At 31.1% G+C, this 60075-nt stretch overlaps 4 protein-coding genes and 1 pseudogene across 6 annotated transcripts; 4 read left to right on the top strand and 1 right to left on the bottom strand.

The window, feature by feature from the left end:
- Positions 1-17519: 17519 nt before the first annotated feature.
- On the top strand, positions 17520-21598 carry LOC142528203 (V-type proton ATPase subunit D-like; annotated as a pseudogene).
- A 2282-nt stretch (positions 21599-23880) lies between these two features.
- Positions 23881-28906, bottom strand: LOC142528166 (glucan endo-1,3-beta-glucosidase 5-like). The gene is made up of 2 exons (XM_075633221.1): positions 28316-28906; positions 23881-25307 (listed from the first exon to the last, which is right to left on the bottom strand). Exons 1-2 carry the CDS (start codon positions 28654-28656, stop codon positions 24146-24148), a joined length of 1503 nt encoding a protein of 500 aa, XP_075489336.1. The 5' UTR covers positions 28657-28906; the 3' UTR covers positions 23881-24145.
- A 3110-nt stretch (positions 28907-32016) lies between these two features.
- On the top strand, positions 32017-36206 carry LOC142528150 (organic cation/carnitine transporter 7-like). Its single transcript, XM_075633220.1, has 5 exons — positions 32017-32515; positions 33044-33281; positions 33789-34320; positions 34434-34636; positions 35143-36206. Exons 1-5 carry the CDS (start codon positions 32238-32240, stop codon positions 35362-35364), a joined length of 1473 nt encoding a protein of 490 aa, XP_075489335.1. The 5' UTR covers positions 32017-32237; the 3' UTR covers positions 35365-36206.
- Positions 36207-37802: 1596 nt separating this feature from the next.
- LOC142528133 (organic cation/carnitine transporter 7-like) lies at positions 37803-41869 on the top strand. Its single transcript, XM_075633219.1, has 5 exons — positions 37803-39081; positions 39572-39809; positions 40503-41007; positions 41106-41308; positions 41579-41869. The coding sequence occupies exons 1-5, from the start codon at positions 38927-38929 to the stop codon at positions 41804-41806; spliced, it is 1329 nt and encodes a 442-aa protein (XP_075489334.1). The 5' UTR covers positions 37803-38926; the 3' UTR covers positions 41807-41869.
- Positions 41870-48470: 6601 nt separating this feature from the next.
- LOC142528119 (protein DAY-LENGTH-DEPENDENT DELAYED-GREENING 1, chloroplastic-like) lies at positions 48471-56434 on the top strand. Of its 3 annotated transcripts, none has more exons than XR_012815617.1 (8): positions 48471-49407; positions 50898-50983; positions 51721-51894; positions 52026-52140; positions 52753-52850; positions 53787-53922; positions 55080-55203; positions 56080-56434. XR_012815617.1 is itself a non-coding variant. In XM_075633204.1 (7 exons), exons 1-7 carry the CDS (start codon positions 48796-48798, stop codon positions 55146-55148), a joined length of 1290 nt encoding a protein of 429 aa, XP_075489319.1. In that variant the 5' UTR covers positions 48472-48795; the 3' UTR covers positions 55149-55767. The 3 variants fall into 3 exon arrangements, 1 of the variants encoding a protein (XP_075489319.1); XR_012815616.1 differs by having other exon boundaries at positions 48472-49407; positions 56182-56431; XM_075633204.1 differs by lacking the exon at positions 56080-56434 and having other exon boundaries at positions 48472-49407; positions 55080-55767.
- Positions 56435-60075: the final 3641 nt, after the last annotated feature.

Below are 60075 nucleotides of genomic sequence, written 5' to 3'. Positions count from 1 at the left end.
ATAAAAAAATATTACTTTTTATGCTAATAGTATTACTTTTTATTGTGAATATCAATAGAATTGACTTGTCTCACATATAAAAATTCGTGAAACCGTCTCACAAGAGACATACTCCTAAAAATAATATTTTTCATCAGGTTAAACCGGCTCACATAAATATATAAATGAGAGGTCATCTCACATAAATAGATACGTGAGATCGTCTCACGAATGAATGATTAACAAGATGATATAATATTATTGAAAAAGTTTACATGATTTTTTTGTTGTCCTGCCTAATTTATTCTAATTAAATTGAAAATTAACAGTCATTTTAAAATCATTAGCATGAAGTTCAACTCTCTCAAACTAAGATTTTATAGATCTCTTAAATATTAATATTTGCTTAATTTAATCAGGTTTGGTAGAATAACGTTGCGTTTACTTTAACTGATAGGTTTATTTATGATAAATTTTATCATGGTTATTAAAGTAATTATTTTAGAATTTGAAATGATAATAAATAATAATATATTTAATTTGATTGATTATATGAATGTTATGGATCTTATCATTATTTATGTATAACAAAATTAAATTATTATTGTAATTGAAAATTTTATTTTTATTTTATATTAATTAATTTTAAACTAATTTATTATTAAAATATTTTTTTGACCTTTCTTAATTTTTTTTAAAAAAATAATAATTTCAGTTCCATATAAACGTATACGCAAATTTTTTTCTAAAATGTTTAATACTTTTTTTTAATACTAAGATAAGTATTTAATATTTTTTATAATATACTATTTAATAATATTGCACTCTCTCCAATACAGGACCATGCATATTTTGTCAGTAATTATTATGTAAAATTTTAAATATAATTTGTTGTTATTTTTATTTTATTCTAATTTTTAATCAAAATCTTGTAAATATTTATTCTCATACTTCAAGAATTATAAATTTAACTATTTTAGCTTTGGATAAAAGTGTCCGAAATTTTAAATGTGCTTTTATAAATTATTTAGTAAATTACTTATATTAATGTATGAAGTTTAAATAAGAACTGATATGAATTAACAGGGGATCTTATCAAAAAATTCCTATTCTCATTCTCAACTTTCTCTTTACTCCCTACCCCACTAAAACTTTGTTTCAACTCCCCATATCTTTTAAATTTCAAAATTTACCCTTATATCTTTATTTTGAATAATTGATTTTTCATTTGTAAATAATGGATCATCATGCTTCCGTAAAATAAATTAAATATTTTACCTTTTTGATCGGAGTACCACCGGGTTATATCCACCGTATTTTACAGACTGCTCCTCACAGCCCAACAACGCGATCGCAACCAATGGTTACCGACATAGATTCCTTCAGCAGCACTTGACACAACCCTAATTCGTTTCCTACCTTAGGGTGTACAATAAAATATAAAATTTTGAAAATAATACATGAGAGGGGCTAAGAGCAAAGACCTCTTTATTCAAACACCAACATTTTATTAATACATAGTAACCTCCTGTAGAGGAGGAGAAACTTGTTTAGGCTACTCACAGTAGCTGAACTCACTATACACATACACTTGAAATAAAATTATTACAAATGATTTAGAAGAAAAACGAAGAGGTTGATCGATGCCTTCATCTTCCTTCTGTTTCTTTATTTATAGAAGGCTCATTCGGATTTGAAACTCGGACTTCAAATCTTCATAAGCATTTACAGCATGCTTGGGGACCATATAGTGGTTGAGTGGTCCTTTCCTGCAATGTCTTTTTCTAGATTATTAATCTAGACATCAACTTTTCCCATTCTTTTATTTCACCGCACTGTCAATAGGAATGCGTTTGAAAAAGATCAGCTGTAATTTCGTCCCCTTTTTCTTGGAACGTTTGAGCTAATGATCTGAGAGCTTTTAGCTCCTTCCTTTCATACTTGATTTTTCTTTTTAAAACCTTCATATATGTAAAATACATTTTCTTTAGGTTTTCTTTCTTGGTGTGTTTCACTGGTTCCAATATGTCTTTATTTATAGATAAAATTTCGGGACCAGTTGTCTTGCTTTTATTCATTGGATTCTTCTTTTTAAAGATATAGTATCCAATGTCTTTTTGTCTTTTACCAATCATTATTAGTGGTTTTCGTGTTATATACCACCTATTATTGGTGGTCCTTGTCCTTCCACTCACATAGTGGGTTTTCTTTTTGCTAGTGGACTGATCACATGTACACCTTTAATTTTGTCGATGAATCTTTGGTTTTACGTTGTCCTCGAGGAAAACGTGAAGGTGGTCCATCCCCACTTGTGCTTGTGTCGGTAAAGTGTTTCCGATCAGATCTTGGTTTGAATCGTTTACCGAATTCAGGTTCCTTTTGGTTTTGGCATTCAAGGCAGATGTTTTCTGACCATCTTCCTATATGTGCCATGTTACAGAATTTTCGGCGAGTCTCTTTACTAGCCGGCAGCTTGCTGTTCCACAAAAGATTTCTCTTTTTCTCGAATAAATCTTCTGCAAAACTTGTGGTTTTTTCTGTCATGGTGTTTAACAAGAATGATCCGTTCACTGAATGATTATAAAATTTGAACGGGAACTTGACTTTGTCCATCTCAGTGAGACAAACCCATAAACCCCATGCTCTTCGTGTAGTCATATCATCTTCAGAAATTGAAGCAACCAGGGGTGTTTCTTCTATTGGAGGGTCCTTGATAAATTTTTGAACATTTGTATCCGACCTCCTTAACTTGATGAAATGAAAGGCTTCATGTATACCTTTCCATGCTGGTTCTGGTGCTGCACTGAAAAAGTATAGCTCCAAAACTTCTCCTCTGGACAAATAATCATTATTCGCCCAAGTTTCACGAACAGCTTCCTGGATCCATTTTGGTAGACCTGAAATTTCCGGAAAGTTGGGTGATGTAGTATAAACTGAGGCAAGAGCTCTGAATTCATACCAAGCTTTGACCTCCTTGGGATATGAATTAGGTTTCATCCATACCCGAGGATATTTTCCTGAAACATCAACCCTGTTGGTAGCTGGGTTAATGCCAACTCTCGTTTTTAATTTCTCTCAGTTTTGTTGGTAAACCTGAAATGGAGAAATTACAACATCGTTAGTACCAACCTTAGATTTGCCTTTGTCAGTACGAGGCCTAAGGTTGATCTCTCCCTCTTCAATCCTCGAGGTGAAGGGTTGACTTGAGGACTCAAGATAAGGATCAGGAGTCTCAATTTTTGTTTCAGCCGACTCATCTGGTGATGATCCCGATTTAACACTTGTGCAAGGGGTATTTGAATCCCCCGCTACAGGTATAGAGTCATGTACTCGAAAACTCTCCATTTGGAAAACCAATGGCTTCTCAATGCCTTGGAGGATAGGCCTTTGCATTACAGATCATAACTGAGTATATGCATGTAAACAACATGTAATTCGATCAGAGACAATTCTCTTATCAGCTTGTTGTAGCCTTCCCGCAACTTCTGCGTTAACAGGCCAACTTGTTGAACTCGGTTTGAAGCATTTCAAGGTGTTCCCTCAAATGCCTCTGCATCTTGATAATAACATCAATGTCAATGATGTCCATCTTTTGTTAAAAAATCCGCAAGAATATTTTCATGAGATTTTATTATCACAATATCAAAAATATAATTCTGACATAGTATCTGCCATCTTAATAATCTGGCCTTCTCAGGTTTAAACTCAATTCTGTTCCTTAAGAAAGCTTTTACCTGTGTATTATCAACCTTCAAAGTAAATTTCTTTGCAAGTAAAAATAATAGTCATTTTTCAAAAGCCCTTTTTGCATAAAATTCCTTTTCGTTGATATGCCATCTGATGGCTTCTGCATCTGAGAATAACCCACTGCAGTATCTGCATGGTTGTTCTCCATCTGGTGTGAGCTTAGTAAGAACTGCTGCCCACCAATGATCATTGGCATCGGTATATAATACCATATCATCTTCATCTTGAGGAATCGCCATTTTTGGAAGATTCTTACAAATCTCTTTTAAATAGACAAGTCCTTCTGTGTGTTCTTTTGTCCATATAAATCTTGCATTTTTTTTCAATAATGGACTAAACATTTTTCAGTATTTTGCTAGATTTTTTATAAACATCTCAGCAAAATTAACAACTCCCAGAAAACTTTGAAGTTGTTTCTTGTCTTTGAGACTTTTTGGAAAATTCTGCACCTTTTCAACTATATGGTCTTGCAGAATTATTTCCTAACTCATCGATTTCAATTCCGAGGAATTCAATCTTTCTTGTTGCAATGACTGCTTTCTTTTCAGATAAAACTAGTCCCTCTTTTTTACAAACCTTAGAGAAAATCTCCAAGTGTTTAACATGTTCATCCATATTTCTAGATGTTATTAAAATATCGTCAATATAAACAAACATAAACTTAAAATAATCTTTAAAAAGATTATCCATTTTCCTTTGAAATATCTGAGGTGAATTAACCAATCCCATTGGTAATACTTCCCAAATATAATGTCCTTGAGGTGAGGAGAAAGCTGTGAATTTCTTGCTTTCTTCCTGCATCCGAATTTGATAGAATCCGGACTTGCAATCAAACTTAGAGAATATCTTGGCGTTGCGTATGCAACTAATCAAGTGTTCTCTACTAGGTATAAAATACCCATCAAACTCCAGAATTTTATTAATTTCTTGATAATTAATAACCAATCTGGGTTTTCCTCGTTTAATCTCACCATGATTTCTTACCAGGAAACCTGGACTGCTATATGGTGACATGCCTGCTTTGATTAAACCAAGGTCCAAATGTTCCTTGATTATAATCTGCATATCCCTTTGATCAATTATATTCATTAGGATAGGCTTGCAACAGACAAATTCATACTCTTTGCCTTCCTTAATCTTAAGGCAAGCTTTGAGTTGATTTCTGTCCCACCATGCCAAGGGATCTTCATTGTAGTTTTCTTTGATCCTCTTCTTGACATCTTCCAATGATACCTTAGATTCGAACTCTACTTCATTTGTTTGTAGAGTTATCTTAAGGCATTCTATATCTTCTGGTTGGAGTACTTGATCTGCTCTTAACTGGAGCATTGTTTCTCCAAACCGTCTCGAATCTTTCATTTTTGGGTTCAGAAGTTGTCCTGAATCACCACACTTGCTGCGAAACTGGATCCGCAATTTTCTGTAAAATGCCTCTCGTAGTCTCTGGACTATGATTTTGTGATCACAAGGTGTTGTGAACACTAATCTTCTAGTTTCATTTTCTTGAGTATATGATTTGAACATTTGTATGAAATTATTTCCAAACAATATATCAGCTCCTGTATCATGAAAATAAATTGGTGGTGTTTTTACCTTATACCAAGGTGTTTGCCCAGCATCGTCAATCATGATTTCAGTCATCTTAATCCCTTTACATAAGATTAAGATTCTTCTGGAAAAATCTCTTCCAGCAATCTTGGGTAATTCTTCTTCCACATTATTTGGAAAAACTCCTCGTTTTGCTGTACAGATTCCAGCACCTGAATCAATATAAGCAGCAAAATATTCTGCCTTATATTGTTCATACAGCATTCCTACTGGAATGTATATGGAGAATGAGCTTGTGGTCATTGAATTTTCCACATTTTATCTTCTGCCATAAACTTCATTCCATATTTTTTAGACGTTTCCAAGGTTTGTGTTCCTTGAGAAACTCTAGTCCAAGAATCAGTCGATCTGATTCTTGCCCTGGAATTCCTTGAGTATGAACCTCCAATTCTCCGATATTAATCAGTCCTTGGTAAGTCCCTATCACAGGTTGTTCCAAATAGTATATTGAATTACAAGGAAATTGATTCCTTTGCTTTGTAATATCAAATACTATTTTTATTTCCTTCCACCCTTCTGGGCATCTAAGTTTTTCCATTGTAGAAAAACTTCTCGGCTCACGTTGGGTTTCTATGACAGACATTTTTCCCCACCTGTAACTTGTAATTCTATCTCCCTGAAAAAATAGTCTTCTTGATTCCAATTTAAGACTTTGATTCCTTTGTAGAATCGGTTTGTCTTGTATTTGGATATCTGTTTCCTGTATTAAAGGAAACTCAACTCGTTCTGGATAAATTGCCTGAGCAACTTTTCCGAATATCTCAGGGATTTCAATGAACTCGTTTCTAATAAACAACTCAGAATGACGTGTATTAGATAGAGCATATGAAATCTGATAAGTAATAGAGTATGGTCTATTACCTTCTTTCATCAGCCTTTTTTCCTTGAAATTCTGATGTAATGTCAAGGCTCGGCTGAAATCTCGATCGGCCAGGTTGTAGGCTATCATTGGATAGATTACTCCCACAATCTTCCCTGCACAGTGATTTCCTGAGATTGTTCCCAGTACTGAATCTTGTAGATTCTCCATTCTTTTATCGCATATAGCAATATCAATAGGCGAATCTATCCCTTCTTTGAAAGTAGCCTTTATCATAATCTGGATTGCTCCAATATGAATCCAGGACATAGTCTTTGCTACTTCTATCTTGAGTTTTTGTAATTCCTCCTTAATTTCTTCGGAAGGAATTAACTGCATCTCCATTCCATTTCCTGTAAATTCCATCGGGATTGCCATTTCCCTTCTAGAAACTTTATAGATTAGATGATGATTTCTGTTTCTTAGGCCAAAACTTCCTAAAAAATTTTATACTTGTCCTGCAGAGAAACCTTGATATCTCTGTAGACTCGGATTTTCTTTCATGATTCTTTGAACCATGTTATGAGATATTGTTGTCTGGCTAAAGAAACCAGACAGATCTTCATGTGTTTCGTGTCGAAACACCTCGTCCTCAGTCAGATTCCGATTCAGTTCCATCGGATTCTCCTTGACTTAGAACTTCTTCTTCTTCATATATACTCTCATCTGAGTCAATGTCCTCAAATCGGTATACTTGAATAAGATCTTGGTAATAAACTGCTTCTTCAATATCCGGGGTTGGATCGAAGCGTTTAATACCTCTTTTTTCATTTTCTGGACAATTGGTTGAGATATGATCTCTTGCTCCACATGTCCAGCAATTACAATCCTTGAAACTTTCATTTGCTCGAGTATGAGCTCTTCTAAAAGTTTTCTTCGTAGGTGTTCTTCCTGTGCTTCGAGATGTACTCGATGCTTGGGATGATATCCTACTCCTTGATGGTCCGCTTCTTTGTCCAGATTTGTAAGATCTGGCTTTCTGTCTAGACCTTACAGTTCTTGGCTTCCAAGAACTTCTTCCACTTTTAGCATAAGGATGAGTCTTAAAACTTTTCCTCTTATGCTTCTGTGGTTTGCTTCCAATAATTGTTGGAAGATCATTTTCCTTACAACACAAGGGAGATCTTTTGTTGATACCCCTTAAGCGTTTGTAATTCTTTTGTAATGCTGCCATATGGCACCATTCTGCCAATTTTCCTTTAAGGAAAGAGGCTCTTCTTGCCAACATATCTGGATTACCAGATACGTATTCCCTTATGAGCATTTCTCTCCAGGGACTTGGCATTTTTGCGAAGAAAAGCTGCATAGCTATATCGTCCTCGACTCCTGAATTCCATCTATATTTAGTGAATAACATAATGTATCCATCTACCAAACATATATCGTGTAATTCAAGACTATACAGAGCTTGAGTATATTTCTTCCTCTTCTCTGTATCTTGACTGTTAAAATAGTCTACCCCTATAAATTGTACTTTAAATAGGGTAGCCATTTTTCCGGCTATCTCGCTCAGAGATTCTCCGGCCAGGACTGACTCCTTCATTTCTAATGAAGTCATGTCCCAAGCAATTTTCACTGATCCCATAAGACTCATTTTTAGGAGTTTAATGAATCTTTCTTTGTTGAGATCAAGTGTTCCTGCTGCGATTCTCATAGCAGATGTCCAATCATCTATGAGATCTTCTCTATTTTTTAAATCTAATACATCAAGGTTGAGCATAACCCCGTAAGGATGTATAGGATCTAAAGCAGTCTTTCCATAGGGTGTTTGGTGCAAGGGAATCTGATTTTTCCTTGACCTTGTTCCCGCTGAGTGTGAACCCCCACCAGTATGGAAGTCAGATTGAGATTCTCTCATGTTTACATTCTGAGATCCCACATTTTCCCTTGGTGGTTCCTGAGAAGATGACCAAGTTATAGCAGGTATTTCACCTCCTGATGTGTTCATCTTCAGATCTACTACTTTTAGATTTGCGAAGGATTCCGCAAGCTCTTGTAGATCCTCCAGACCAATCCTTTCTAAAGTTGTCATCAGATAAATTTCTTTTCTGAGACAGATTTAATTAGATTGATCATCTTTTCTTCTTCAATCAAAGGTTTTGACACAACTCTGGTCTTTCCTTGTTGGTGTAACAAGGGTTCAATACCAAATGATGGTGGTAACCATCCTCCTGAATTTCTTTTACTAGAACTTGGTTGTTGCTCTAGCTTCTGAATTCTTGTTTGCATATCCCTTTAATAATCCAAGAATTTCTTCTTGGTTTTTAAGGATTTCTTCAACTCGTTGGGGTACAAAATATAGCATGTTGCCATAATTTTGTATGGTTTTCTGGATTTCCCTAAGATCTAAAGAGAGCTTAGAGGAGTCTGGTACTATCTCCAGAAACTTATTTGCTTGAATCATAAGTTTACCTGAGAATTTACCTGAGGGTGCTGATGTGTCACTTTCTGTTTCTGATATCTAACAATAGTTAGATAAACTTGTGTATATTCCAAAATATTGGAATAGCTCTTGTAAATTATTTTTCTCGAACCTAAGTTCGGATTAATAATTTTTTCGAAATTCTCCTTCTCATACAATTAGTTGCTATTAATAATAAAATTTGTGTTTGAATTAAATCAACCTTTCGCTCTGATACCATTTGGAAAGCGCGGGGATCAATTAAACTTAAAATAGGAATAAGAGTATTTTTGTCCATTTTAAGGTATTAGGGAGTTTAAAGAAATGTTTTGAGGTGTAGGGAGTTTGGGTAAAGTTGAGTTTGAGTTTGGGGATTTATGAGCAATTTACCCTTAATACAATGATGGATGAGATAAGTAATTTTGTTTTTTCAGTTAAATTAAATGGTGGTATAAAAATGGCAATAATAAAAAGGTATATAAAATTATTCATTATTAATATGTAAAACGAGTTCATAGATTTATTGTGAGCTGTAAATTTTGTAATAAATTTTTTATATAGTTTGATTATCAATCAAATCCAACTCTATTCATACCAGATAAACGTAGCATTAATTCTCAAAAATTCCCCAAAATTCTTAAACAATTTTCTAGAATGTCACTTTTGTTTTGTTTTTTTTTTTTTGTTAAGAATTTTTTTTCTACGATCCGAGTCAAAAAAATTATTTACATCATCGAAAAACTTATAACTTTAATTTTAAAAAAAACTAATAAATTTATCATTATATTTTTTCAGGTTGATATGTCTCATTGACAAACATTTATTCTATTTTGAAGTTGCTTTATAAATTGATACACCAATCATTGATATTCCTAACCATTAACTTATTTTGGAAACAGCTGCATAGAAGAATATAGCTTTGTTGTGTTTTTAAAATATTGCGAGTGTGATAAATTAGTCTTGCATGCAATCAATATTCATGTTGGTAGAGTAATCCAAATATAACGTTTAAACTGTTGTAAGGTTTAAAAAAATTGAGTTGCACAATTACTAACCGCTATAATTTTTGGTGAAGCAGCAAGCCTTCGGTCATACGATCTGTATCAGAATCAAGATCGTAAGTTTGATACTCATTGATTGCAATAAATGCAATTATTAAGAGAAGGATATTGAGCACAATAATTGTCCATGTTGGTATAGGAGTCGAAACTTAATACTCCAGCTGTTTTATAGTTAAAAAGTTTAAGTTGTACTATTACCACCAGTTATAACTTTTGACAAAACGACAAGTTCTCAGTCAGTCGGTCCAACAATTAACTTATCATGGAAATTTGTATTTTTCTCTAAACATATTTAAAAAAAAAACACTAAGGGGTTTATCATAATTTGTGGACCAAAAACCAAAATTTCGCGTATATCCTAATTAAATTAGGATATAAAATGCTATAAAACAAACGAAAATCACGAAAAATTTTGTGAGACAGATCTTTTATTTTGGACTAACTATTAAAAAATTAGTTATTATGTCAAAAATATTACTTATTATTGTAAATATGAGCATGATTAATCTATCTCACAGATAAATATCCATCAGACCGTGTCACAAAATATACCAAAAATTATACATTGAAATGGTATCCTTTCGCATTTTTTTTCAACGTCACTCCTAAGATGAACTTACGAATTTAAGATATCGTATTGAACTAAAATTGTTTGAATCGATAGTTCAGGGATTAAAGGTAATGCTTGTATTTCTTATCACCAGAATTCTTTTCCTTATCAGATATTTATTTTACGATGATAAACTCATAATTTTTTTTAAAAATAAATAAATTCCGATATAAAGATATTGAAATCGATATTTTATCTTTATATATATGTAAATAATAAATTATGATACAATTCTAGAACTCAAATATCGATAGGTCGCAGGAGTCATATTGCCATATATTATAAATAAATAAATGATAAACCTGGAAAAAGTTACAAAAATAAAATTTCACTTGAAAAAAAAATAAAAATAAAAATAAAAAGGTAAATCGCCTGAAACTTCCAATTATATGGCATAAAAGTACTACGCGCCTCGAGAGCTGAAATTCTTTTAATTGATTAAAGAACTTTTATTCAAATTTAAAAAAAGCACATTTATATATATATAAAAAAAGAAAAAAAAACTACATTTATATTACTTACATTTTTTCAAATATAGTTTTAAACACATGGGGTTGATTTGTTTTCCAATTTTACATAGTATTAAATTTTATAAGATGAAAAATATTTGAAAATTTTATGTAGTAATTTTTTTTAAATAATACATGAATTACATTAGCTGTCCCGAAGCAAGGGTTTATCGACTATACATTAGTAAAATTATAACATAGATGATTTTAATATGTAGGCCAATTATTTATTTTGTATAATTTTAAAATCTTGTAGAATAAAATCTAGAAATTATAATTATATATATATATATATGTTGAGTTGATTAATGATTATGTACTACTTTACACTTTAAAAATACTTACTTAAGTTGTTGGAAATAAATTTTGTCAAGAAAAAGTACAAAGTAGGAATGAAAGATGGATGCAAACTACATGTGAGCTGTTCGACTTGATATCGAATTTCTCACAACATAATGCACCGAATTATTTATTTAAAGCTAGTAAATTAACAGATTTTTATTATTATTATGTGAGAATTCTTGAAAGTTATTTTTTTTATGTGCATTCAACAGACCTTCGAACGAAGGCAATAGTCCGTAAATCAACATGAGTCAGATAAATCACATTGGATAAGCTTTGTGCAACAAGCGCGTCCGATAAGATGGTGGTAGGAGAAATCAAACTCCTGATCATTGGTTAAACATTCACCTATTCCACTTACTCGAAGGTTAGAGCTGACCGAAATTTTATTATTATTATTGGTGGTTGTGCATTCATTGAATATATATGATGTAAACCATTGTCTTAGTCATTAAAATTCGATCATGATATATGTCTTATGAAAATTAAGTTGGTTTAGTTTATTAAGTTTGAGATCAAGGTCCAAAGTAGAAGTGTCAAAAATTAACTCAGCTAATCAACTCAAAAAAATATTGGGTTAGGGTTGAGGGTTTTAAAGTTCGACAAAAACTTGCGTGAGACAGTCTCATGGGTCGTATTTTGTGGGACATATATCTTATTTAGGTAATCCATGAAAAGTATTACTTTTTATGCTAAGAGTATTACTTTTTATTGTGAATATCGGTAGGTTTGACCCATCTCACAGATAAAGATTCCTGAGACCGTATCACAAAAGACCTACTCTCAAAGTTCGGGTCATATCGGATTGGACCCGAAATCTGACATAAAAAAATTTGATTTGGGTTAGGTTGGTTTAGATTGACCTAAATTAAAAACCAGATCTCCCATCAACCAGAACCAACTAGCCCATTTATATATATTTTTAAAATTTTTAGAGCTAAGTCCAATCTTTTTTTTATAGGAGTATTCACATTTTCATTTTCCTCTTTCTGCGTCCACTTTTCTCCGGCTATCGATTTTTTTTAAGGTTGGACTCGCACAAAATAGTGTGAAACGATTGAAGAAGTGGAGATTCAAACTTAAGTTATTTCTTGATGCCCGAAAACTTTTTAATTGTGATTGATATAAAAAAATTTTATCCTATAATATTTATTTTGTGAAATATTTGAATTTCTAAACATTTGTTTCTTTTGTAGATTAATTAATAATTTATAGAATCAGACTCTTATATTTAAATATTTAATTTCATGAAACGTAGTTATCGTATCTATGCTATCTATACTATATTAATAAATATGAGACACTTAGAATAATTAACACTTAGAATAACTATCTTTTGATGTTATTTTCTATTTTAATAATTATATGTATTAATAAAGTGTTAAATTTTTAATGAAAATACATGTAGGTCAACGAATATAGTATTTGTTTCTTATACATCAAGTTGTAGGTTCAATTTTTAATTGAGTTTTTTTTGTTCCTTCATTTTATCTATTTATTTTTTAAATTCATATATCAAAATTGACACTATTTTTTATAATAATATTTTGATCATCGTTTAAATATAAACCAAACGAATTATAAAAAATAGTGTTGCGTGCGTCGATGCACTAGTTTATATGAAGTTTTGATATTGTGTATTTAAATTAAATTAATTTTATTATATATTTTGAATATTTATTTAATTATTGTTATAGAATAAAAGAATGATGTAGATTGGTAAAAAAAAATCAGATCGAGCTGATCAGTTTGGTTCGAGTCGAGATTTTGCAAGTGACCCGGACCGACCTAATCCGACCTGAACCGAACCAAACCCACCCAAATTGACACTCTTGCTCCTTGAGTAATTTCATGAAAGCCTTATCTGATGAAGCTTGTCTGCGATATTACGCAAATTTACAATTTATATTTTGTGTGGTTCGCAGACATATATCTATAATTTAATCAGTGTATACCCAAATAACAGTGACCTTATTTTATAGCCATTATAATAGGAAATAGTGATTTATATCTAAATTATATACTCTAATTTTTTTTCTAAGCATTTTAATACTAAACATTTTTTATAATGATTTTAGTTTATTAAAATAAAAATAATTAAGCGAACTACACAAAAAAATTATTTTTATTTTTATCACGAACCCAGATCCAAAATTTTAAAAACATATATTTAGATTTAAACTTTTTTTAAAAAAAAAAATCTAAAAATCTCCACTCAAACTCAAATAATTGTGAAATAAAAAGGAACCTAGAGCTGAGGGACCAAATTGGAACAAAAGTAAAGAGATTTGTCGCTCTCACATTGTTTGGAATAGCTTTCCGCTGGAAATTCTCACTTTTGGAGAAAACTCAAACCCGCGTTATTTAGCCCTAACTTCAAAATTTGTCTCTGACTTTTTTAATAGACAAATATTTTTCCATAAATAAATTATAATCTTTCGAGAGAATATCCGTTTTTTTAATAATTAAAATGATTAATTTAATCACCGCCTCTTTCTCTATCGGACATTCTCGTTGGAAACAGCTGTCCCGCCGAATAACAACTTGTCTTCCCTATTTACCAAAAAAAGAAGTTTTATTCCCTTATTTATTTTATGAGTTTTTTTTCTCATGAATTTTTTTCCTTTGTGTTATTACGTGACCGAAAAGAACGATTTATTTTATGTGCATAAAGAGATTTTTCTAACCACGTAATTATAAAAACTGACCAGGATATCAGTTATTCAGGTAAATGATTTTGAAGAGAAATTAATTGTCAAAACATTATTACAAAACTATAATTGATTTAATAAAAAATACAAAACTAAAAATATCACATCACATTTTTCCACCCACGTATGTACAAGTAAACAACCTGCATTAGTGTGAAGTTCGATTATCTCTACCAATATTTTATCAGACGAATATGTCATACATAGTTTTTTCAGTGAGGTTTACCTGACTAGCATAGTTTGCAGATTATTGTTTTAGGCCGAAAGTTATTCAATACATAACGAAATGTAGCAACTGATGCGAGTTCTATCATTATAAAAAAAGTAAATAACCTACACCCTTAAAAAAAACTAGTGTATAATATTTGTTGATATTTAATTGTCCCTTTCGCTTAAAACATATTTAATGAAGCATTACTTAATATATATTTAAAAAATATAAACATGTTCTATATAGCTGGTGAATGATATCATTACAATTGAGTTTTAAGAGTAGGTCTTTTGTGAGATGGTCTCACGAATCTTTATCTGTGAGACGAGTCAACCCTACTGATATTCACAATAAAAAATAATACTCTTAGCATAAAAAGCAATACTTTTTCATGGATGACCCAAATAAGAGATCTGTCTCACAAAATACGACCCGTGAGACCGTCTCACACAAGTTTTTGCCGAGTTTTAAATACAAGACATCGTCTCAAGATTGAAATTTGATATAAGATGAGCTATATGTTATCAGTAAAATGAAAACAATAAGCTAACTAATTTATCAAAATCAACAAACTCTATTGGCACATTTAATTTTGAAACTCAACCCAATTAGCTTCTTCTCTATAACTCGCCCGTTGTTGGATGTATTTATTTATTGTTATTAAGGCAAATAAATTATGATGTTGGGCTTTGCAGCCATAATGGACCGCTATCAAACTTAACAAATCTAAAACAAGGGCCTTACCCCGGTTCAATCCGATCATTGATTTTAATTAATTGAACACCTCATCCACCAAATTTTATTATAAAAGACAAAAACTTGTATGAGACGGTCTCATAAGTCATATTTTATGAGACATATATCTTTTTTGGGTCATTCATGAAAAATATTACTTTTTATGCTAAGAATATTACTTTTATTGTAAATATCGGTATTATTAACCTGTCTCGCGGATAAAGATTCGTAAGACCGTCTTACAAGATACCTACTCATTATAAAAATAATTTAGATAACTTCTCATACGACTATTGGTTTGCATCTGAACGATTTGAATTTGAGAAAATATTTGAAAGGACAATTTGAAATAAAATAATGTTACATTTGGGGTGGATAAATTTCAAATCCGAAGATTTCGAATATATTTTGTATTTTTAGAGAATCAAAACATACAATTAAATGAATTTCAAGGTCATTTAATAACTGATATATTTAAAATCCATTATAGTTTATATAATTAATATGTAAATAAGTAAGATATAGATTTAATATTTCTTATATTGCAATAAAATTATAACAGAAATTCATGAATTAATGGATTTGAAGCTAATTAATAACAAATTTGTTGGTTTGTTTATGTAAATCTACTTTAAAATTCCGATTCTCGACCAATTATTTTTTCGAGTTATTATGGTATAGTTTAAATTCATCTCAAATAGAGTCATTTTTAATCTTCATGTCAAATACTCCGTCAAATCTAAATTCGACCTAAAATAATTTAAAGAAATAACTAGTTTATGGCTTATATTATTGCCGAATGAATTTATTCAAACAAACTAACTGAAAATCGTAACATCGAATCTATGGATCAATCCAAATGCAACTTGAGAAATTGAATTTTATAAAATTGAAATGGTTGAACTAATTAAATGGATCGAGTCGAAATATTCAATACATAATCTATTGTCGATAGATTATACGACAGATTTAATATGTTCCAAATTAAAGATATGCCTTGTACCTATTTATTTTATTGAAAGATTATCAAACGCAAATTTAAATTATATTTATATTAGTATATATTGTCTATAATGCACTATCTAATTAAAGTAGAAACTCCGACAATAATTAACTTTCAATTGATTTTGTGGAGCCTTTTTTAAAATTAAATTGAAATGAGTATAATTTTATTAATGAATTTTTTTTAGGTAATTATTTTTGAAAATGTATTTTAAATAATCATTATCTTTTAAATTTATTCAAATTTCTTTCTGTATATATAAAAACAACTTGTCAAAAACTTGTGTGAGACGGTCTCACGTGTTGTATTTTGTGAGACAAATATCTTATTTGGGTCATCCATGAAAAAATATTACTTTTTATGTTAAGAGTATTACTTTTTATTATGAATATCGGTAGGGTTGACCCGTCTCACAGATAAAGATTCGTGAGACTGTCTCACAATAGACATACTCAAATAACTTTTACATTGCACGCACTTGAGTTCTAGTTATTTACTATAACACTCCTCGTCTCCTTTTTTAAAAGGAGCAAAGATAATCCAACAACTATAATTTTATTTTATTTAGTAATAAATATATATTATATTTAATTTAGATTATAAATATTAAAATATGAATTAAAATGTATGAATTTTTAGTCCATTTACCGTTTTAAAGCACAGGGTGCATGCTGGAAATTAGAATAACGGTATTTAGTATTATATAAAAAGAAAATGACTTTCACACTCAAATATTTTATCTAATGGGTAGGTGACTTGTGCAATGATTTTGCGGACAAGTCGACTTGATTATATATACAATAAAAAATAATATTTTTAATATAATAAGAAATACATTTACTCAAATCAATTGTTGTGAAAATATTACATTAATATAAAAAATAATATTTTTCATGAATCGAATAATTTCACTAAAATTGTTATATAGTACACAATATTTTTTCATAATACAGCTAACAAAAAAATATATTATATTTTGCAATAAAAAATAATACTTTGGATATAAAAGTAATATTTTTTATTAGTCGAGTTGGATTGAAAATTTATCTCATAAAATTGATATATCAAATAATCTCATACAAAATTTCTAAATTGTAGTAGGATTTATAATCGATTCTCTATGTCTTATTATGATTTGAGAGTACAAAAATATTATTTTCTTCTAATTTTTGCTAGGTTTTACCTATTTATCCAAGTTCCCTTGCTCCATGCAAGGGTGACAAAAGCTGACACAGTAACTCGATCCGGTTCTACTTGAAAAAATCAAGTTTGAGTTGAGGGTTTTTGGGTTTGCGTCAGATCGGGTTAGATTCGATATTTGACCAAAAAAATAATTGGGTTCGGTTGACATGAAAATTTTAATTTAATTTTTAAAAATATATAATTAATAAGTATTGCTTACATTTTAATATATTGTATTTTTGAAAAAAAATTTATTATATATTTATATCATAAATTTTCATAATTTAATATTTAATATATATTTTTTTTATTTTTTTAAACAATTGTTTATATGATTTAATATTAAATATAATTTTAGTTTTTTATTATTAGAATTTCAAATTTAAATTATATATAAGATATTTTGTTATTAGGTGTTTAAATTAAAATGTTATATTTTTATTATTAATTTTTAAAAATAAAATTGGGATTGATCTGATTGTGTCAGGTTAATCAAATTCGAGTTCAATTTGGATTGAAGAGTTTTTTAATACTATTACCCAACAATCCGACCCAAACCTATTCGACCCACCTAAATTCACACCATAGCTAGCTGCATGGATGAATCACATGAGAGGGACACGAGAATCCAACTGGATGAGAACTACTGAAATACCAAAACTACCCCTTTCCACAGTGCAAGACCGCTCACCAGACCCGATTGGATTCCCCGTTTCAGCTTCCAATCACCAATATTGAGCTACTTCTCCCTCTTTCCTCCTCGTCGATTTCAACTCCGGTAGAGGTAAACTGTTAAATCATATTTTCTATTGATTTCGTGTTGAAATTCGGATAATTTTTTTGAATAGTTTTACTGGATGATGTTTCGATTCTGATCCTTTAAAAAAAGAAGAAGAGATTTGGGGTTCTTACATAGTTGAATCTATTTTTTTGTTGAATTAATATACGTAGGAGAGACTGGAAAGGGAAATGTGTTTGCGTGATTTTGTATTATACTTGTTTTGATGGGATGAAGTATAGAAGCTGCGAAATTTTGATTTGGATTACCTCAAGGGAGGAGGATTGTCCAAGACCGTATATACAACTCTCATGTTATTTATCCAACCGATATGGGACAATTAACACGCCCCACTCACGTCCAGGAATGAACATCTGGAGCGTGGAGTTTACAAATGACCCAATTATGAGCAGAACGGGTGGCCTAATTATAGGCAAGTCCAACACATAACGGTGGAACCCGGGTTCTGATATCATGTTAAGATTGGAACTTGGACCTAAAAGGTAGCTCAAGGGTGGAGGATTGTCGAAAACCATATATACAACTCTCATGTTATTTATCCAACCGATGTGGGACAATTAACACATACCATATTAAGATGGGAATTTGGACCTAACTCAACCCCAAAAGCTAGCTCAAGGGGGGAGGATTGTCCAAGTTCATATATACAACTCCTAGGTTATTTATCCAACCGATGTGGGACAATTAACACATCCCTCTCACGCCCAGAAATGAACATCTGGAGCGTGGAGTTTACAAATAACCCAATTATGGGCAGAACGGGTTGCCTAATTATAGGCAGTCCAACACATAACGGTGGAACCCGGGTTTTGATACCATATTAAGATGGGAACCTGAACCAAACTCAACCCCAAAAGTTAGCTCAAGGGGGAGGATTGTCCAAAAGCCCATATATACAACTCCCAGGTTATTTATCCAATCGATGTGAGACAATTAACATATTATTCGTTTGAGATTCATAGAAGTTCATTACGATTGCTTCCAGCTTAGGGATTAATTTAGCTATTGATCTCATTACACTGATCCTATTCATAGAAGTTCATTACGATTGCTTCCAGCTTAGGGATTAATTTAGCTATTGATCTCATTACACTGAAAGGATCATTATCATCCTGACCCCCAAATTAGTTGTAGTCGGCTATATGATTTCTCTTCTTCATTGTACTTTATTTGAAATTTATTAGATTGTCTATGATCTCCGAATGATTCAAAGTGAAGCTTAGTAACTTTATGGTTAGCTAATTTTGGGGTAAAAAGACAATGGGGGAATTAGATTGTTTTTCCATGATTTTTGTTCTTACTTGGCTTTGTTGTTGAACTTAAATATTCATGAGTAGGAAACAAAGTGACCAGACGAATCTCTTTCATCTTTCTTTTTTCAGTCTTCTGTAAGCGTTCATCGTCTTAATCCGACAATCCCAAATCCTCTTCCCCTTTGCGCGGCTTTTCAAGATCCCCGAGTCCAGATCCTTTTCTTTTTTAAGGTAAGATGGTTATAAAAAATTTCAAGAAACCTATACTTACAAATTAAGTGAATTCTTATTTCATGTTCTTCGAAGAGACCCATTAAGGTTAGTTTCTTCAAATTTGTGGAGTTCATTTCTTTTGTTTTTATCTACATCTTTGAATGTTCAGTTTCTTCAGCTAATTCATTAGTAATTCCATTATGGTGGTTTACGATGTTCAGTCTCTGTTTTATTTTTCCTTTGGTATTTTGATATCATGGTTCATCTTGATTTTGATACAGTTGTACTTCATCTGAGACCGCTATGCTTTAAACCTCAAGCAAGCTAAATTCAAGGGCTTTTTTCCTTTTTTTTTTCCTATGCATTTGATGATCAGTTGTCTGCACGATGTGCCTGATTTTGAATGCTAACAGAGAAATTGAGTGATGATTAGGGCAGTTTCAGCGTGTTTAAGTTCTTATTGCTTGATTTCGAACTTGATGGAATTTAGGGATTCGATCTAGATCAGTTCAGTGGTTAAACTATTATGTGTATGGCAAGAAAGTAAATGGAGTCTGGTCAGTAGTGTTCTTTCAAGCGGAGAAAGTAAAGTTCTATTTACTTGAAATATATGATAACTATAAATTCGAATTTCTTTGATTGAATTAAAATTAATTGGACAAAATAAAAAAAATATTTAATCCTAATTGAAAATTACTACAAATTTCCATCATCTAATTTTATCCCCATCTTATTTTTTTTCTCTTCTGGGGAGGTTCAATCATTAGAATTTTGTCCGTTTTTATACCAATTTATGCATATAGACATGAGACTATGTGCACTGCAACATTATTGCTCTGAAAATTGTTATATTTTTGTGGTTTGTTGTTTTCAGGTGCGAAGGAAAAATAAGCACCAGTTGAGAAAGAGATTTATCTGATAATTTTGTTTTCTATTCTTGATTATTTAAGTGCTCTCCCTGAGATATTATTTGAACAAAATACTTATCATTTTTATTTGTATAAAATGTAAATTAACTTTATTATTTACTCTACCAAAGCGCGATACATCCATTTCTTATGTAGTTGCCACCTCAACCCAAGGAAATAACAAAATTGAAACAATACCGACTGATAGTAGAAAACGAATCTGCCCGCTTTAACTATTAACCCATTCGCCACGTTTCTTTTTTCTCCTCAGCCATAAAATTGAAAAACATGTCTGGACAGAGCCAGCGCTTGAATGTTGTTCCAACTGTTACAATGCTTGGAGCAATGAAAGCTCGGCTTATTGGGGCTACAAGAGGCCACGCGTTGCTCAAGAAGAAGAGTGATGCTTTGACTGTGCAATTTCGTCAAATTCTCAAGAAGATCGTCTCAACAAAAGAGTCAATGGGAGATATCATGAAAAGTTCTTCCTTTGCCCTCACGGAAGCTAAATACGTAGCTGGCGAGAATATCAAGCACATTGTTCGTGAAAATGTGCAAAGTGCATCACTTAAGGTGCGATCGCGTCAGGAAAATATCGCTGGAGTAAAACTTCCTAAATTCGAACACTACATTGATGGAGAGACTAAAAATGCCTTAACTGGATTGGGAAGAGGAGGCCAACAGGTTCAAGCTTGTCGCGCAGCATATCTAAAATCTATCGAGCTTCTTGTTGAGCTCGCCACTCTTCAAACTTCATTCTTGACCCTTGATGAGGCGATCAAGACCACAAATCGTAGAGTCAATGCCCTGGAGAATGTTGTAAAGCCACGACTAGAGAATACAATAAGTTACATCAAGGGAGAGTAAGATGAATTGGAAAGGGAGGATTTCTTTAGACTGAAAAAGATACAAGGTTACAAGAGGAGAGAGCTTGAGAGACAGCGTGAAGCTGCCAAGGCATATGCAGATGAGAAGGTTGCGGTGGAAATCTCTTTGAAGAAGGGCATTTCTGTTAATAAGGCACACAACATGTTGTCCCAAGCTATGCAGAAAGATGAGGACATAATCTTTTGAATAAAGGTTAGTTTAATCTGCTCGATTACTCTTTGTGGCTTTGCTCTGTTCCTTGTTTTGTTTAGCGCAATATATATTATATCATTCAAAATAATATCTCATGTGCGTTGATATTTATTTTGTCAGATTATAAAACCCCATGATTTTGAGGATTTTCTTGGCATAAGCTTCCTTGGTCTACCATTACAGGACTGGTTGTTAATGTACCGGACTGAGTTTATCCGTACAAACTATCGGCATATGTATGATGTCTTGATAAAATGTACTAAATAAGTGAACTGAATTTAGAGCAGTTCTTGTGAACGCGACGTGTCTGTTTTCTGTCGAGAATCTCAGTATAATATTGCTCTCAATTTTCTGAATATGGTTCTGGCGTGGTGCTGGAGTTGGACATTTATTGTGCTTCTAAAGATATAGCTTATATAAGAATGAGGTGAGAGGACAAATATCCTCGAAATTTCTCTCGAGTATATGAAAGTTCATAAATATATAATAATACGTTTTTTACCACTATAATAAAAAAAATTGAAAAAGTTAACTTTGACCAGCATTATGCATAAAACATCAAAAAACTATAAGTTAATTGAAGTAAGCGAGTTGCAGAGAATTGTATTATATGTTGGTAAAAACACTTTTTAGTCAGCAAAAACACACATGAAAATTTGAGTAGGTCTTTTGTGAGGCAGTCTCACGAATCTTTATCTGTGAGACGTGTCAATCCTACTAATATTCACAATAAAAAGTAATAATCTTAGCATAAAAAGTAATATTTTTTCATGGATGACTCAAATAAGAGATCTGTCTCACATAATACGATCCGTGAGACCGTCTCATACAAAATTTTGCCTAAAAATTTAACGTAACTAAATCCAAAATCTATTTAAAAAGTAACTCTGCCATGAATAGTAATTGGCCACATGTTGCCAATATTAGGGATGGTAACTTTCACCACGGGTTTAGGGCCCCGCGGGGAAAACCCGAAACGGGGATGAGGATCCCCGATTTTTTCGGGTTCGGGTTCGGGGATTTAAAAAAATCCCCGATGTAATTCGGAGCGAGTATGGGATTACTATCCCCATCCCCGAAATCCCCGAACCCGCACCAAAAATAATATCAATAATAAAATAATAGTATTATTAATATTAATAATATTATTATTTTTTAAAATATTAATAATCTTATTATTATTAATATTGATATTAATATTAATATTATCTCTAATAATAATAGATAATAATAAGTTTTGGTTTGAGAAAATCTCCAGGTTCATTATCGTCTTGCAATATTAATATTTTTGAAATGAGGATGGGGACGGGGATGAGAAGTTGATCCCCGAAGTTTCGGGTTTGAGGATTTCCCGAACCCGAAAAAACGAGGATTGGGGCGGAGATGGGGGTGGGGATGGAATTCGGGGCGCCCGGCCCATTGCCATCCCTAGCCAATATCCTCATTGAATACTAATATCTAACACCATTTCACCAGTATTTTTTTCTTAAATAATTGAAGGTTAATTTTTCAATGAGTTTCAGAAAATTCATTCTTCTATATATTTCAAAGACAATGTGAGCACCCAGACTAAATCAAAATAAAATCCAGTCCATTGGTAGACAACTCTTTCAACATCGATCTACACTTTATTTATAAACAAAAAAATAAAGACTTTGAAGAACCATACTTCTCATATGCATTAGTCATAACAAGTCATGTGTTGTTAGACAACATGGATATCCACGGATTATGTTAAAGTGTGGTGAACATATTATTTATTCATGCAGTTATAAGCAATTAACATTATAATTATAGGGATAGCAACTAAAATCTTTACGTTTTCATAATTTAATTAACCAAATCCAGCATCCAGTCAAAACTTATCAATAATCAACTGGACACGATAGTGTTCCATATTAGTTAAAGATAGCATTTTCGTTTAGTGAAAACAATTAATCTTAAAATCTAACAATCGAGATTCGAGATATCTGCAATTGATAAATTTAGTTTCGTCGATTTATTTAGATTAAGTATGCTATGATAGAACAATACACCTAATCTAGCGCTACTCATGTTCCATCGTTCATGACAATTACATATAACTGAATTCATGAATAGCTAGAAAATTATATATCAAATTAAATTGTCAGATTAATCAACATACCAATTTCATAAAAATAAATAATAAATCATCAAATAATTGAACAAAACAAGAATAATAATTAAAATGCAAAAAACCTCACAATGATAAAATTAAAAGAGTAGAAATATCCCTTGAATCAAAAATAAAAACTTAGCCTAGAGTTCTTGTCATGATAAATATATTTTAATTTATTATATAAAAAATTCGGTCGTGGATATCACAAAGGAAATAAAATTTATTGGACTTTGAAGAGCATTCATGAAACTATAGAGGTTAAAGAAGTACTCATATTCCTTTGATTTGATTTATTTATATTTTAATATTTATTTATGTTTCTATCAGTTTACCGAGTAATTCTGACAAATCTCACTGAGCATTTGTATTTCTTCGAATATATTTTTTGTTTTTCTAATATTTCCTTAATTTGTATAGAGTATTCTTACATCAAGTCTCATGGAGTAAATTAATATAATTAACATCTCTAAAAATGTTTCATTAAATTAATATAATTGAAATTTAATTGAAATAATTAAATGACCGAAATTGCAATTATACATTTTTGATAAAATTTTACAATTTTTCAGTTTAGAATGTTCAAATTTGATAGACAAAATGAGCCACAAAAACTAAACCAAAAGAAATCCAATCGGATTCTTTAGTGTCGGAACTCTTTCTACATGATCCACTTATACTTCACTTGTAAATAGTCAAACATCATTCTGAAGTGAAGATGGATCCTCGGGCATGTGCATTACTTACAGCAAATAATCTGTGGACATAGATGATATACACAAGATTTCTTGGAGGAATCATATGATCATCCGAAGCAAAATCAACGCTAAAAGTCCTGTTGATGCAGATACCCACCCACATACTCTCTCCCCGCCGTTATCCGCGGCGCCAAATGTTTCTCCTTCAATGGCTTTTTCCGCCGACAAAATCTCCACCGGGAAGTCGCATGTCCCCACGGATGGATTTACTGACACCACCTTCCCCAACCCACCCATGTCGCATTTTTCATCCGACAACTCAGATGCCTGCCCCTTAGTCTGGAAGTACCTGTTGAACGCGTAAGAAATCTTCTTCTCGTATGGTAAATTGGAGCACGATCCCCCCGGCTCCATACTCGAGCAATCCGAAACGTTGCATGCTATAGACCTCATAGACTCCACTAACCTAGGGTCATCGAGGTTCTCATTGAACACACACCATCGACTCGGCATGCGTATCACTCCTTTAGCGACGCTGGGATATACATCTTCTCCCTTTCCAGATACATCGATCTTGTATTTGGGCTCCCCGTTGAATTTATAGATTCCCCAGTGACGCTGGAACCCACCCAATTGGGGTTCCAACTGGTTTTCGTCAGAGAGGCTGTGTAAGAACACGTCGATCGTCTGGTTGGGTCTCATAGGGGTCCCTCTTCCACTGGCGATGTAAGCGAGAAAGCTTTTGTAAAAACGTTCCGCATTCGTAACGTTGGCTCCTGGGTAACTATCCGTAGGCCAACCGATGGCTCCAATTATGATTTTCACGCCTCCCGCGCCGGCTTTATCCAAAGCCCAATGCAATGAATCGTATAATAATTCGAATGCATTTCTGTAGGTCGCATTTGTGTCAATTACGGTGTAATTTGATTTGTTGTCCACATATGCAAATTCAAGATCCAAGCTGTTTTCGTTCACGAATCTAATCGGGAACATGGAAAACATGAAAGGGGCATCGTTGTCTCTAAGGAATCTTACGTATTCTACCATTTGCTCTTTAATATCGGACCGGAAATCTACTTCCGACGGCTTCGAAGTATTTGTCAGAGTGAGGACATCTACGTAATGTGGGGTTGTTGCTTTTATATGTGACATGCTATTAATGTTAAGCTGTCTTTGCATATTCTTCAGGACAGGCAGTGCGCTAAAGTACATTATTTCGTTGTATGCTGGAGAAAGGGGATTAGTTCCAATGGTGGCATACCTGAAACACATGCAAAATCCAACGTTCTTTACAAAACTCCAATGCATCAGGCGTGCATTGAGTAAACTCCGAATACATGCTCTAATATGCAAGCCACGAATACAAAAGACTCCAGACCTCAAGCAGAATGTTTTTGTGGGATCGAACCGTTGGATCAATTTTATTTATATGGGCTTATACTTGAATAATTATGTGTTGTGAGTTGTCTATTAAGTTAAACCCAAAATAAATTGATCAACTAAAGTTTCGAGTTATTGAGTTTTAATGTATCTAATAGGTTGTGGGCCTTTAATATGTAGATGAATAAGTGTAATTTCTGTTTTTATGATAAGTTAAAACAGAAATATCAGAAGATAATGATAAATATTATATATATATGAGTCATGGTCCTCAGATCTCGCGTTATCACGTTCCCTATTCTCTGCCCCATTAAGAAAATAGTTTTGAAACTAAAGAATTCTCTCGAGAAAAGAGCGCGTAGATATGGAAGATAAATACACGATCTAAAGAATTCAGAAATATGGCTTCAGGTACGCTTTCGCTTAAGTTTTCAAGTCAAATTCTTAATAATTTAGCATTATGGATTCTGCGGTTTATGAGTTTTCTCCACAAGTGGTATCAGAGCCACTCGTGTTTGAATCATTGAAATTTTGTTTAAAACTTTTTGTTATGGCTTCAGATCTGGAAATATATTGTTACGTTTTCATATCTGAAAATATTTTGATATGGTTTCAGATCTGGAAAATATTTTGGTTTAAAACTAAATCTTTTAGAGTTGCAGTTTTGGTAAAAAGATTTGGTTGTAAATTTTAAGGATTTGGTATAAGATTTCGATTTTACTTTCAGTTTCATTCAACAAAAATATTTAGGGAAAAATCAAAAATTTGGATAAATTTTTTTTAAAAAAATTTAACGGTACCAATTCAGGCCGGGTCGCATAGATTCGGGTCGGGTCGACTCGTCTGGATTTGGGTCGACCCGTACGGAATTTCCGAAAATACAAATTAATATTCGATCATTCAAATAATGATAAGGTTATATGTATTTTTAAAATAGATTAATTGAGATAAAATGTCGTCAATGTGACATCTTTTATGAAAATTAATTTTATTTTGAAATATAAAATGATTTTGCTATATGTGATTTATTTGAATATTAATCGGCCCAAAGAAAGGTTAATATTTAATATAATTACATATGCTCTTGTGGTGGTAGACATGTGATAGTTGTTCGGTTTTTAATGTGAATAATAAATCGGCCCAAAGGAAGGTTGTTATTTGACATGATATTTACTATCAGTGTTTGATTGCTTGCATCATGATATCACTTACAAGTTAATCTTTTGTCCAAAGATGAAACATTAATGGAGTGCTCGATATTCTGTTTATGAGGTTTAAATTATTTGAATTTATTGACTATTTTATTTAGATATTTGGTTGAGCATGTATATTTGGTTTTTTTATTCTCTGTTCAGATTTGACTCCTGCAAATATTCATTCCATCATAAATTCTATTCCTATGTTAAATGGCTCGAATTTTAAATCGTGGCAATAGAATTTATTGATAGTACTTGGAGTCATGGATTTAGACCGCAATAAGGGTTGACTCTCCTCCCGCCATTACGGATAAGAGTACCTCTGATTAAAAGAGGGAGTTTGAAAGGTGGGAGAGATCGAATCCATGTGTATGATGATCATGAAGAGGGTCATTCCAGAAACATTCAGGGATACAATGTCTAGCGACATTGCTACAGCTAAGACTTTCCTTCAAGACCTCGAAAAGAGGTTTGCTAAAAGTGAAAAGTCTAAAATTGGTACACTTTTGGCAAGTCTCGTTTCAATGAGGTACATGGGTAAGGGCAACATCAGGGAGTTCATTATGGAAATTTCTAATCTTGCTTCGAGGTTGAAAGCACTGAAGCTTGACCTCTCTGAGGAATTGCTAGTGTATCTGGTTTTGATATCGGTACAAACTCCATGGTTGCAGATTCGCTTACTAAGGGACTACCACTTAAACAGTTTCACGAGCACATTGCTAGTATGAGTGTTATGTCAATTGAGGAAATTCAGTTTTAGTGGGAGTTTGTTCTTTTAAATGCTTTTCAGTTGTAGACATTTTCAATTGCAGTTATGTAAATTTATTTTCTGCAGAAATAAATTTCAAGTTAAGTCACACTCAGATTATGATTTAAAATTTGATCTCAAAAAGGTTAAGGGAGGACATGTTGGAAATAGACATGTTACGTTCACATTGCATGAAATTTCAATGCTACACATCCACTTCATGATCCATGTCATTTAGTAGTGCTGGCATATGTGACTATTGATGAGTCCAACTACCTCGAGTGTAGCGAATACTGCTTTGATCCTATGTTGATGTGATTGATGAACCAGATTGGTTATAGATATATTTGGGAATGACAACAATTTTGAGCTCATAAGGTTATTTTCACAAACATAATTATAAGGTTGCACATGTAGCCCAAGTGAGAGATTGTTGGATCAATTTTATTTATATGAGCTTATATGTGAATAATTATGTGTTATGAGTTGTCTATTAAATTAAATCCAAAATAAAATGACCAACTAATGTTTCGGGTTATTAGGGCTTTAATGTATCTAATATGTTGTGGGTCTTTAATGTGCAGAAGCATGAGTCATGGTCCCCAAATCTCGCGTTATCACGTTCCCTATTTTCTCACCCATTAAGAAAATAGTTTTGAAGAGAAACTAAATGATTCTTTCAAGAAAAGAGCGCGTAGATCTGGAAGATCAATACACATTTTAAAGAATTCAGAATTACGGCTTCAGGTACGCTTCCACTTAAGTTTTCCAGTCAAATTCATAATTATTTAGCATGATGGATTCTGCGGTTTATGGATTTTTCCCAACACGAACTTGACTTGGGCCCAAGTTTCACACATTAAACCAACTCATGAACTGCCTAGGATAAATTATTTATATTCTAAATAAGACGAAACATGCATATGGAGATGACGAGGTACATACCCGAATTTCATTTTGTTTTGATACTTGACTATCTTGTTATCTATCCACCATTGTATTGTTGACATGTTTAAATAATTGTCCAACAACGTATTAGCGATACCGAAGGTAACTGTAATATCTGAGTTATAGAAAGCCTCCAAAACATTGTCACTTTGCGAAAAAATCCTGACACTTTTAATATCATTCTGCAACAGCAAATCAACAACCATGGAAGGAATCAATCTTTGGGAACTCAATCTCCCCCAGTTCATGCCTATATATGCATCTGCGCATGAAGAATTGTATGACCATAAAATCACACAGAGCCTCAATATAAAGATTGGACTCGATGGCTTCTTCATAATTAATTGTATATATATCTCCTTGGCTTCTCTTTGAAAATGAAAAGAATTCTGGATTCTTGAATCGGTTCAGAAAATGAGAATCCTGTATATGTATGTATATGACAGTTGGAGATCACAAATTTACCAGTGGTTTCTAAGGATCCCCGAACATTTAATATAAGGATAGTTTGTGATTTGCCGGAGGTTTGTAAGGGAGGATGAATGGATTATACAAGTTCAACGACTTTCTTGTCTTCATATTATCCATAAAAAGGCTAATAAATTGGTATGATTAGTCAATATGTTAAATTACGTCTATATTCTTAAATTCATTTAGTTTATTATTAGCAAATAAATTTAATTATTTCAATTTTATTTCAGGTAAAAAATAGAATATATCGTATAATATTGATTCTAATATTTCTATATAAAAAAAATCAAACTATAATTGTATACAATTGCAATTAATTTATCGAGGTTATATGTCTTCTCAACTCTACAAACATCAATAATTATTTTCATATCTTCTTAATCTAGATCTCTATCTCGATTGATAGTTCATGATTATTATATCAGTCAATCTATAAGAAATAAATTAAAAATATTAAAATCAAGAAATCACAAATAAGCGAAGAAAATAATTATACTCATATCAACAATGTTCATTTTTTTTCGGGAGCTTATCATATAAGAACTTCAAAATTAAGCTTGCTTGACTTGGAGCAATTATGACAATTATGAGATGAGTGAACCTCTGAGAAGTTTATCAGGATGCATGAGAGTGGAGATATAAACACACTAAAAAGACATGTTTTAGTACAGTGATGACAATCGTCAAATTTGGGACTTTACAGTTGGTATCAGAGCTAGCCTTTCATAGCACGGTGTGGTTTGAGGACGAACCAAACAAAAATAGGTGGGTATTTAAAATTCAATCAATCATTGTTTATATTATTATGTACGAGATCTTTAAACAAATTTTAAATACCCACTTATGTTATTCAATCAATCATTAATCATTCATCCAATCATTTGAGTAGAAAATTCCATAAAGTCATCTCCAACCTCTGCTCACGCCATTTTGGCACATGGATCTTCTCCAATAAAACTGCTCTATCTATATATATATATATATAAAAGCAGAGTTTTTGCCAAAAATAATAATTTTCCGTCAAAATGTTATTTCTAAAAATAGAAAGATTTACATGAATATTGATAAATGTGTACTGCAATAAATGATCACTTCAATTATTGTTTGCATTGATTACATCAATTCATTTAATTCAATTTTGAATGCAATTAATTTTTATATTAATTCAAATGTAATTTATGTATTATATGTTTTTTATTTTTTTTACTCAAATTAAAACTAAACTATATTAAAAATTTTGCATTGATTATATCAATCAATTTAATTAAAAAATGTATAAATAAATTTAAAATACACATGATTATAAGTTTCAGTATCACTCATGAGATAAATCATTCAAAAATAATTTTTTCTATTTTAAGTAATTTCATGGCCAAATTACTTGCTAAAAAAAATACAATATTTTATTAGTTTATTTAATTTTTCTAAAAATAAAATTGGTTGAGTGTAAAGTTATCAATACAACAAGGTTTTCCAATGAACATTAATTTACCATTTAATAATCATAAATTTTTTTTATCTCAAATACATATTATTTCGAAATTACTTTAATTTGAAAAAATTAATGTGTTGTAGTTTTCTTCCAAAACTATATGTATATTATATATCTTGAATTGTCTTCTTAAAAATTCAAATAAGAGAGATCACAAAAAAAAATAAAATTAAAAGAGATATATTCAAAAGAGTTTCAAATGGACATTAAATTACTCTCAATAAATATGTATATTACCCTCAATAATTAGAAATGTTTTGACACTCAATGCATGCAATTCCATATTTCTATAATTTGAAAGAGTTAAAGTATGATATAATTTTGTCAAAAGCATACAATGTATAATTTTTGTCCATTGAAATGTCTTATTTGAATTTTAAATTATAAATAATGCAATATTGCATATTATATTAGAAGTCAATTTTACTTTATTTATTTTACTAAATTTATCTACTCCAAAATTAAATTCTGAAATTACTCATCTTTTCAGCACCATATATGAGTTGAATCCTTTCAAGATGTAATGTTCGTTTAAATTTAGATTTGTTCGTTGTTATGAACTACCTACATATGGAAACAACGAGAATAACGAGACATTAAGTTTGAAATATGTCTTTCATGATCGAAAAGTAAAAAATATTATTCATCTATTTGTACAAAATTTTAATTATTACGTATTATTAATGTGATAATTCTCTTCTATATTACAAAGTTCACGGATGCATGATAGTATAAAATTTCCCGTAATAGAAATGATTAAACCAATTCTAAAGAAAGTAAGCATCTATTAGAAGACACGTTATAAAAATTATTGATATTGTTTTGGAATACATAATAAATGTGAATTAAATATCTTTTCTGATTTATGGATAATTTATTTCGGATCACATGTTTCATTTTTCTTTCAGAATAATATGCTGTTGTGTATATTATGAAGATATTTTGTAAATAAAATCAGAGCCAATTTGGATAATGATATTGATGAAACAATTATTGTTATCATTCAAATGTGTCAAACACGTGTCATGTCACAAAATTGTTTGTGAATGTGGATTTAGACGAAATTACTGAATTTTTAAAAAATTATTTCTCATTAATTTTATCGAATGTGATTTAAAAATATTTTTTTATCACATGTTAAAAAATAATAATATATAACTTTTCGAAAATTAAAGAATTAAATATGTATTAAAGTTGGTGGCCGACATCAATACACTAAACACGATAAGCATCATGTCATTGCTTTAGGCTAACACAATCTAAAATTTTGATATATGAGAGTGATTATTAGCCAAAAAAATTAATCGACATGCGTTTTATTTAAGAATTTTTGTATAATAAGCGAAAAAATATTTTTTATTTTTATTTTTTATAATTATATTATTTTTTTCAATTTAAATATCTATTCATTTTTCAATAATTTTTAATTATACCATGACGTGCATCGCAATGGTTAAATACTAGTTTTACAAAATAATGGAGTGAAATTTTGGAGCACACGAGAGAGGGAAGCTTTTTTTGTTTTTTGTTTTTTTATTATAAATATTTATATTAAAAATTATAAATATTTATTATATAATAATATGATATTATTATATTATTTTAATAATTAGATATATTTAAATAGCATTATAATATTTATTATATTAAATCAAATTCGAGAATATTTTTTTTATAAAATATGATTTGAAGTAAATAAGTTAAAAATATTGTTTTAAAATTAAAGTAAAATTTTGGGTCAGATATGACCAAACACCGTACTTCCTATTCTATGCCTCTCTGTAACTGCTCACATTCGAAAAAGAAATACAATTGGAAAGGGCTTTTGCTTGTTTTCTTGATATGGATTTGTGGAGACGGAACCCATATGTTGGCAGCTAATTTATTGCATGTGTTGCTGTTTACTAATTAGTGATATACAGTCTTGTTTTGAATTTATTCGATTAGTTTTACCAGATGATGGATAGTTCTGGCAATGGGCAAGTGTACACACTGGATGAAGCTCTGACAATGGTGGGGTTTGGGAAATTTCAAGCTCTTGTGCTGGTTTATGCCGGGCTAGGGACCATGGCGGAGGCGATGGAGGTTATGATATTATCTTTTATAGGGCCGGCTGTTAAATCCGAGTGGGGGCTTTCATCCGGGCAAGAAAGCTTGATAACAACTGTGGTTTTTGCTGGCATGCTTATTGGAGCTTATTCCTGGGGTATCATTTCAGATAACTGTGGAAGAAGGCAAGAATTGGAGTTTTTCCTTTTTCTCTTTACAATTTATTTTGTAACTATCTTTCTAACTTGCCAGGGTGCGTATTTTCCAGTTTCCCTGTTATAGAGTTTCATATTGCAAAGTTTGTTCATTAGCTTAGTTGAAGATCAATTTTATGGGTTGTGCACATCCTGGGAATCTGGGAAACTTGTAGCATGAATGTATGATATCAGAAGAAAAGGGAGAAATTTTCGAGAAATTTTCTCTCTTAGTATTTCTACTGATTAAGTGTTATTATGAGTGAGAAGTGCTCAGTCCTTGAGGTATCCGAGTGAATGCAATGCCCAGGTTAACAATTGCTCAAATGTAAAACGAGCATGAAAATTTAAACCTTGAACCAAATGGGAAACAAAAAAAGCAAAATCTGCTTAAGTTGGGTCAATAATCAATAGACTCGATTTCATAAAAGGTTCTTCCTGATTTTCCAATTATAACTGGTCTCTCATTTCATGAACAGATATTTATGAAGATTATCTAACACTACTCTGTTTCATCAGGGTGGGCCTTCTGAGTGTAGCTGTAGTGACAAGCACATTTGCTATGTTTAGTGCCTTTGCCCCAAATTATATATCCTTGGTCCTCTTTCGTATGGTAGTTGGCATAGGCCTAGGTGGTGGACCCGTGTACTCGGCCTGGTTTCTCGAGTTTGTGCCTGTGCAAAACAGGGGCATTTGGATGGTTATCTTTTCAACTTTCTGGACAGTCGGAACAATACTCGAGGCGTCCTTGGCATGGGTATGTCCTTTTCCATATTTATCATTCAAAGATTCTTTTGAAAGTTGCTCTTTCTACTGCATTTGTAGCTTCTGATCTACGATGATAGTAAAAAGGTGGAAAATTATAATTCATTAAGTTATTGAAAATTGATTATTGATTTTGGTGGCAGTTCTCATCTTTAAACTTGCCCAATTTAAAATAAATTTTGTACGCAAGGCAAGTAATATCGTTGTTAAAAGCATAAAATTAATAAATTTTGAAATAAAATTTATGAATTTGTGAAGTTCTAATTCTTCTTGCCCGAGTTTAAATTTGATGTAGTTTAGGATTCTATCTAGACTAGTTCAGAATAATTAAACTGTTAAAAGTGTGGCAGAAGTTAAGTGGAATGTGATCGGTCCTATATGTATGGATTAGGATACGGTGTTCTTTCTTTTGTTTATGCCTTCAAATTATCCATTAAATGTTGGAGAAAGAAATTAAGTATTTGTTTATTTTGGAACTATTCTTGTACTTTTTCTGCAGATCATTATGCCAAGATTGGGATGGAGGTGGCTTCTTGTGCTGTCATCAGTACCCTGTTTTGGGGCACTTGTCTTTTATTTTCTTACAGTAGAGTCACCCAGGTACCTGTACATGAATGGCAGGATCACTGATGCACAAAATATTTTGAGGAAAATGGCAGCTATTAATCAGAAGGAACTCCCTTCTGGCACATTGGTTTCTGATCAAATGGCTGAGCCGGATGAAGAATTTCCAGCTTCAGAAGACGCCCATTTCTTGTCCGCAGGAAAAAAGAACATCGCAATATATAAACGAGGCTTCTCATCAATACTCACTCTTCTGTCATCGGATTTATTGAAAATCACCCTTCTCTTGTGGGTTGTCTTTTTTGGTAACACCTTTTCATATTATGGTATTGTGTTGCTGACTTCAGAGTTGAGCAGTGGCCACATCATATGTAGTCCAATCAATTTACATTCGGACAAGTTGATGGATTCGCACAAGTTGATGGATTCTAGTGCTTACATTAATGTATTTATCACAAGTTTTGCAGGTGTACACTTTAACATCGTGGATCAGTTATATCGCATTTTTTCATAATGATGTTTGTTTCTTGCTTCTGGTTTTACTTATATGCCCTGATTCAGTGAGTTGACATGTTTACAGAGCTTCCTGGACTCATTTTAGCAGCAGTTATTGTGGATAGAATTGGTCGTAGGATTTCAATGGTGCTTACGTATACGTTTTGCTTCATATTCCTTTTACCACTTGCGTTCTATCGAAACGAACTGTTGACTACATGTATGCTGTTTGGAGCCCGAATGTGTGTAATTGGGGCTTTCACAGTGGCTGGAATTTACTGTCCCGAGGTACGTCATCCTAATTACTCTGTTCACCTTTAGTAAATTTTGGTTCCATCCTCCTTGCTCTATGTCATTTCAATGAATATATTTTAGAACCACCATCTTTGATATGATTTTGTGGTTACGTTTTGAACTGAGGGAGAGTAATAAGAGTTTTGTCGGACATTTTTCCAGTGGATATAGGCTATACGGTTGAACCGCGCAATCCTATTTTGCGTTGCATTGTCTCCTCAATATGTTGTTGCTATTTAAAATTCATGAGTTTTATCTCCTTTTCTTGTGATATAGAGTTTGAAGATGAGTTATATATTCAGATCAATTCGGAGATTCCCTTTTGAACCACACCAAGGATCTTTCTTTTGGTATTTTTATGCATTTTGAGCTTAATCATCCATAAGACCGACATTTCTCTCTTTGAGGGTCTGCTAAAGAAACTATAATTAAGCCTATCCAAGAGTTCAAAGTGTGTTAATTCACTTGCCATTGGTTGAAAGTTGTTACTTTCATTGCAGATATATCCAACATCTGTGAGGTCAACTGGATATGGTGTTGCAAATTCCGTGGGAAGGATTGCAGGCATGATATGCCCTCTAGTAGCTGTGGGATTGGTTTCCGGTTGCCAGCAAATGGCTGCAATCATTTTATTCGAGCTTGCAATAGTTTTAGCCGGAATTGGTGTGCTGCTTTTACCCATTGAGACTAAGGGAAAGGAGCTAAATGACATAGTTAACTGAAAATAATTAGAGTCAAAACAGTTATCCACAGTAATATTATTTAATTTTTTTTTAGCTGATACACGGTAAGAACTTGATATTAGTCAATTTTATATCAAAGAAAATTTGTTCCGTCCAATAATTCAGTTGAACTGCATGTGATTTAAGATGTAAGCAAAAAAGATCATGTTGCAGAGGAGTGACATTTTCTGCATAATGTGTTTTTACTTTGTTACAGATTGATGATGTATGCTTTTTTACAAGCTAAGTCCCTTGGGACAGTTGGTGGAAAGGTTCGCAGTTTGATGGTCCTAAACTGGGTCTATTTCGAACCACACCACTTGTATGAGAGCTGAGTGATGTTGTAAAGCATAGAATTTGGTTGAACCAAGTATACCAGGATTAGTGAAGTATATGAGATGAAGGTAATTGATGACTAGTGACAAAGAAACATCAGATTAAGTATATTCCCGCTAAAGGTTTCAAGAATATATTCATTATGGAACTGACTTGTGTTTTTTTCCCGGCAATGGACGCATCTTTTCGCACTATGGCCCTGACCTCTTAACACCATTTTCATGGCGAGTCTCTTTGACCTTTTTTCTCTTCACTCCGCTGAATTAAGTGAGCTGATATTTCATCAATGACCTTTCTTATGATCACGGTTCTGATTAAAATCTGAGAACTGGTTTAATTCTGCAAGAATTTAGTCATGTTCTGAATTCTTGCTGATTGGTCCAATCGAGTTCAGAATTCTGGAGTTCGATTGGAAACTTCTCATCTGGGAATCATAGTTTGGGAGCAGAAGCAGCTAAACCTGTTGTGGCATACTGGCATTACTGTTCTCAAAGTTGGTGCTGCTGATCCTTTTTTCACTCGTAAAGTTTCCAGATTTTGCTGTATGTAACAGCAAATGGGACAAATATTTGAATACAAGAAATGGTAATAACATCTTTGATAAGCGACTCAAATGGCATATATATTTGTATATAAGATTTACAAGATTTGATTTTTGCAGGCAATCAAGAAACTATTTATAACTTAACACAGGAATCATGGACAATGAAGAAAGAATGATATGTTGTCCATTGTTGTACGCAATTTTAAGAAACTATTAGTTTTAGTGGTTTGATCAAATATTATTTCATATAATAGTTTATTTAAAATATTGTTTTTAAACGAAAGAAAATGATATCATTTATACCTCACTTTTTGTTTAATATTTTCCATCTCTACTTTTTCATTATACAAGTTGATTCTAACATATTTTATTACTTACGTTTTTTTAATAAAATTATTAATCGCTCTTAATTTCTAAAATAAGTTATCAGGGACGGACCTATGTTTGACCCGTCCTAGGCTGTAGCCTAGCCCAATTTTTTTTACAAGGAGTTTTCGAGCCAATTCTAAATTTTTTTTGGTAAATATATATAGAGATTTAAGCACAATCTAATTTTTTTAAAAGATATCAAAGTGCAAATAACTCATAAAAGTTAACATCTAGAATACCTATTTAACTTTCACGGTGAATAAATGTAGATTTTCGATATTTCAAAAGGGGTTTGGTGCAAATAATTCATAAAAGTGATAAATTTATTTTATCAATTCTTTTATTTAATAGAATTTAATTTTGAAAGTATATTTAAAATATATTAAAAATAGTTTTAAAATATAAATTTTGAATCTAAGTGAAACTTGTCTTATATTATACGACTTACATATTAATTTACATAATATATAAATTTTGAAAAATGATAAACTTCTTTTTTGAAAATTAACTCTCATATTTCGAATACGTTAGGAACAATAGTTTTTTTATATAAAAAATACCAATGTCATTTTCCTAACTATTTTCATATTAATATCTCATATATATATATATATATATATATATATATATATATATATATTAGTTTATTATATTAAGTTCAACCCCACTTCAATTTTAATTTTTGGATCCGTCACTGCAAAACGGTAATATTTAAGTTCATCAATATTTTTAAATATAGTAAAAAAAATCATAATATTTTTTTTGCACAACTGTTACTTTTATTTCATTTTCTTTTCAGTTTTTCAAAGCTAGTTATCGTAATTATTGTAACTATTTTTTCTCTCTTTCTCCATATCTTTTCTTAAAAAAAACTGTGACATAGTAATTTTGTTTAAATTAAATACATCTTATAAAAAAAATTACCAACGACAATGTTATTTTAAAATAAGTAAAATACCATCGAATAAGTTTCTTTTTTAATAATTTATCCTGCCAGCATATTTCCTAAAAAAATATTTTAATATTGAAAAATTAAATGTACATAAATTTTAAGTATTATCAAGATAGATATTTAATGATTTGATGACATGGTAGACCAACTTCACTGCATCCCTTCCAACGTCAACGCGAACATTAGCCACCAAATGTCACTCGGTAAGAATCCTATGATTAGTGAGACTATCGGCATCTATTTTTTTTTGTTGATAAATTTGGTGTTCGGGGTGAGGAAAGGTGGGTGTGTTTTGTGGGGAGGTGGTTTATCCACAATGTGTGTTTAAATAAAATGATATTTGTTTGTTCTTGTACTTCTTGTTGGAACGATGTGTTTGAATCTCGTGTTACTAAGAAAATAATTATCAAAAATTGCTGGAAGGGTTCATTGTACACTCTCATTAGCCCATTTATATGGCCCCAAGATCCTTTGGGTTTTCGTTTGGTCAATAAAGCTTTGTCTTTTTTATAATAAACCACAAGAAAAGAACACGGCAGTTTTTACATATAGAAGGATGGTGTGTATGAAATGAAAGTTTCAAGGGATTAGTTTGATTCTGAAACTTTAGAAGAGCATATCATAATATACTCTTTTCAATTTCAATCGGATTATTTTTGTGCTCTGGGCCTTTCTGCACTGCTGTTGTGAAGTTATTGTGTGATAACGAATTCATATTTCGAGATTCTAGATTTTGACTGAAGATTCCTATGTATAATCTTTGACAGTTCTTTCTTATCTTTTGTGAGCAAGAGTTTCATCTCTCTTAATTTATTTTCTTTCAAGAGCAATGGTGGTTGTAGTTTGAAGCTTCTTGGGATTATCACAGCTACGAAAGAAATGTAGCTAAACTGAAGTCGAAATATATAAGCCTCATAGCCCAAAGGATGAGAATTGCTTCCCCAACCTTTTACATCAAGTGTTCTACTATGATGCTCATGGAATATCATGCTTTGTTTGTGCTATGAAGATGGTTTGTTTAAGATTTACTTGGCGATCAAACAATGGAAGGAAATAAGGCATTTTCACATGACTAGGAACATTTAGAGTCCCCCTCACACAATTTTTGTACTTAGCTTCATGAATTCTTGCATGAAATGTGTATCCTAGGATCATTTGCAAGGTTATTTCCTTACCTGGAACTGTAGGCTTATTCTGTCCCTCTATTACTGAACAAGTTTTAATTTGTGTAATTGGTGCATTCCATTCATGCACCATTTGACCCAGAGTTTACCCTAGATGAAGCACTTGCCACCATTGGGTTTGGTAGATACCAATATCTTCTACTTGCTTATGGAGGACTGGGTTGGATTGCTGAAGCTATGGAGATGATGATTCTCTCATTTATTGGATCATCTGTTCAATCTGAGTGGAATCTTTCTCCTGCTGAAAAGAGCTTGATATCAACTATGGTCTTTGCTGGCATGTTGGTTGGAGCATCTTTTTGGGGCCTTGTATCGGATTCTTTTGGACGAAAGTAAGATGTTTGGATTTTACTTGTCTACTCAAGTCAATTTTTCAATTTTGAATAAGGTGTGATACTTCATCTGCATTACGGAGCAACATTTGCTTCTTATTTCCTTTAAAACTATCTATGAGACCCACATATACAAGTTTTAAAATATGGTATCTCAGCTGCCATATATTTTAAAATATTAGACTTGTATCATTACCATTAACTATAAGTTTTGGTATTAAGGCATGCTTCCGATCCTATGGTTTATTATAGCCAAAACTGTACTTTCAATTCCATGAATGGCAACTTTGAGCATTTATTAGGAGACAATTGCTCTACTTTCCTATGTGATTTCTTACATGCACAGCAGTCGAAACACAACACTCAAGTAGCAATAGCAATATCTTTTCATGCAGTAATTGGGGCAAGTGCTATGTCAGTTCTAGTTCTATAATCAGCACTGATATGTTTCATATTTTCTTGACAAAATCTACTTCTGCTTTCCTTTCAGAAAAAGTATCCTTGGTGTGGCTACTATAACAGCTGTGGCTGGGCTATTAAGTGCTTTCTCACCGAATTATATGTCACTAATAATAGTTCGTTGCATAGCTGGAATCGGTCTTGGGGGTATGCATATATTTACATCATGGTTTTTGGAATTTGTTCCAACACCAAATAGAGGTGCTTGGATGATTGTCTTATCTAGTTTTTGGACAGTTGGAACAATTTTTGAGGCTGCACTTGCATGGGTATGCTATTATACTGTGTATTCTGTTTTATTATTCAAACTTTAAAAAATTGAAGACAATCATTAGTTATTTAATTTATTTTGCTATATGTTTTCTCCTTGCAATTTGAGTCCATTTCTCGTCGGCTATGAAGGGGTTGAAGATACATGTTTCGTACCCGAGCACACACATATGTTGATTCTTAGAATTGATTAGAAATCGAAATGCTGCTTGATAAGGTTGTTCAAAAGTTCGTTACAACTAACTAACCCACAAAACCAATTGACCAGTCATTCTGTTTTAATAATTATCTATCAATTCGGTTGAGTGTCACTTATTTTCCTTCAGTACCAAATAAATCGAAATTAGGGGAGTCTTTTATGCATGTTTTGGTTTTAGTTAGTTTGGTCAGTTTGATTATTTTGATTATTTCTGTTAGTTTGGTTATTTGTAAATTTGATTTGTTCGTTGATTTTTCCAAAAAATGGGGTTGGTTAGTTCGGTTCGGCATATAACAAAAAAAAACCACTGTGTAACTAAGTTTTAAAGCAACAGCTTTGATCAATATTTGGAGGTTCAAATCTTCCAGAGTAACCGGGGCTCAAAGTTGCTCACAGACTGAGAGTTAAATTATCATCCATCTCCATTCAGCAGCTACAGTATCTGAATACTCAAGAGCCTCACAACCTCATATTTGGCTATTTCTTGTAACAGATTGTATCACCAAATCTTGGCTGGCGATGGTTAGTAGCACTTTCGTCTGTTCTGGCATTCATCGTACTTCTCTTGTATGGTTTTGTGCCTGAGTCTCCAAGATTTCTATGCATGAAAGGCAGAATTATGGAGGCTCGTAATATTCTGGAAAATGCAGCACTGATAAACAGAATATCACTTGGAACCGGAATGCTTATTTCTGATCAATGGCATGATCACTATACTGCGTCAGAAAATACTCATTTGCTTTCCCCAAAAAGAGATGGAACTCATGATTGTAATTCCAGTTCCTCGTCACTATCTGTACTTTTTTCTCTGAAATTAATTAGAACACACCTTCTTCTATGGTTTTTGTACTTTGGGAATACGTTTTCATATTATGGCATCATATTGTTAACCTCTGAACTGAGCAGCGGGGAAAGTAAATGTGCCGACATCAGATTGCATTCTGCGAAAGGCCAGAATTCTGGCCTCTACGTTGATGTATTTCTTACAAGTCTGGCAGGTAAGTTCGTTATGGATGTAAAAATATGTTTAACCTTTATCTAGTGTTGTTTCTAAGAAATGTTTAGTTAAATAAACAGATTCTTGATTTACTTTCAGAGCTTCCCGGGCTTATCTTATCGGCATTTGCAGTAGACAAATTGGGTCGCAAGCTTTCCATGGTACTGATGTTCGTCTTGGGTTCGATTCTGCTTCTTCCACTGTTGAGTCGTCCGAATGAGATTTTGACCACAACTTTGTTGTTTGGAGCTCGCACATTTATTTCTGCGACTTTCACTGTTGCCTGTATTTATGCTCCAGAGGTATGCCGTTCTTTGGATTAAATCTGAACCTTTTTCTTTTTCATGGAGGGATGAGTTGGAGTTCATGGAACAATGAAATTTCTTGCTTCATAACAGAAGGGACTAGAGCACCACCATTCAGTAACTTCATGAATCACATGTACATTGGCTTTTACAAATTGCATCGCCATAGACGCTTTTTTTCCTAGTTTAATATGTTAAAACTCCCGTCCGACTCTTCTATTTGTCTATTCAGATTTGTCATTTAAATATTGTTTTGTTGTTCAACAGGTATATCCTACGAATATAAGATCAACTGGTGTTGGAATAGCCACTGCTATAGGAAGAATTGGTGGCATGGTATGCCCTCTTGTGGCAGTTGGTTTGGTCAATGGCTGCCATCAAGCTGCTGCTGTTATCCTGTTTGTGATCACCATATTGCTGTCAGCACTCAGCGTCTTGCTCTCGCCGTTCGAGACAAATGGCAGGAACTTGTCCGACAGTTTAGGAAGTACTTGATCATCATTGGGACTACAATACCTGTGTAAAATAGATGTTAGATTGATTTATAAATATTTAATGGAAATAAATCTCTTAGAAATTTGGGGAAAAAAAACAAAGTATGAAACATAGCCATTATGTGGGATATACAGTAAAAATAAAGAAAATCTAATCTAATACTTCTAATATCTAATACTATTATAAATAATATGAGTTTGAATTGTGAGCTTACTATTTTACCCTTTTATTTGTTTTACAATTTATAATTTTAATGAGGTTCTTTAAGTCATTTTCTATGTTGGTTTAATATAGTCATTAATAATGTACATAACTCAAACAAGATAATTATTTTGAGCTTACTATTTTATCTTTTTATTTGTTTTACAATTTATCATGTTAATGAGGCTCTTTAAGTCATTTTCTATGTTGGTTTAGTATAGTCATTAATAATGTAATAAACTCAAACAAGATAATTATTATTTTGAACTTACTATTTTACCCTTTTATTTGTTTTATAATTTATCATGTTCATGATGTTCTTTAAGTCATTTTCTATGTTGGTTTAATATAGTTATTAATAGTGTACTCAACTCAAACAAGATAATTATTATTTTGATTTTACTTTCAAATTTAATTTAATTACTTAATTTTATACATTTTCGTCAAACTCATGGAAAATCCTTATCATAATGTTATACATTTAAAAAAAATCTAATACTATTATAAATATATGAGTTTAAATTGTGAGCTTACTATTTTACCATTTTATTTGTTTTCCAATTTATCATTTTAATGATGTTCTTTAAGTCATTTTCTATGTTGGTTTAATATAATTATTAATAATGTACTAAACTCAAACAAGAATTATTATTAAGATAATTATTATTTTGATTTTATTTTCAAATTTAATATAATTAATTATTATTTTGATTTTACTTTCAAATTTAATTTAATTACTTAATTTTATACATTTCCGTCAAACTCATGAAAAATCTTTATCATAATGTTACACATTTAAAAAAATTGCTAATATTACTAACATATATTACTATTATAAATATATGACTTGATTTTACTTTCAAATTTAATTTAATTAATTTTATACATTTTCGTCAAACTCATGGAAAATCCTTATCATAATGTTATACACTTAAAAAAATTGCTAAAATTACTAACATATGTTACTATTATAAATAATAAATAAATATTATAAATATATGACTTTTATTTTTAACTTACTATTTTATCATTTTGTTTGTTTATAATTTTTCATGTTCATGAGGTTCTTTAAATTATTTCTACGTTAGTTTAATATGATTATTAATAGAGTGCTTAACTCAATCAAGCTATTTATTATTGTAATTTTAATTTTACTTTTACATTTAAAATTAATTACTCTAATATATTTTACATTGACATTAAATTCATAGAAAATCACTATCATAATGTTATAAATTATATAAATTTTTAATATTACGAACATTAAGGTAGTAATGAGAAGACAAATGGAGATGAGTGTGATTGAATAAAATTAAATTATTAATAAATATTAAGGTCGTATAAAATATTTTTTTTCCCATTTAGAATATAGATATTTTTAGACTACTTATGTATCAAAAGAGATACGTGACTGAGAGAAAATGTTTGTATGTAAGTGATTTAAATGTAAACATTTAAGCTATTTAGTCAATTTTCGATATATGATGCTAAATAAATATTACAAAATAATATATTATCTATTAATCTATTAAATATATGAATTACTTTTGTGAGCTTACTATTTTACCATTTTTTATTTTACAATTTGTCATGTTAATGATGTTATTTAAATCTTTTTTTATGTTAGTTTAATAGGATCATTAATAGTGTACTTAACTCAATCAAACTAATTATTATTTTACTTTACTTTTTAATTTAGTTTTAGTTACTTAAATTTATACATTGCTGTCAAATTCATGGAAAATCTCTACTATATTAATGATTGGTAATAATGAGAAGACGAAGGAAGGTGAGTCGTATTGAATAAAAATAAATTATTAATAAATATTAAGGTCATATAAAAATTCTTTCTCCCATTTAGAATAAATATACTTTCAGACTCTTTATGTGTCAATAGAGATACGTGATTGAGAGAAATTATTTAATGTAAGTGATTTCAAACACTGTTTTTAAGCTATTTAGTCAATTTTTTTATAAATGCTGCTAAATAAATATTATTAAATAATATGATCCATTTGATCATTTTGTGTTCTTGCAATGATAGAAGCTAGTTTTTTACCCTAGCGTTAACATGTTTTATTGTTATATGTCACATGTATTGATCATGTTATGTTTGTATTGCTTATGTGATTTGTTTGTTTGCCGAAAGAAAACAGAAAACAAAACCACATATCCCACGAAAATGGTTATTTTTCAATTTTTTATTGTTGAGATATTTTGTTAATTTTTAAACACATAATGCATGTTTTCTATTTGCTTAGATTACTTAGTTTGAAGTGACTTAGAAAATAATAAAAATGCCGAAATATTTTTTGTTTTTACCTTATGTATCAGAATATCAAGTGATAATATTTTTTTATTTATTGAGGCAAATGTTTTTCCAGAATCCTGTCTATAAATCAATATTTAAAATTTTTTACGACATTATTGTATTCTTTGTTCAAAATTTTTGTATTTAGATTGATAGAAAGTATTTGAATTTGAGTTTTTATGTGCTTGCTTATATTATTTTTGCAGTAATATTTATTGTGAAAATAATAGATGGGCTAAAAAAATTCGGTACGTTTAGGAGTCATCTTGTGGACGAAAAACATGGATAAATTGTTAAAAGATATAATATCCAGTAGATTTTTTGCATGTGCTTTTGTTCTAATTCAATGATTATGCATGATTCTAAATTTTAATTATATCACCAGTTAACGCATGCTTTGTTGTTGCTAGATATATTTTGTCAACGGTCTAATATTTTTCTTTGGTTTAAGAAAAATTGCGTGACTTTATATTATATTTTTACGACTATTTTTATTAATGATTTTATTGAAGGATTTTTTCATGATGATTTCGAGGCACAATTTTTTCCTTTGTGTGTGCGTTTTTTTAAAAGATGTGGAATATCTATGAAATAATGACGTTAATAAGGCTACTCAATAGCTGCGGGTTCGTGAAAAGAGTCATTCTGCTGAGGAATGTAAGAAGAACCCCCCCCCCCCCCCCCCCCCCCCCCCCCGACTCGCCATGCCACTATATCCATAATGACCGGCAAGTCGGAACATGTACGAATATAACCACGCGGAGCGCCGGACCGGTCTAGCGAAGAAAGAGATCATTGAGCCTATTTTGCCGTTTGGAACCATATAGTTTTATTATTATATATAGAATAATATATAAAATAAGCTAAGGGAGTTGGGAATCGCAGGAATGGAGAAGTCCTCCATTGAATAGAATAGGGTGGGTGAGAAAGAGAGGTTCGGAAATTACCGGATTAGCAGGAGAAAGGGATAAAAGCATTCTCTATTTTTATTTTGAGGGATCCCTCATATTGAGGAGGCTTCCCGGCCTCGTAACATACGGCGCCTTCTCTTTATTTGAAAAAAATATTGGAAATTTTATACAAATTGTGAATAATATGAGTTAGTATTTAATTTGAGAGTGATTTGTGTTTTTTGTTGCTCGTATATACTTCCATTTCTGTGTTATTGTACTAAATAAATTATTTTAAACTTTGAGTTATCATTTTTCTCTTATCGAGTGTTTGTGTTATGATTTTTTATTCATTTTGGTTAATATTGTTGGCGGTAATTGGTTTTTCTAATATTATATGATGTGCCTTGTTGTTTATATGAAAATAAGTATGAGAGTATACCAATCAAAGTCACGTATTTTGGGTCTTCTGTTCTACGAAGAGAATAATAGATGGCTTCTATGAAATATATAATTTATTGGTTCTTTATACATATAGTCTACGAAATGCGTCAAACTTTAAACAAAAAAGTTAAGACAAATATAGTGGATGAAAAAAGACATGTTAAATAAAAAATAATGTTGCATATTAATATGTCCTAATTTCTGTATGATATAATTCAAGCACATTTTTTATAGATATTTGAAATTAGGTCTAACTAAACAATATGAAACATATACATATATATTAAATCGTATTTAAAACAAAATGTTAAGATCAAGAATGATTCAGATTTAAATTTCAATGAAGCACACCGAAGAAGAAATTGAAGAATTTTATGTGTACGTTAAGTTGTTATATAGTTATTATGGTTCTACTTCATGGTTTGCGACATATGGATGCCATATAAAATGTCGATATTTCTAAAAAATAAAATAGTTTTTTTTAAAAAAAAAAATTCTTCAGTCAGAAAAAAATACATGAAAAACAAAATGTGCATAATTCTCATTCTATTTATAATGATATGAGAATAATTCTAAAGCGTTGTGAACACAATAAATCAATTTTGTGCATTTTATTGAGACATTGAGCCATTTCACTTTATTTCCTCCAATATAATCTCGATATATTTTGAAGTGACTAAAATGTTGTTTTTGTCTCTTTTTTTAGTCAAAGTGTCTAACCAATTAATTCATAAGATATACGATGCTGGCATAGAAAACTCCTTGCCAAATAAATTCACTTAGCCAAATATTGAAATTCAAATAGAATTCTACAATATTTCATAAAATTAATTTTGACTATCATAAAATGCTTATGAAATAAACAGTTGTATGAGATATTTAATAAGACAAATACGTTGACATTTATTTGAATGATATCACATATGCATAATTTAATTACGTTATTCGTGTCTTTTTTCAAGGTTTTTAAAATACAATTATTAGTTTTGTATGTCGTTCCATAAAATATAAAATATTATAAAACAAAATGTAAACTCAACAGAAGAAAATTTGTTTTGTTTCAATGAATAATATAATATTATGTTCTAGACACAACAAATTAGATTGAAACTATATCATCCTCATGACATGATGCACGCAATAATTGTTCTAAAGCTTTCAAAAAAATGACGAACGAGATGACTTTCCTGAATTGCATCAAATTAAACAAGGACACAATTCTAAGATATAATCATTTGAAGAGATTTTCAAGTATTTTTTATCACAGTGATTGAGAAATACTGAAATAGTTGTTAAAATTTTATTAACCTTATAGCTATATGTTGACAATATTGATACTAAATATATAAAAATGATATCACAAATATCACAATGTTTGAATAATGTGCAACACTATTCATTGATTATGTTGTTGAAGAATATATAGGTTATGCATACTTTTAGTCACAAGTGAAAATCTATCACGACTAAAAACATGTTCTCTTAAGAGTTATAGTTGATGATTGTCAAAAACTGAAAAATCATTTAACAACAAAACAAATAATCGGAAAAATAAGATTATCAGATAAAAGCAATGTAGAAAACCGAAAAAATGCCTTGATAAAGAAGCAAACTACGAGCATGTCAGATCTCAGATGAGGATTGTAAATAACATAATAGATGTTAAAAACGATCAGATACTTGTTGAGTATACCAAAATGGTTATATGCATATTATAACAAACTACGACAGAGAGTTGTTGAGTTGTTAAAATAAACCAAGAAGCATATTGAAAAGTGTGTCAAGTGGATAAGATAACTTCTCCAATTCATATAACGTCTATGGTCATGATTTTTTATTTTTTGTTGTTTGGTTTGTTTCAATTGATAAATGCTATTAGCCATGTTTTAATTCATTTAAATGTGATCAAAATTTCATATATATCTTCAGCAGTTTATGTTCTCACGTGCAACGCACGTGCATTTTTCTAATATACTAAAATATGCGAAACATGTGTTCAAAATGGTATATATTAAAAAAGTTAAACAACTAATATACAAATGAAATCGAAACTATAATGGAAGCTCCAAAAATATATTTTTAAAATATCATATTTAGCAAATCTTTTCTAAAAATCAATAAGTAAATCTAAAATAAGAAAATATTTTTCCACTTCTTTCTAGTGATGTGTCTAAAAAGTTTCGTTGCGGATAAAAATATGAAAAACAATTAACTAAACGGTTGATCATATTAAATTGGTAAAAAGTGAAAAAAAACGTGAAAAAACGCAAAAAATTTAAATAAATTTTTTATAATATGTATTGTTTTAGATAATAGATATTTAATAATATAAAAATTTTAAACAAGAAAAAAAAATGCATCAGAATAAATTTTTGAACTCTTCCTTTCTTTGCTGTTAAGGGATGACATTCGACCCAACAACTATTGACTAAAGTTTTACTCCACTTAATTTGTAATTTGAGACTTATTTGTTTGATAATTTGAAAATTTATGCATTATTCTTAAAATTATATATTTATTTAGTATTTTCTCTATTAATTACTTGATATAATTAAAATTTTAATAAAAAATAAAAACATTTTTAAGCTTAATCTCATAGTAAGATCACTTAAGTTAATAAAACTTTAAACTTGATCCTTCGTTTTCAGTTACATGACATTTTACATAAGATATTTTTTGGATAATATGAAAAAACACAAATTTAATTATTAATTTTTTATTAATATTTCGAAAATGTGCAATGTCTTGTTTGAGTCAGAATTCGACTGTACAGTTATAGTGCACACGATTACTGAAACAGCGATGGGTTTATCCGAAGAGAATGAAGCCAAGACCGTTATCCGATTCCCAATATAGAATTCTGGTCTTCTTTTCAAGTTTTTTGCTGGAAGCTTCACGGGCTTAATCTCATTTATATTTTAGAGCCCTCTTCTAGCTTCTGGAATCATCTTATCAAGAATGGCGCACTAGCAAAATTCTTTTTTTAAAAGTCTGGATAGTATTGAGAGACCATGTTGCATTTCTTGAGGCTGTATGATTGATTGAATCAATGGTTTCTATTGTATCTTTGGTGAGTCTCTGACCAAGATTGCATTTTTATTGGTATATGAGGCTGAAAATGTGGAATTTCATACATTTTCTTCATGAGCAATTCAATTGTCTTGTGTCAAAGTCTAGCTTGGTGCAAGAACAGTAGCTCCGAAAGTTCATTTTCGAGTCATAATTCGGCTTCTGCTGTGGTTCGATTGTCAAGTGTGAGGAAAAAGTCACGTGGCCTGGTTGCGAATGCCAAGAAAAAATATTCGAAGAGGAAGAAAAGCTGGTGGCAGATATTCTTTTTTGACGAGGATGGGAATTGGCTTGGTTTGAAAGATGAGGATGTGATTGATGTGTTAGAGTCCGAAGATTCTAGTGATGATGAAGTGTCTGATTATGAGAAATTTGAAGCGTGGAAAAGGCGAGCTGAGACAATTGTCGAGTTGAGGGAAGCACAGGAAGATGTAAAGAATGAGGAGAGTAGAAGGTGGGAAGATTGGCTTGTTGATGGAACTAGTAATGATGCTGGAAATGGCGCATCATGGATTGAAAACTCGAATGATGCTGTTGGAAAGCCTGGAAATGATATAGGAGAAGATTTAACAGACATGTTTTCTGGGAGAGGATTGGTTAAGTCTGTAAGGGATATGGTTCTAGGCAGAGAAGATGATGACATTCTTTATGAAGATCGAGTTTTTCGTTATGCCTCGGTCAATTCGGTGAGTGATTGATAAATTGTTATCAAGATAACTCTGTCAAGATTTAATCTTATGCTTTTATGTTGGTCAAGATGACAATTCTCATACCATACCTTACTATTTGTCAATCTTGTTGCGTTGTTACAGTGCTTATTACATACAAGAATATGAATATAATGTCCTTTAGTTCCAGATTCTGCAGTAGGATTTTTATTTTCTTATCCAATTTGGGTCGTCCAAATTCATCATGTAGATCATATTATACTTCAGTTGTACGCCCGAAAGAACTTGTTTGGAGTTCGAAGTATAAGAGGACTGATATTAGCAAACAATGCTCAAAACATGAAGTATGATCCAATTCTAGGATGTCGATCATTAAAGTTGGCGTCCTATATTAAAATTATGTGTTAGTGTGTATGTGTCTACCATTTGAATCCTGGGGTTTAAATAGATTGGTTTTGATGCTCTAAGCCATTAGTCCAAATGGAAAGATGTTGAAGCTAAAAGACTCTTGTTACGCCATTCAAGCACATGAATAATGAAAGGACTAAAATGAAACATGAGAGTTTCCTCAGTCCTTTGAATTTTATACGTTTCTTTGTTTTTGTACGTGTGGATCTTTCTTATGTCTAGTCAAAGATGAAAAATCATGAAAATCATTAAACTGCAGCAAAGTAACCAGAAAAAATTTCCCTGAATCATACTCATGAGATTTTCAGTCATTGCCTTTGTTATTCTGTTAGCTATATTATCTAATCCGTTAACCAGAATGCCGTTTATAATTATTTGGACCACAGAATCTCAGTTTCAATACAGATCATGAAATACGCTCTGAAAAACTATTTGAAAACACCACTCCAGTTATTGGCCTTGTTGCTTGTTGCTCCTTGGGTAAGACCGTAAGACCAGTACGGATATGTGGGTTACTACCTAATCTTCTCCAATGAACAATAATTTATTTAGGATTTTATGTAGGATTCAGAATTTAGTGGAGCCAAACTCTGTACATGATCACTCATCCAATTTAAGTAATTGAAGTAAATTTTCCATGGTTTTTAAATTATTTTCTTGGACAAGGCATAGGTTAGTGATTTTGACGGCTCAGATTAGTTGGTACTATTTTGAAGGCCTATTGCGGTGTAAATCAATTTTTGATGAATTGAAAAATACACAAGATGCTTGGACATTATGAACCATGAGGTCTGTTGAATTGGCCAAACTGAGTTTAAAAATAGAAATTCCTATTTGTCATGCTTATGTCCTTTCATACAGTAAAATCTAATAGTATCAGCGATTGCCTATATTTTTCCACCTATTTACTTTGAGTCGAGTTGTTGGTAATGGAAAAGTTATAATTTTGGCATATAAAGATGCAGTAGCTCTTTGCATTGGTGAGACATATGTTTCTAAATATTCTAAATTATCATGTCTAGTTGCATTGATGATTATTTGAAAAGTATTATAAGCCAAGCCATCCATGCATTTCAATAACGTTAATTTTCTTATTTCAGGCCAAATTTTTGGCAGTACTTATCATTGTTCCATGGGCTATGGATTTCTTAGTTCATGACTATGTTCTCATGCCGTTCTTGGACAGGTATATTTATACATGCTATGCGTTGCCTCTTTGGATTAGTGAAGTTATATACTTTTTTGAAGTCCTCGTGATGACATGGTGGTGATCTTGATTTCTAAATTTTAAAAAGTGGACAAGAATTGGCTTACTCTGTCATTTTCTGAAGGGAGCAGACTTGCAATTACAGTAAGGCAGAGCTAATTTCAAATTTATCAAAAATCACCTGAAATATATTGGCTGAAAGGGGACTTTTAGCGGTTAATCTGAAATTCGTTAAGTTTAAATTCATAAGTCTAAACACAACCCAATGAAACAGAAGGTCAGGAGAGAGAGCAAAGGGGTCACATTTTACATAGTAAAGTTTTCTGTTTTTTTCTTTTTTGTTTTAATTTGAATCATAAAGTTGAAACAAGTGCTCATATGGGACGAGAGGATTGAAAAAACCTTGTTGGGTTTGTAAAAGAATAGAATGTTATGAAGCAAAACAGTTAAATTTTGATCAAGTTCCAAACTTTAGCTGATGAACATGGGAAAATATTAATTAGTCGCATTGATTAAATTGTTGCTTTAAGCTGTAGAGAGGAAGTCAATTTTCAAGCTGTATAGGCGCATGATTAAGCCATGGCCTACTCTAAATTAATAATAGACTAGCTCTTTACTAGTTAAGATTCATTTGGTACTGGCTATGTCTCTTGACAGTTGGCCTATTGTAGTTTTATTCATTTTCACGCCATCAAAGTTCCCATTATCTTGAACAGGTACGTCAAGACCGTTCCACTCGCTGCAGAGTTGCTTGATGTGAGGAGATCACAAAAGAAAGAAATGATCAAGGCTCTTAATATTGAGAAAGCCCGTTATCGACTTGAAGTAGAGATTGGTAAATCTCCGCCTCTTTCTGATGAGGATCTTTTCTTGGTAATACGACAGAAAGCGTAAGTTTTCCTAACGTTATAACCATTATTTTCATAAATTTCTCTTTTTCCCCTGATCATAATTAAATATCTTATCTAATGAGCGGACTAGACCACTTGGAGTCATCAGTCACTTCTTTGTTACCAAACAGAATTTCATTGAGAGATGAGCGGAGGTTGGAGAACCGTAGAGCATTCGCAAATATCTGGTCAGACATTGTGTTTGGGGTGTCATTGTTCGCTCTTCTATATTTCTTTCAGAATCAAGTGAGTTTTCATCAAATTTGGCTCTCTTCTTACTTCTACTGCAGTGTATTATTCTTCAGTCTTTTCTCTTTCTCTTGGACTCTATATGAACTCTGGGCTCATATTAATTTCTTAACTATGTCTGTCATAATTGCTACTAAGATGCTTCAACATCAGAAAGCAGAAGATAATTCATTGTTTGATAAAAAGACTCCAGTTAAACATTAACAAGAGGCAAACAAATACAGTTTTGAGTGTGAAATGCTTGAACTTGACATTTGTAGATGGTACGAGGGACAACTTTTTCTGTTCTTCTGGTAGTGCCCACTTTCTGTTGTTTCTTGCAATATTTATTCTTGATACTTCACACAAAATACTTCACTGCATGTAATTTTTTTAGTTATGTAATTTTTTAGTTTGAATTGAAATGCAACATATTCAGCTTTGTGTAGTTGAAAGAAAGAGAAGTCCATTTTTAATCTGATATTTCCTCTCATAAATTTTTATCATCATTTCATTATCATATCCCTGCAATTTTTTTCTGCCATCAAATCTTGTACGTTTGAAAATATAGTCTCTACATTTTGTCTAACTTCAGATTATGTCTTTTCACTTTCTGGCAAACTTTTGCAGGTAGCTTTGCTGAAATTCACGGGTTATAAGATACTCAATAACATTTCAGACACTGGGAAAGCCTTTCTTATTATACTCATTACTGATATTTTTTTGGGGTAAAACTCTCCTCCCCCTTCTTCACAAAATTATCACAGTTTATGGTAGTTTGATCAGTTGAGATTTTCACTAAAGGACCTGTTTAAAAACTGGGAAAAAATTATTAAAATTATGCAAGTGAAACTCACTCAGGCTCTACCTATTTCACTCCATTATCATCCGAATTATATTATACCACTACACAACATACAATTATGTTGTAGGAAACCACCCCTATCAGTTGAGGCAAAATCAATTCATTCTACAATATGTTGCATGTCATGATATTTAAAACTGGATCAATTTGATTTTATTAATTGAACTTCTATATTGCTTCCAATTTGAACCAATTGTTCACCGTTCCATGTGGCGGTGCAACTCGAAATTATCTCCATTAATAAATCTAATATCGAACTACAAAATGTGTGCAATTGTGCATACTGATTTTTAGAAAGTTTGAAATTCAAAACGACCGATAAATAGGGTGTGCATGCACACTGAACTCGAGTTGAAATTTTTTAGATGACTAGAAGCTCACCTAAAATCCCAAAATATGGACTCTTCTGGACTCCAGTGGAAATTCGAATTTGAGCTTGGTTTGTTTGGTCAAAACCTAATTAACGAGGAATATTGCGCACACACTCGAATTATGGCTCATGCTTGTAAGCTTGTTTAATTTAAATATACTTATAAAATATCAGTGAAATTTTTTTGATTATGATCGAGCTTGGTTCAAGTTTGATAATTTTGAATATGAATCAAATGATAGAAAAGTTCACCAGTCAGTTGGATTTGTTTGTACCCTTAGTCATGGTATTGTTACTTGATCTAGATTTTCTGAGAATATGATAGTTACACGTTCCAGGAACTTCAGTCTTCTGCAACTACTTAAGAAAGTGTTTTTCCCTTATGTTATTTCTTTATAGTTTAGGTGAAAGCAACGGTTACATGTGTAGGTATCATTCTGAATCTGGCTGGCAGACATTATTAGAGGTTATAGTTGAGCATTATGGACTAGAGGTGGATCAGGCTGCCATAACTATATTTATATGCTTCGTCCCGGTTGTAATAGATGCTTGTGTAAAGCTCTGGGTATGTTGCCTCTCCATATTCTATCTTTTTGTTTTATTTTTACTCATCAACTATTTCCTTTTTTAACAAAACTAATCTAGCCTTACTTGAGGTTACTCCAATCATTATTTCATAAAATATCTAAGGTGAATAAATTAAGAAAAATGCAATGCGCACACACCGGGGACATCCCCAATATTCCTATAAATTTTTCAGCTACCAGTACAAGTTAGTAATATATCCGATTTACACACTTTATGTAACATCATGTGATTTAATCTTGGATTAGAAATTCCAAATGTGAAAGCAAGCTCAATAGATATTTTAAAACCAAACCCGATCCCATGTTGTTATCTGCTGTTCATTTTTTAAATAATGTATGCATGATTTGTGAGTTTTTGTATCTGATGTACAAAATGATACAAAAAGTTGTGTTAATAAATAAAACCTATCACGTGTGACATAAATATCGGTTACACTTGATTTGTAGAAATGTTCTGAAAGGCCTTGTTGACATATTTCATATCTCCTTGATAAATTCGAGAATCACATTGGGACAAAGATTTTCTTCAATTCCCATTCATGTGAGCCCTTTTGTTCATAAAGGTTATCATGCATGTGAATTAATTGTTGATTATTTTCTATCTTATGTAATATAGTTCGACATCTTGCTTTATATAGTAGGTGCATGGTTTGTGGTAATATTGCTTTATGTGATAAGTTCATAAGTGAAAATACAATGAGCTATTGTCTTTAGAAATCGTAACCTTTTGGTACCTTTTAGAAATGAGGAACATCTTGTCATAATAATTGATGAAACACTCCCAGGCGTCATGGTTGACTACTGAACTAGTGAAAAACAACTTATGAACTGGTCTAAACACAGGTGGCTTAATGTAATGAATACTCACAATGGATTATGTCTGTATTTCGGGTTCAGTACGTCATTTGGAGATCTTCTTATTTGCTTTTTTCATATTTCTGAAGTCAATAAGCTTTCCTCTCTTGCTGAAATGTAAGAAAGAAAATAAAACTAGCATTTGAATCAGTTTTTACAGTCTCTCCTTTAAGAAATTTCTCTCTCGCTATCTCATCTTATTCTATTCAATCGATTTCCGGCATTTTGTTTGCTTACAGATATTCTAAGCATTTTGCTAATCTTTGTTTTCTTTTTTCAGTTATTCAAATACCTGCCAAAATTATCCGCGAAGGTGTCGACTATTTTCCAAGAAATGAAGAGGCATTAGCCAGATACATATTTTTTTGTCGGAGGGTCATCTTCCACTTTGTTAAAGAATCTTGGTACGACTTGCATTCTTTTACCTCAAGTTCGGTTATCTCGCTCTCTTGTTTTATTTCTTCATGGAAATATAAAGATGATGCAGAAGATGAAAGCCTGGCCAAGTTGTATGTCCTTGCATGAAACATGTTAGGAGTTGGAGGTTTTTCCCTCTGAACACCTTATATATCTGGCTAATTTCTCATAGTTCATTTCTGATAGATCAAAGAACAAAAATTTTAACTATTAATAGTAATCGAGCTCGAAAACTTTAATTATTAATTATGTTATGTTAGGTAATAAACCTGATAAGGGTACAATCCCAAAAGATTTGTCTACTGAGTGATGTAAGAATTTATAAGTCACTATTTATTAATTTAATATATCAATATGAGACATTTATAACATCGTCGGCCCTTTGAGAAACCATAATTTATGACGTCCTACTCTGGACAATTTTCTCTTACTTTTTCCGATGATAGGTCTTTTCTGGGTCTCTTCTTCTGTTACGTCGACTCTCAACAAGAACATTGATATTAAATTATAAACCCAAGAAAGATATCATCCCAAAAGCTTGTTTGTTGGGTGGTGTAGCTTTCTATTTGTTTAATACATCAACTTGGGACATTCATAAAATTATCGGCCCTCTGAAAATTCGTCGTCTGCAGCGGCTCATTCTAGACGTCTTTCACTCACCTTTTTCGATGAAAACTTTTTTCTAGATTACTTCTTCCGCTACATCGATTCTGAATGAAAACACCAATATTAAGTTATAAATCCAAGAAGAGTATCATTGGAAAATGCTTTTGTATCTCGAAACATATGATCCAATGTTGTTTACTATCTTCACCTGTTTTTGCGCACCCCCCCCCCCCCCCCCCCCCCCCAAACCCCCCCAGAAAACATCTATTAATGTGCAATCCATGTGCTGTATTGGTTCGGACAAAGAATTAAATGTTGCTAGTTTTTGGGAATTACAATGTGGCCCTTGCTATTTCCAGGTACAGATTTTGCAAATGAACAGAAAAAAGTTCGCAGCTTGTGGTCTACTTAGATCATACATAATTATGGGCCGACTACAATCGATGCCGAGTGTTTATTTTTTGTTGTTTGTACAAAAGTAACAACGATAAAGAATTCTTTTCGACAATAAGGTTGTAGTAAGAACTAAGAAAGATAAATGTTACATAAATACCTCGAGTTTATTTGAGGTGATAAAATTATCATACGATCATAAAGGAGATAAATGTTATAGACTTGACAGTTTAGAAATCGAAACATTTGGGATTATGCTCATTGCATTGAGGTGTTGGAGGTATGCCTGTTGGAGTCGCTTCACATTACTTGTATGGTTCAAGGATCACAGGGCGGATAAAGTTTTACGCAATGTAATTGTCAACTTTGTTTTAGTTATTATATGTCAAAAAATTCTTAAAAAGTAGGTGATAATGTTTTTGTAAATTAAATTATTATGACAAGAGAAAAATCGAAAACATAATATATATATATATATATATATATAAAGTTTCTACTAATGAGGTGACGTTCATCTAAGACCGGGTCTGAGAGGAGACATATTAGACGTCTTCTCAGGCCCAACTGTCTAGGAGGGCCCCGAAATTTTATTATAGGGTAATATGTTAGTATCCAACATGGCCCATTTATAGATATAATGTACGGCACTTTAATTTTTAGTGAACAATTTTTAATAATAATATATATTTTATTTAATGGGGTTGAGTTATAGACTTGTAGAGGAGCAGGACGATTTGGTTTTTGTTTTTTTTTAAAGAAAAATAGCATCCATAAACCCCCATTTATTAATATCACATTGATGTAAAAAAGACTTATAGGAATAACATTAATTAAAATAAAAATTACTATAACATTTGCAACAAAAGGAGGAATATATACAAAATATAAATAAAAAATGTTTATGAAAATACTAAAATTTATATTATTATTTAGGTTTTATTTTTTCCCTAAATATTCAGGTTTTCCCCTAATAAAATTTAAAGTATTAATTTTAATATGCCATTATATTTGTCACTAGATATATCTTTTATATTTCGAAACGTCTATTTGTTTAAATAATAATATTATAATAAAAGTAATATCTAAAATATTACATGTTTTATTTATAAAAACTAATTTATAAGTTGAACGCACGATATAATAAGAATAAAAATATCAATGTATTCTAATATATTTTTTACATTCTATTATTCGGAGAATTTTTCTATTCTGATTTTTGTACATATATTTCTACATCAATGTTTTTTTTTAAATTTTAAAAAATATTTTTTTAATCCACTAGTTCAATTTTGAGTTTTGGTAATAAGTTTTCAAAGTTTTGTTTTGGTATACCAACTTTTAATTTTCCTCTAGTTTGATCCAATTATTGACGTGACATCGTACAAGTCAGTAATTTCCAATGTCACGTCAACATTTTCAGTGATACTTTAACAATTGGACTAAAATAACCAAAAATTAAAAGTCAATGTACTTAAACTGAACTTTGAAAATTTAGTAGATTAAAACTCAAAATCGAACAAGTTAGCAGACAAAAAAAAACTATTTTTTTCCTTCAAATAATATAACATTATAAAATATTAATCATACTTCATTTTTTGAGGGGTTCAATTTTTGAATTCGACTCATATCTGAAAATTATCAGGTACGACCCTACACTCATTTATTGGATATACCTTTTGATATGCTTAATCATATTTGATAGATGAATGTCATCTCATTAATTAACACAGATGTGAGCACGATTGGTGGACATCAAAACTAAACTCTGTGTGTATGTGTGTTGTGTTTATCTAAAGAGTCCAATCTAAAGTGAACATATATCTTATATGTTTATGCAATAATTAAAATAAAAAATATATAATATTTAATTTAAAATCATAAAAATTATCGTTAATTTTTAAAATTTTCAAATTTTTATTTATATCACGAAGCACATTAGAATTTTGAAATTTAAAAATCAAATGTATCGTAATTTGTAATAGAAATAATTAATTTATTAAATTTTATTAATATTATTTAAAATAAAAATAATATTTCACTAAGTATATTTCATGTCCTCTATCAGATAGAGTTCATGCTATGATTAAAATTACATTTTACTTATTATGATTATATTATATTATATATATAAAATATAAAAGTGTGCGGGATAAAGTATCTCCAACTGTATTTCATAGTATATATTTTACAAAGATGGTGAATTGACGTGGATGTATCTTTTAATAAGACTAAATTATTGAGATACGACAAAAATTAAAAAATATCATACGTTGGAGATAATGAGAGATATCTGAAAATAAATGTTAAAATAATGATATATATTTGAATATTTATATAGATATTTTAGAATGTTCATTTTTGAAAAATTATAATTGAAAATATGAAATATCTTTTGAATAAGTTTATATATAAAGTTTATCAAGAAGAAAAGAAGTTAATTTGTTAATTCATAAATGATAATTTGATAATAATGTTTGAAATAAATATCATAATTATTTGGTTTATTTTCTCTTTAAATTTGAAATAATAATTTTAGTTCATATCATAACCGAAAATGATCAGACCTTTAGTGTTTGCAATAATGTATGTATTAATATATTGCTCGATAGCTGATGTGTCGTCATACATGAAAATAATATAAATTTCTTTTTAAATTTAGCAAAAATATCGAAACTCATAAAGAAGTTTTACCTATATTAATGAAGAAATTGATAAATCAATGCACAATTTTAAAAACCCAAAATATAAAAAAAAATGACATGATCCAAAACCAAGAGAAGATATAAAGTAAAAATAATAAATGCACATTGTTGGAAAATACAAATTATTGATATAAAAAAAATTAATATGAATTGATCCTATATAATGAGAAAACAATATAAAAATTTTAAAAAAATATCAAAATATTATGATAAATAAAAGAGAATTAGAAACAAATACATGTTTTAAAACTCACGCATATCTCCAACATAATAAAATTTAACAAGTTGAGGAAGAAGAACAAGAATATTTCTAGGGATGGTAAAAATGTCAATTCGTAACGAGACCAGTCATGTTATTTCATTTTTATTATATTTGTTTATCCTTCCGTATTTCATTCAAGTTTTGTAAAGACAATTGATATAATTTATGAAATAGACTGGTTTTGAATATTTGATTACTACGAGGTTTGTTGTGAATACTTGTGTGATTATTGACGACGTCGGATGTTCCACGTCTCGGTCTCAAGATGTGACAATATTTGTCATATTAACGTCGAAACAAAATATATAAAAAATCGAAGTTACATTAATTCAAGTGGATAGTTTTTTATATATAAAAACAACATTTTTCAACGTGGAACATGCATATTTTTTCCTATTAATTCAAATATGCACACCCTCATGTACGTGTATATATAGGAAAATAACTTTTTGATCCACTAAACTTTCATATTTTGTGTTTTGATCTACAAATTTTTATTTTTTTGACTTTCATGAGTCCTAATTCGTCATAGTGATGATGTGATACTAGAAAATACTTACGTTGTATCGAAAAATATTAGCATGACATAAAAAATTGTTTACTATTCCGATGTGTGCCAGCAATTGGAAAACTATAAATTAGTATACTAAAATCAAATTTTGAAGACATGCATAACGAACAAAAAAAATTCAAAATTGGACAATTTGGAGACATAAAAAATTGCTTACCAATCTTAGCTTCTTTTTTTTTTTTTTTTTTAATCCACTGCCGTAATTAAAACGAATGCTTCGTTTCAAACCGTAATAATGAGCATGTAATGTCTTATTTTGATTTAATTTTAAACGTAACATACATTAAAAAAAAAACATCATTTGTTAATTTTGATCTGTTAAAAT

The sequence above is a fragment of the Primulina tabacum genome, chromosome 2 (assembly GCF_025594145.1).
Source record: "Primulina tabacum isolate GXHZ01 chromosome 2, ASM2559414v2, whole genome shotgun sequence".
NCBI classification, from domain to species: domain Eukaryota; kingdom Viridiplantae; phylum Streptophyta; class Magnoliopsida; order Lamiales; family Gesneriaceae; genus Primulina; species Primulina tabacum.
This window is presented reverse-complemented; position numbering and strand designations above follow the sequence as displayed.

Coding starts and splice junctions, on each gene's coding strand:
- LOC142528166 (XM_075633221.1), bottom strand. CDS start 28,656: ATGAAGAAGCCATCGAGTCCAATCTTTATATTGAGGCTCTGTGTGATT. Junction 25,308..28,315: donor CAAAACAAAATGAAATTCGG/GTATGTACCTCG, acceptor CATGTGTTTCAG/GTATGCCACCATTGGAACTA.
- LOC142528150 (XM_075633220.1), top strand. CDS start 32,238: ATGATGGATAGTTCTGGCAATGGGCAAGTGTACACACTGGATGAAGCT. Junction 32,516..33,043: donor TCAGATAACTGTGGAAGAAG/GCAAGAATTGGA, acceptor CTGTTTCATCAG/GGTGGGCCTTCTGAGTGTAG. Junction 34,637..35,142: donor CTGGAATTTACTGTCCCGAG/GTACGTCATCCT, acceptor CTTTCATTGCAG/ATATATCCAACATCTGTGAG.
- LOC142528133 (XM_075633219.1), top strand. CDS start 38,927: ATGGAGATGATGATTCTCTCATTTATTGGATCATCTGTTCAATCTGAG. Junction 39,810..40,502: donor TTGAGGCTGCACTTGCATGG/GTATGCTATTAT, acceptor TTCTTGTAACAG/ATTGTATCACCAAATCTTGG. Junction 41,008..41,105: donor ATTTCTTACAAGTCTGGCAG/GTAAGTTCGTTA, acceptor ATTTACTTTCAG/AGCTTCCCGGGCTTATCTTA.
- LOC142528119 (XM_075633204.1), top strand. CDS start 48,796: ATGAGCAATTCAATTGTCTTGTGTCAAAGTCTAGCTTGGTGCAAGAAC. Junction 51,895..52,025: donor TTGGTAATACGACAGAAAGC/GTAAGTTTTCCT, acceptor GTTACCAAACAG/AATTTCATTGAGAGATGAGC. Junction 53,923..55,079: donor ATGCTTGTGTAAAGCTCTGG/GTATGTTGCCTC, acceptor TTCTTTTTTCAG/TTATTCAAATACCTGCCAAA.